Here is a 53,413-nt window from a genome sequence, read left to right on the forward strand (position 1 = left end):
GCTAGATCTAAATCACGATCCATTCTTATTATCGGTAGCAGAGATCACGATGTTCAAGAAGTGGAACGTTTCGCTGTACGCTTATAAAACATATTCACAAAGAGGTCTATCGGTCGTGGAGGAAAAAACTCGTTATCTCGAGGGTTAGATTGAGTTATTCGAGCTTGTTGGTCTATCCAGTCGCTGGCACGAGGTGTTGCTGCTGAAAGCTTGCGAAACACCGTACGCGTGTTCAACACGCACACCTGCGCTCGCGTGTACCCACATGAGAGGCTGGTAAACCTCGTTGCGGGGCCGTACCAGTTAATATACCCGTGGACATAGGAAGCTAAAGGGTGGATGTTAATAAACCAGGTGGATACCAATGTCGTCATTCTCACCATATCACCCTCCTCCAGAATTTCAGCATTAGCTTCTGGATATCGAGCATAAGAGTTAACCGTCAGTTCCGTTAATAAGCTACCGGTTTTAGGTGGCTTTTGATCCCTTCGAGACTCATTTTTTTCTTAAAAAACAACGCAATAATACCATACTAGAAACAGTAATAGGTATAGTCAAGTTTGAAAAAGTATGAGATAATTATAATTTTTAAGAAGATCGTAATAATCATAAAATACATATCCGTGTATTTTAAATACATATCCGAGTGCGAAAGTTTCGCAGTAAACACGCGTAGATAGAGATTCGGGCTGATAAATATTAGTGTCTAGAAATTTTATCTGATTCTAAGAAATGTAAAAAAGACATAATATATTACTTCTTACTGTAAAAAATACATATAACATAGTAATTTAAAAAAGGTAAATACAATATGAGGTTATATCACATTGCTAAGATTATACTGTTCTGTTGTGCAAGAATCAAGAAACTCAAGACTGACCAACCTTTACATTTCCTTCATTGTATTTCCAAGAAAAAGATAACAAAGAAAAGCAAGGAAACCATAACGTAATATCACCGCGTTTACAATATCATCAACGATGTGAAACGCTTTAAGGTATCCAGTTGCTTGCAAAGAATGGATTATGTGATGTTCAACGCGAAACCATTGGAAAGTAAAAGAAAAAAAGGTGGAAGAAAACTGAAAGCATCAAGTCGAGCTAGGAGCTACGTGCTGCTCATACGTGAAACGATCCTGTAACTTGATCGTAAACGAAACGAAGCCGGAATTCTGGAAGAGTAGTGGATACCACCGCGCCTGTACAGGCCGACAGGAAGAGCCCCGAAGGAAAGGATCTCCGGTTCACTGTCCTACTATAGGAACATCCGATCTCACGAAACTGTCCTGAGGGATAACTTAACAGAAAGTTCGTGCTTCCTTGATGCTACTGCACCTAGATCTCGTTGCAGGTTCAAGGGCTGATTTAAGAGTTTACGTTCGTATCATTCGTTACTGCTTAAAGCTTCAAGTATTAGGCACTTAGTATTCTTTTGTTTTAAATGTACATTGTCCTTCGTTTTCGTGATTTTGTAACCATTATATAGACTGATGTAGAATCGAGGATGATGTAGAATGTTAATTAATAAGAGAATTAGGGAGGAATATGCAAAATTCATTCCATTTGCTAAAACGATACAAGGATACTAGCGAGGAAAAGTGAGACTAATGATACCTACTATATAAATAATAATCAATAAAGTTACAGCTGATTAATTTAGCTTTTAAACGGTAGCGTAAAGAGTTCCTGAGTAAAGAAATGTTAGATGGTTCTTTAAAATATAATTTCTATAACTTTTATTATTCAATAGTTTAAACAAAGGAAGATAGAAAATAGCTACCTAAGAGCGCGTTATTGTTTGATAACGGTAATAATAATTAAACAGTTCCATGTATTTCCACTATCTACGGAAGGTATTATAGAGCGACCTGAATATTATATTTCCCGATGGCTGGTGTTTTATTTCTACGGAAATCGATCATGTGTTAGGTATTAATTGGAAATGAATCGTATTGAACAGATCGGTCCTCTAATTGAAACCCACGAGTGCTGGTGTAAGTTAAACAATGACATTGATTGATTTTATGCGCGGCGACGATGATTCTTTTGTGAACTGTGATCGATCATTGTTGACCGGGAATTGTAATGGAAAAATGGGGATGTTAATTGACAAATGTGCTTGACATATTGGATAACGTATAATATAAATAATTCTAAGAACAGTTTTTATGTATATATGTGCCATTTTGACGATCGGTGAATCAAAATATTTTATCAATATTACGTTCAAATAAATATATTGATTCTAAGTAATGTACTGTAGTTCCTGGACAATAGATTCTGTATTTTGCTCGACAAAGATATAAAATATGATATAAATTACGATTAAATACTCTAAAATTAAATAATCTAAATCAACTTAACTAGATCTTTTGCAGTTACTTACTCACTGCTTGTAACCTAACTATAGCAGTTGAGGATTAAGAATATTCAGACTCCACATTGTATTTATGTTTTAAAATTATGACATAATGATTTTACATTTAATTTAACCATTTTGAAAAGCGAAGTAATATCGCAATATTAATTCGTGAAGTACACGCTCGTTTCCTCAATAACAACTACTTTGAAGAGCATAATACCAGTGCTTTCTAGGAAACGATTAACGATAGCCCGAGGATTAAACGTGTTTCACGCAGACAACACGTAAAGCTTCTTATCTTTAGGAAATCCGCGAAAAACCGTTATCGCCGCGCAATTTCTTGAAAAGAGAGTTTTCAATTGACACATGGTAATTTATACTTCTCATCTAACTTTCGATAAAAGTCAGCAACCAGTTAGTGCTTTAATGGAGATAGTTGTACATTTTTATATTTTACCATGTAAGTACTTGAAGGAACTAAAGAATATAATGTAATTTTAATTATGAAACTTTTAATTAAAAGATACTTTACTAATTTTAATATTATAGAAATATACATTAAATATGTATATCTTCTTTGTTTTCCAATGTGCTTTTCTTTAAAATTTTTCTTCTAAAATTTTATTTTCTTTAAAATGAGTTCCTCAATGACCCCCACTTTCCAAATATGTTCTTCCGATTTTAAATAATATTTTCTTATTAATTTATTGATTTCCTCTCGTAGTTTCAAAACATTCTGTTTAAATCAAGAGATCGTGCACGAGTAGTCTATAAATTCTGCAATAACTTCTTTAAATTGTAGATATTTTTCATGCAAAATGGAATCATAACGTTTTATACATCATCCTACTGCTACACTTAAAACACACAAACCCCTATCTATCTTTTTCTGTGACCTGCAGGAATATATATATGTATTTACATATATAAAATCTCCTCGCAAGATAGTACAACGTGAACTAAATTCACTAGATCGTTTAACAAGGGTTTCGCTACAATAGACCCGTTCCATCGTTGTCAAAGATGATGCAAATTAGAAGACAAAGCCTAGGCGTGTCTAATCATCAAGCAAACGGTGTCTCCAGGTCAAAGAAAGGGCTCTTTGACAATGTCTCTGCAACAGGGAGAGGTCGAAAACCACCACCAGCAACGTGGTTTATGACACAGAATTGGGTGACTATTCCGCCGCATAAATAGAATATGAAAGGCAAAATATCTCCAGAGCGATCCTATAGCGACGACACTCCTCCATTTCCTTTGACATCGGCAATAGCCCTCTGCGCTGTTGCACTTCAATCACCGCCCCGTCCTCTCATCGATTGGAACGTATCGTAACATGATTTCCCATATGAAATAGTTTCCTGCATTTTTCTCTGTGCCGCATCAACGCACTTCCCACCGATCGTTCGTTCCCCCGCGCGAAACAAAGCGACAGATATTAGCATCGTTTCAACGGTGCCTCTCATTTTTCTTCCGTTACTTTTTCACATCCATTCCCCATTTTGCTAGGTTCCACTGTTTCCCATTATTATATACATCATCACTTATGGCGCACGTTATTCACGCAAATTTTGCTAACTTAGTGCTTTATTCTTTTTTATAAATCTCTTTTCGTCATAGCATGTACTGCACTGTTTGCTATGATAGGTATATCATGTTGATTAAGTTTGCTTTAATTATATTTTAGCAAATACAATAGAAATTTCGGGCATTTCTAACTATTCAAACAGTTTCACGAATCGCTGTATAATAGCGAAATATCGCATCTTCTACCCAGAACCATTTCTAATCCAATTCCATGTAAACTATTTAAATTTTGCTCCATACTTTCTCTTTAAACAAAATCCATCCTGTACGATGCTCGCATGGGCTAGTGAAATAAATTCACCCAATTCCACTCGTTCGAGTCACCGTGTTCCCATTGTCAACGATCTTCATCATCCCTGTATCTCCATATTGCATTTAAGGATTTCGCGTGGGCAAATGGTCAGACACACTCGTGCTGTACGATCGCGTTTTACAATTTCGAAAACGCGTCGATAATACCGGCATTCGATAGTCGTTGTATCTATCGTTTCGGGCAGCACACTGGCCGCGTAAGCTCCGTTATCCGACAAAACCATTTTGAGAATGAAGGTACTCATATCGGTGAATGTCATTTCTGCCATGTGACAGGATCAGCCCGGGGTAACGAATGAACCTGTACGTTGCATGATAACGCCCCGTTAAAATATTACTACGAACGTAGGCGCTGATGCTATTCAGTCCTGTATTAACAAAGGTGTTCGTTAACCAGAGCGAACCGACGCCGATTCCTGGAATGATTATTCAAATGTCGCGCGAGCTTGCTTCGAGTCAGCAGGTGACCAGGTCGCGTGCACCATGTAGAACGTCTTGTTGACCAGGAAATGTCGCAGTCGTAATGTGAAATATTAGCTACTTGTTATTTGTTCACATTACATTACGGTAAACACTGTGATATTTTCCCTTCGTTTCTCATTTGTTTATTTTCGTTCTTATTACTTTTTGTGGTAGTTTCGCTTGATTTATAGATAGATGGGAGTTTCACGATAGGAATAAATTATTCCGTTTGTAAATATTCATGATGTATTTCTCATGTTCTGATGATTTTTTGTGTTCGATATAAAATCGGTGCGCAAACTTGTGTTTCATAACTCACTTTAGTGCGTTAGCTATCAGAATCGTTTGACAAAAAAAAAAAATTGCAACGATAAGAAACATACATGGACCAGAGTCAAAAGCTTTGTAAAAATATTTGACACGCAATGATTTATCTACGTTCACATTGAGTTCTATCTGTGATCGTTCGCATTAGAAATATACGTTTTAGAATATTTCAGAAACTTTAGAAGCTATTTCATTTGTTTCAATAATACACATACATATGTATATCGAAACTCGAATATCAATTTAGAATTTTTCTTGTAATTTCATAAAAGTTCGTGTATACGCGTGCAATTAGTAACGATGAATATTATATCGAAGACTAACTATGTAATATAAATTATAGTTAAAACAATTGAATTCCTTTTTTTAAAAAGCCGAAACGATAGAATGTACAGGTCAACTCGAAACTCCGGAAACGTAATTGCATTGTACCAATATAATCAATCGAAAGTTAAGCTATTTTAATCCTCAGCAGTACGATGCTGTTCGTTCTCGTCGAATGCGAACTTGGAGATTACGAAGCGATCGTGAGTACAGACAGATCGATCGTAATCTGACGACGAACTTCTGTATTCGCCGCATAAATCTAGCTTATCTACCAAGCCGCGGTAACCTAAACTATCCTTCTCGTAGCCCGGAAGCATCGGCAAACTTGTTATTGTTATTAGGCTCTCGAAACTCATCATGATCTCGCGCCGACGTAATTTTCACGACACGTCGAGTAGATACCCGCAATTTTGGCCGCTTGTACCGCTATTATCGCGCATCTACTTTCGAAATAGCTATTTCCGTATCGTTAAACAGCACCCTCTCTTTATTTTGTAACCAGCCTCCCGGAGTCCCTATTTTCTTAAACGTTTAGGATCTCAATTTCCTCGACACGATCCGAGATATCGCAGCTTTACGTACGGAATCTGTAATTTTTTTGAAATCAAAATAATCCATAGGGCCAGCTATTGGCCCCTTCTTCGTGTCCTTTAGCTTTCAATAGCATAGATAAACTTTCATTGTGTTTAAAAACTGATAAAGAGGAAGATCGGTGTCGAAACACTGTTTTTGTTTTTATTAGAAATGTTCACTTTTGGCATTTACCTTCATTACCCCGTAACTTCAATTTCTCAATTATCTTCAAAACTGGCTGAACAAATACGAAGCGGAAAAAGAAGCGAATCATTATATAGCAGCTCCTAAAGCTAGGGAGGCGAGGGAAGTAATCGAGTCCAATTCCACGTTCACCGTCTCCGTTTCCATAGAGATCAAAGCTCGAGATGTTTCGCGCGCTCGCGGCAAAATGAACGTTACGATGCTCAAACTTCTGTTCCTTTCACCAACTAGAAAGGGTGTCAGGCAGGGAGAGGGGGCAAAAGGGAGGGGTTGAAACGGTGTCGTAACGAACCGAGCGGGCTGTTAATCGCCCGCACGTTTTTTTCTACTCGATTCCGAAGGGACTAAAAGAAACTACGCGATTGCACCACCGCTCTTTAAGTTCCACGAACCGCGAACATAGGACAAAATAGTATTGCAATGACTGTAGCAGGGTCGGACAAGGAGAACGTGAACAGGAGCGGTTGTAACGGCCTCTTTAACCGTTTCCACTTCCTCGTGCAAATTTTAGTGAAATTGTCGTGCACTCGAGGCTCTTCCCTTCGAGATGGGCGAACCTATTCAGGGACCACTCGAAAAACATTCGAGTGCCCATTGTACGAGTACGTCCGTCTGTTCAGGATGCTTTACCTCGTTGATGCACACCCCGTACACTCCTTTGCAACCTGGTAAATACCCTGGTAAAATTACTCACTCCAAGTATCGTTTTAATAGAGGATGTAAGACTTTAATCAGATTTCAGATGAATTCGATTCTATGTAGTTCTGATGCCAAATGAAAATTCGTATGTATTTGTTAAATTCGCGCATGTCGTTCTTTATGACAGTCGATTTTGTTCGATTAGAGAATCGATAATAAAAATTAATTCGAACTTGATATTTCTAATCTTCCTTTTTACAGCCAAATTGCTCGATTCGCCGAATTTAAAGCGACAACAAACAATGAACCATATATGTCAATCATGATATGTTATGGAATAAATTTATAAAATCTACTATTGTGTGAATAGAGCTAGCCTACTTTGTTGCTAGATAAATAATCCTATCGATGACTTATTTTATCTCGCTTAAAGCACTCCTGGAACAATGCACGTCTAAACTTTATGGTCGCGACACATGATTCTTTACAGTCTTTAATTAAATTAGTCAAATAGTTTCGTTTCGAATAATAGAATTAACGAATATATAGTACATCTACTTCTATTTTCATTGGTAAATTAATTTCATCTTTTTCAAAGTAATAAAACAAAATCTCTAGATATTCATCGAGTATTCCACTAATTGCATTAATCTCTTCTGGAATTTTTAGAGACTCGGTGCGATAGTAATACACGTAACCAGCAATTTGAAGCAGTTTACTATGCATTATGCGATTGGATTTACGATTTACGATTTCCGATTTCAAAACGCTTATGCTTAATGAAACAGTGGAGCAGAAAGCAGTCATTTACAGTTTCCTACCATGCACTCGCGTTTATTTCAAATTGGAATCATATTACAGTCAATGATTAAAGTAAAGATACGATTCAAAGGGAAAGCAGCAATGCGCCATTGGCACTAATAACATTATCGATTAAAGCTTTATGTATAAAAAAAATCTCCAATTGTAATGAAATTCATTTTACATATTGCATACTTTATGAATGGAATAATTTAAGGTGGATTTTAAAGAATTCTGTTCTAGTGAATAAATTGTTCTAATTGAATAAATAAAAAAATATAGTCTTAGAAACGTCAATATCATTAAAAGTTTTACCTAATAAATTAGTACAAAAATCTGAGCATACCAATAATCAGATTACCCACTACTAAATCTACCAACATTCCATTCCTCAGAAGTTCTCCCAGAAAAATTTTAGTATGAGCATCGTATCTTTTTAAAACTTATCACATCATTGACCGCGTCTCTAACAGAATCTCCAGTACCGCTATTTGCCAATTTTCACTATCCCTTTTATTGTCATAACTTGAAAGCGTATAAATGCCAGAAAGAATATCTCCACGTCCCGTAACCGGAGGCTCTTCATTTTCCAGCATTGTTGAATCTCGCGCTCTACACCTGGAAAAGGGGCGAGAGTACACGTGCGCGAGCCCACTACGATTAATCATTCTGTTTTTCGATGCTGCCTCCCCCAACCTCGAGCTACCTCGTTTTTTTTCTTTTTTTTTTTCGTTTTCGGCCAGTTTTCACGGAGGAGTCGGGGGTAATTGTTCGCTCACGGTACGAACAACAAGCGCGTCAAAAGCCGGACGAGCCAGCGGATTCGTTAGGCAAGCATTTAACGAAAAACGACGCGGCGTTTCCCCGAGCTGTCTCCACCCCTTCTCGTCCGGCTAGTTTTTGTTTTAACCCGTTACGTTCATCCCTTTCTCCGACGATACATACGAACACTTGTCAACGTCGCGTGTGTGCACCAGGAACCGCGGAATTTACGTGCGATTTTGCGATCCGTTTTATTTTTATCCGCCTTTTTTTTCTTTAACTTTCTCTCTTGTACCGTTTGGTTCTTCACACCTTCTCAGTCTGTAAATTTTTCCGATGTTTTGCTTGCCGTTAACTTTTTTATTCTATCCTTTGTGTCAACCCTCTTCTCATTTATTTTCTTTGTCCTTTCATTCTTGTTCCCTTCTCGCTGTTTCCTCTTTTTTATTCGATCCTTTTTTTCCATTTTCTCTTCGTTTTTCTCTGTTTTCTTCTTCCAATGTTGTCCTTTTGTCCGTTCTCGAACAAGAGTATTGTATCTACTAGTTTTCTTTTCGTCATATTCTAAGATAGTAGCTATATGTATTTTTCTAGAAATGTTATATTTTATAACGAATTTATAATAACTTCTATAACATTTATAAATGTACACAAGTAATTAAAGCTAAGATACTTCCTCTAAGGGAATAAGAACCTATGCCTGCTTTACATGTTTCACAGAGAAGTAGCGTTTGTAATAAAGTTAATTAATTCCAATTTTAGATCATATTTCTCACACGTTATTTAGCAAATCATGTCATAAAATCTTCATCAACGGCCAAACTCTCAAATTACCCTAACATTTAGGCGTTTATTACATCAATTAATTTCGTTTGATCCACCAACTGATTCTAAATTATTTAAGAGGGCATTGTTTTAATGGCTGCTCAAATTTCATCGCCCCAAGCATGGTCTGATTTACGCTATACATACTCGTGGTATCCGATCACTGCGATGCACACACCCCCTAGCAGTTTCCTAGAATTTAATCGGCGCTATTATACTGACAGTTAATCTTGTTGAATTGTACCCTGTTCTGCTCGTAAATGTGTAATGTTATGATAGTTGGCTCTATGAAGATTCCCAGATTTAATCGTAGAGAAGAAAACCATGATATTCCGAGACGTAAACGACCCTTCACGATGTTTTGTAAAAGAAATGTTAGATTGTTATATTATCATACATTAAATCTGCTTACTCATGGAAATTACATGAAAATTTTCGACTTTTATTGCCGTGGAAGTGAAAACTAATTGATTACGGTTATAATAATTATGATTAAGAGTTAAATAAAAAGGACAAGAGAATAAATAAGATGAAATATGTGCCATATAGAATTAACCGTTACATAATATATACATTCTACAATGCCATGCTTTTACTACGATGCCATACTTCTTACTACTATGTCAAATATTTACTACCTACACCTTACCTACTCACTTAGATTACGACCTCAAAGTAGCCTACCTTACTATAAATCACACCTACGTAAAAATCTAAATATTTGCTTACTCTAAAAATAAAGTTGTTTATGGGTGGGGTGGGGTGGGGTGGGGATTAAAAAAGAAGCGAAATATTGTTTCGATGTTTTTCTTCTTTTCTCTATCGAACTTTTATTTAGAAAATACTGCTACTTTTCTTTTCACACTTAAGAGATTATTATTAAAAAATTGGAATATGTATGAAAAATATTAGTTTAAAATTATAAGATATTTCTCGATATCTAACAAATGTTTACGAATACCGTGAATGCAATGCAATCATTTGCAGAATTATACTGTGAATGTTCTTTACTAGAATGTAAAATATACACTTCACTAATACATTATAGTCGCGTGTTATAAATAGTTGAAAATATTTGGAAGAATTCACAAGTTCACAACTAAATATACTTAAATAATACTACAGAAACACATGCGAGATCTTGCTCTGAAGTACTTGAGTCTACTTGCGCGCCACCTCTATGAAAAGGATATAAGTTACGAAGTTGCAATATATGACGTTAACTATAGCGAATTCACACAATATAGTAAAATAATTTGAATTCTATATGTGAATGTTATGATCCCTATCGAAATAAGTTAAAGCTATTATTATTAAAATTTCTATGTTTCAAACTGTCTACATGGAGCTATCTTTAAATTATCAAGAACTCTATATCGCGAATTACATTGAAACAATAAAATAATTCCTTACAAGTTTGTTTGAAATAAGAGAATGATTTCATATATCCGAAATGGAACAATGATTATTTTAATCGTATTTGCTTTCATCTTAGTATTCCAAATAATTACGAAATTATCTATTATGAAATATGTATCAAATATATTTCAAAATAAATATAAATTGTATATCAAATGTTACCCATGATCGAATAAAAAGACAATAGAATTGCTCATATGCAGCTGTCTTAGTTAAAATAAATTAAACATTACCAAATTTCCATGAAGATTCATCGGATCCATCATTAATCGTCGTTGCGTCCATATATTGATATTTCTGTTACTTCTATATTATCCCTGCTATCGATAAATAACCTACACAAAAAATAACTGCAAGTCAAAACAAATACATAAAATAATTAAATGAAAACACAATCAAACTCAAATTTCGTTACGAAAGCTTACAATAGAAGCTATCGGTAACAGTATTATGTAATAAATAGACGATAAATATTAATAACGAGATATAAACGATAGTAAAAAATATAGTAATGAATAATGCGAAAAATATACTAATGACAGTAATAAAGAACCGACGCCACCAACAGGTTATAATACATTACAAACCTGACGCAACGCGATCCATGTTATCGATCGAAATGAGACGACTGAATGACTCCTTGTATCTTAGTTTCGTCGAGAAACTTCCAAAGTGGTGGGGGTAGGGGGGACACACGAGCCGATGGCACAAGCAGGTACACAGTTAACAATTGCACGCAGTTACAGATTAACGATCTAGACAAAAAAATGTATACATCAACAAAAACATTCATCTTCTACGCAGCGCTTACACGAATCTTTCTCTAGATCGATATTTACAAACATCGTACAATAATTCGTAGCCCTACTGGCAGCATTCAGTATCACAGACACATTTGTCTAACTTGGAACGAGAGAAAGAAACTCATCTGGTAAACTCGTGGACGGGATAATTGCAGTATACGTCTCTGAATACCATGGTCTTCTCTACGACTTGTACGAGGTAAGCTACTGTCCATGTATCGTTAGAATTGACGATCACTGTGCGTCTCGTTGCTTAGACTAACCTCCTTTCGTTTGCGTAAGAAGATTTTCTCTCGTGCAGGAGTATTTTGACCGATTTTTAATTGTCTATATAACTAGAAATGAAAGACGAAAACGCAATTTTGTTATGCTTGCATCCCTTAAATTTCCTGATATCTGTATAATAGGAACCCTATGTGATTACTTATCTAAATCATAGTCAAGTATTTATTAAAAAATCTCTTCTTCTCAAGGTGCAATTACCAAATTATATTCCTATAGTGTGCTCATCGGTTTTACATTACACTGGCACACGCAACACTTTGCAGATGAGCCTTTTTCATAATGGCTGCTTTTAAACTACACCATCGTGACTTCCTAGCATTTGCCGTAATTGTTCCTTTGGATTGGATATCATAACGGTTCCACCATCCAGCTGCCTTTAAATTGAATTGTTTTATGCAATTCTTCTAAATTTAATACGTCATATTTTACATGGGTTATAGGTGTATTTTACATATATAATATAGTAATATACGTAATTACAATACGTAATTACATATTATATTATAATATATATATGGCTTTTGCATCTACCATATTTTTATTATATATATTTATACAATGAATTTTTAATTATTTTTCATAATATGTATAACAATATATTTTAATGCTTGAAATCCTATTGATGTTTGCATTGCTTCCGTTAAACTTAATTTTCTCAAATTAAAAGTTTTATCACACGTACTATTTTTCTTTTAAAGACTTCATTTATATTAATGATTACATTCAGCTTTTCATTATAACTACTGAGATCAAATTATGAGAATGCAACGCAACTTACGCAGGTTGCGTTAATAGTCTCATTGTAATTTCTAATGGAGTGTTTTTGTACGGAATGCTCAACGATATCCCGGAATTTTCGAGACTCCTAGCAGTTGAGCAATTTTGTTGGAAGGGAAACTTTAAGATGGCGTATCAGGTAAAATTTCATAACAGTTTCCATTGGGACGGAATATTGCGAACGAACATTGTGCGAAACAGGTTGCGTTGGAAATCGTGCATAAGATTAGTATGGATAAATCCAATGAGAATTTCTTTAGTTTTTGTGTCACTTCGTAAGTACAGTCCTTGTTATTGTTGTGAAAATTGTATATGGTGAAAACAAAATAGTTCGAGATGACTTCTTTTAATATTTGGATTTAAGTGTTTTTAATAAATACGTTTTTGTTCTTGTTGGAATTGGAAATCGCGATTTGCTTTAATAAAAGGAGGATTAAACGTATTGCATACTTGAATTTGCATACTTGAAATACTTAGCTTTTTAAAGATTTTCGTATGTTTCTTTATTATATGAAATGTGAAATTTTATAGTTGATTTATTACTGAACTTGTTACTACTGTGCGGGAATATTCATTGGTACTGATAGTAATTTATTACTGCCAGCTTGTCAAATTTTATTACTAATATTAGTTCAATTTTGCAAAAGATAATTTTTTCAGCAATGTTACATCATTTTGTACAGTATATGTTTTGACTACTAAAATACAAATATATTTTAATTATTCGCTCACTTAAATAAAGTTACAAATATGCAAAGAAAATCTGACAACAAAACCTAACCTAACATTTACTTCTTACAGTACTGCAATGACAACGTTTTGGTAACAAGTTAGTAATATTATTAACTGATCAATTATTGTATAAAGAGCTCAGATTATAGAAATCTCTATGCAAAAATATTATAAACGATCGGATATTTCAGAAACCATCAAATTTATTTCTTACATTCTGGTCTTGACATACCCAAGTAAATCTAGAATTATCCAAACGCTATTTATACAATTAATTAAATTATTAATAGCTGGAATTCTTAAAACCTAAAGGACAGCACAGAGTAGAAACAAAACAAAACATATCGCAGTTCTCAACCACGTTTCTTATTCGCGACCTCAACACACCTCATCGCGTAACAAGTTTACTCTTATCGCAATCAGTATTTCCAGACATTTGAGCGGATCTCCTTTTACTTCCGCGCGTTTTATCTTCCACGAGGGCGCGCCGCGGATGACGTGACGAGAATGTTGAACATGACCCGTCGAGTTACATCGACTTTGTGTCGGTTCGACCGGTTTTATTGATCTTAAAGTATTTCTCCAACGTGGAAAAGAAAAAAAAAACCGGGCGCGCAACCATAACCGTAACTAATGTAAGCTTCTTTCGGGGCTTGCGGAGAACTCTTCGCCGTAAAGTTTCCGCACGGCAGGCGCAGCCGCGAAAAGTTTCTGCTACGGTGTACATTTGCACTCGGGTGTTTCTTGAATTTGAATATCGCTATGGGCACCGTTTCTCCCCCACGTGAATTTATCTCGTGAATTATCTCTCTCAAGTGTGCTCGCGCTCACTCAGCTGCATCCAAATGCGTACACGCAGTGCGATTCATTCGAGTAGAATCCCGAATCCACGGAAAGAATCCGCCTGAAGAGATTGAAATCCGTAATTACGATCAGCCGTGTCGATTTACGAATAATTATAATTACAATAAAGATGTACAAAATAATAGCACGAGAACTACTGTTGAAACAACCAAATGATCAGTTTACACCAATTACTTTCACAGTGGCGCAACTAGCTTCTAATATGTAGCAAGACAAGCAATTACTAATAAAAAAAATCTATAATTGTACATACTTTGATCTGAACAAAAGTTGATGTTAACTTTGTTAAAAACATTTATACTAAAGACTACCTCCCCAAATGCTAAATTTATATTTCCAACAACTTTCGTGGCACTTTATTAAAATAAGAAAATTCATGTTTTATGCGACGTGCTTTTTATTCCACTTTAATAAAAAAATTTACATTTATTTTTTTAACGTACATCCAAAAGTATCTATATATATAACATAATATGATAAGTAAATAGTATTGCGCGTGTCGTGTTTATGGTATCAGAGGTGAAATACGAATTTCAGTCGGTGCTCTGAATTGAATGCTCAGTTAATGGAACGATACGATTGAATTGGTCGCCGCTATTGTTTGAATTTTACTCAGATGTCAATGAACGAATTGATATGTAAATGAGTTCCTCCGACTCCCGTCGCTTCTCTTCGTGTTATTCTTTTCGTGCAGCCCCGTTGGATTATCAAGACTCATCGTGGTGTATTCGCTGGTACAATCATTCAACGATATTTATTGCCTTGACGTCGTCGTCGAGATAGGAAAGTTTATGCTGTCGTTTTATCGACGATCACCACGATCGTTGATATCAATTCCACGCATCAGGATTTTTCGCTAAGATCGCGCGTATCTTGCTTACAAGTTCGATACTTAAGTCTGCATTTCATGAAATATCTACGAAGAATTGGACATTGAATTTGCATAATACTAATACCAATGCACTAATAATTTATATTTGCAAGTTTGCAGATTCGTGTTAAGTAGAAGATAAACAGCCTTTCCTGTTTCACATATTTTTAGAATGAAGGAATCTCTTACATCATGGAAATACTTTAGAAATGTGTCTTCTACAATTACTTAATATAAATTTTACCAACAACTTTCAGTAGAAGGAAGTCTATTAATACTTCTTACATAAATAAAAATTTGCTAGTGCGATAGAAAGGAGATACAAATAAGTATTATATATTTTTGACATTTATAAGGCATTAATACCTTCCTGTGGCCGTTCGATACTCCATTGTCGATGGCTATTCTCGACCCCTTTTTTATCCATCGATAAAAATGCTATCCCTGTCCCGAAAAGCAGCTTACATGGAGAAAAAGGGAAACCGCGAGATTGAAAACCTTACCGCGCATCGTATCGTTTATTTGGAAGGTCCACTACACGTAAGCAAGTGGCACGCTGAGATAAAGTTTAAATCACTGGAGTAATAAAAATGAATACAGGGACAATATATCTCGCCATGAAGTCTTTCTTTTCCCTGTGCCAGACCGCTAGCCCATACAACTATGCATTGTCTGTCAAAGATTCGTTCATACACGTAATTTTTATCGTCATCCGTTTCCTTATGAAATTGATACTTCTAGATACGATCTCGAATAGTCTTAAAAGTTTCTCATACTTGCGTATTTTATTTCTTTTTTCAATATATTTTCCGAATTCTGATAAAATCAGTTCTTTTATTATTTATTTATTTATTTTCACTGATAATCGATTTTACAAACGAGTCATGCAGTAAAATGATAGGATAAGATAACAAGTAATTCATAATTAAAAAGAAAACGCATATATTGTATAAGTACGTGTACTTTTCCGAGAAATGACCCTATTTAACAGAAACATCATTTTTAGAAATATTATTAATATTTGTATATAGTTTTGTTACATGTTAGTGTTTTTGTTACTTGTTGTCTTTTATTTCAAACGAAAAAAGAGCTAACAGTCTGTTCAAGGAAACTTTACAGGCAAAAATTATGTTGCAAATTATATTGGAGAATAAATTAAATTTCCTTTATAACCCAAGAATAATACACGTAAAAATAATTATTGAAGCTGTATTTTATATATATATATATATATATAATACATATATAATACATATATAATAATATATATATATATATATTATATATATATATATATATATATATATATATATATATATATAATATATATATGTATAAGGAAAGGCAAGAGAGCACAGCTGAGACAATATTTCATAGTAACCACTTTCGTTCACTGACCTACTCTACGCATCAGCTTTCAAAAGTATTCAAACTGGCCGAACAAGCAACAGTTCTCTCCACAATCCCGATCGTTCAAACCCCCTTCTCCGTCTTTTCTTCTCTCTTCGTTCCTCTGCATGGCTCCTTGACAGTCCCGGGCGACAACAGTGTGGCAAATTAAATTAAATCCGCCTACAGGGCAACGCGATCGATAGATTTTCATTTGGCGTGGAGTGTTTTCGATTGGAGCGAGCAGGACAAAACGTGGGAAGAGAGGAGAGAAGGCTGCAACGACGCCGTAGAGACGAAAAAGAGAAGGAAAGAACAAGGGCGAAGTGAAAATATTGCCTCGCGGCCCTTTCGTCCCCATCGGTCTCTCTGACAATCGTCACCCTCTCTTGTGGGTGCCACCCATCCACCCACTCCCTCTCTCTCTCTCTCTTCGCTTCTCTTCTCTTCTCGATTCTCTTTCGCCGCCGGTTGCATTTCCAAAGATTAATCTCCCGATTTATTCACCAAGCACGCAGCTAGTCGTGAATTTTTTCTGCACCCGGTATCATAGCAATAGCGTGTAATAAGCGAACCGGACGCTGCGCTGAAACGAGATTCGGTCAACGAATTATGTATTTATTGTGCGAAGATAAGGTGGAAAAGCGAGAATCATGGACATGGTGAATATTGTATTACTTAAATGTCAGTTAAACGATATTCTTGCGCGTGTTGTGTGTCTAATGCGATTTTGGTATTCAGGCGTCGAGATAAACTAGTGGGATGTTCAGACGATGAAAGTGAGACGCAGTATGGTAAAAATGTTGGCTGGACATTTATTGATAGACAAGTAGTACTCGTAATATTTAGCGGATTCAGTTTCAAATTCTTTAGATAAGTTCATGAAAATATAACTTTGTATAAATAGTCTATTATACATAGTCCAGCATTAAAATATTCTAATCAAATTCCGATTCGTTTAATTGTCTATATGGTTGAGAGAAATTTTCGTTACCATATGTACCTTTCTCACCGATTTCTATCAATTAATGGAAATATTTTTAAAGGGAGATTTTGAATTATTGCTTGATATTTATGCAATAAAAGCTGTCGATTTAAATGGAATAAAAAACATACTTCAGAGATAATTATACGATCTATCGATAACGCAAAGAATATTGAGCGAATTTTACATATTTACAAAAAGAATATGTACCTGGAAAGTGGAGGAGAAGACTCAATAGGATTCACAATAAGTGGGCTCACAAGAAATTGAAAGAAAGGAATATAGACTATAACGACGTTATTAGTTTCAAATGTTAATTGAAGTTATCGATTTATTACTGAAGGAGGTAACAGAATAATTAATGCACGAAACCTTTGTGATAATAACCAATCGCTCGATATATTAAAAGGCAAAAACGGCCAATAAACGCGACCAGCTCGATTATGAAAGCATTTGAGAGAAGACTTCTATTTGATTGAATTTTAGCAATAAGTGGACAGAGCCATGTTTTCTACTTATAAGCGGCGAACTATCCATACCGATCAATGAGGTTAAGTGTCTGCATGGGTTTATTTCGAGCAGTTTCGATAGTAAAGTACGCCGTACACTCCATCAGCCGAATAGTATTACGAGCGCTATTGCTACTAACCACTCGTTATTTCGCTATCGATCGGTTCTAAGCTTTATTTCGGCGCGCGTGTACGACTAAATTATAATTCCGGCGGGCTATTACGATGCAGGCAGTCCTAGTTTCACGATGGCATCGCTTGAAAATTTACTACCTATTTCTTCGTACAATAAAGAAAATGTTAGAATATCTTTTTTGCAATCTCCATATAAAGTTATTTTACAGTGTGTTTATTATACATTATATACCATCAAACAAATTACAATTATAATTATTATGTATTATTTTCTTACATAATTCGACTCGCATAATTATTAACATTCTTGGATGTATCGACGTTAAAAATTAATAAGAACGAGCATAGAGATTAAAGTCGATACACCACCGACTACATCATTACAGGTCTCACATAGAACCTAAAGATTTTTGTAAAAAAAGTTAATTTAGGATTTTGTTTTCTCGAAAGACTTTATGATTCAAATTTATTAAAGGAAAGCAATAAAACAAAATGAACCTTGCTTTGGCAACTAAGAGAAAAGTGAGAAAATCAACAGATACAAATAAACATATAATACAATTATATGGTAAAAACAATATCAGTTAAGGTAACTTCAATAATCTGAAGGTTTTATATCGCTTCTTTCTTAATCGAAGAGTCACAATCAATATTATGTTTACGTTTAACGTTTATGATAATCCAGCGATTGAGATTTGTCACGTCTGATTACCCTTGCAATGTAGCAATATCCATTCGTGAAAGCAGCTTGATGTCGGAACCAATTTTCTCTATCGAATACAATAATAGATCTGAAAGGATCTTTTTATCAGATCTGCTTCGGGCGAACATATTGAGAGGGATATTATACGTGTACACCTCTCAGCTTGTAAAATTAAATTACGCAGGTCGTTTCGCGTTTGCGGCTCATATTGGAAGAAGAGGGAAATTTTCTCCTTCTACGTTCAACGCCTTGCACATAACGTTATTCACCTCACAATTTTGTTTCAGGTTATTCGACAGCGGTTCGATGCAGAAGTTCAAGATTCTTTTCCACGATATCGAGGTAAAGGTGGCAGCATATAAATGTAAACTCGCAAGTAACCGAGAAGTTACACGGAGTTCGCAATAAGAAACTCGCTCCCTTGCTTACTTGCACTGCGTAACGCTGCATTTAGTTCTATGGATTTACAAAAAATTACTTTCGAAATTAGTTCTTATAAATTGCAAGACATCCTTTGAGTGTAAATTCGAAAAGAAAATCTTTCTCCGGCAGGAATTCTGCCAGGACAGTTTTACATTTTACATTCTTTAGTTCTTGTAGAATATATTCATATTCGAGCGATAAACAGGCTAATTATTAACTGTTGAGTAATTTGTAGCTTCTTTATACATTTCCAGATCAGTTTCAAACTTTAGCAATATCACCATGATAATTGTGCTTTATGGCAATATTAACAATATTTCAAAAAGTTTCGTTTTCTATGATAAATGTTCAAGTACTCTCATAGGTTACTGTATAATACAATTAGGGTAACATTAACGGATCATGTCAGTTAAGGGTTAAATGTCAGTTAAATAAGAAGAGAAATTAGTTAGATCGAAAATAAGGAAAGACTTGATTTCTCAAACAGGTATTCGGGGACGACGAAATTGGGCAATAAAGCTGGTTCCTGGAGTTAAACAAAACGTATCTGTTAAACGGAATACTGTTAGGAAATCTGCTCGCCAAACAAGGGCACTGCCGTACTTCCGAATGACATCGTAGTCTGTTCTCTGTGTAACGGATTCCCAGACTCGAGATTGTCAATCGAAACAGGACTTTCGACATGCTTGTTACCACGTGACTTAAGCGTGTTCTAAGACATGCCGAGTGGAGGCAGGGAGACGAGGAGAGAGTTGGAAACTTTGAATCTTGCAAACAGCCTCGAGGACTTGTTCGCCACCCTCGTGAAGACTAATAAAGCTACGAACTGCGAATAGGGACGGTAAATGGCGGGATTGCTAGATAAGAAGTGGTCACCACCCATTAAAAGTATCCGGTTACTTACGAGAATGAAACTAAACTAAATATGGAAATAATTAAAAACAGTTCAAAGTGTACCGTCGGTCACAAAAATTTACACACACACTCGACGAATTTTATGTATCCAACTTATCAGAAGAAATTAAAAATGTAGTTTGTACAAAATTATAAGAGCAAAATGATCTTACTCGATATATTATGGTATTTCTAAAAGGAATTAAAAATATAAAGCATTTACGCACAAAAATTATGCTCGGAAAGTGCTTTGAAAAGAACGAAGCCTTCAATTTTATCGATGTCGAGAATATTGCGGGCCGTAGGCTGTTATTGAGTCTTATTAGGACTTCCAACGTATTGATATTAAATCTACTTGTTTCGTGACTTCATGTAAGTATAACGAAGATATTTACACTTTTATGAAATTGTATTCTTTTATTTCTTACGTTCTCCATTCGATATGTATAATATTGCGTTATCTTTTATTTATTTTTTCATGTACCATGATTGCTTGGACACCATATACGTACGAACGTTTTAGTAGTTCGGATCAAGACGCGTTCAAACAAATGAGGCAGGCATTTGAAATCCTTACAGCGAGAAAGCAATTAAATTGGCGCCCCGCTGCTCTCTTCTTTCCTGAAATCAGCCGGTGAGAAAGCGGTAAAATTCGATTATTACCGAGCTTAATGGCGCGGCTTAAACATCTTTAGTTCATCTTTGCCAATGTCCATCGCGATTTTCGGCTTCACACTCGAATGCTTGGCAATTTTGTGATCGTCAACGACTCGAATAGAACGGCAGTTTTCACTGCCACGCATTTGCGACGAGTTCCTTTTAAAAGGTACGTAGATTTATCCCAAGCCTTTTTTCTTGGCTTAAGAATTTTCATGGAATTCAGGATGAAAAGACATTGTTCTTCGAAAGCGTTTAAAAGGGTTTTATTTTCTTCTTATTCTAGTCTTTGTGTTTGGCTTTATTACCATTGCTTTGTTCAGGATGTTCATATTTTGTGCTGTTTTTATTCAAAGTAGTAGTTGTAATGGACCGGATTATACTTTTATTTTTAAATTAAATTTTTATTTAAATTCGGAAAACTATATCATATCACATATTCTCTACTCCCGAGATCATTTAAAGCTTCGCAAGTTTTAATTTCATTGTGTCTGAATCCAACGAATTTATAGTTTCCATGGAGCAACTGGAGTAGAAAAATCTCTTTATGTTCGATATATAAAAGGAAGGGCAAGAATAATCGATAACTTTATTCCTCTGCCACTATAGGATTTTGAGGAGAAATAAAAAATGTCTAGTGGGCGATATAAAGGTAATAAAATTAATTTTTTTATATAGCTCCATAATATGTTATGCGTTTCAGCATATTGCCATTTTTAATACCTGTACTAATGACATATTATAGTTTTTAGAATGGTATTTGCGTTTATACAATTATTAGTATATTTGAGGAAGCCTGAGAGTAATGAATAATAGGAACAGAAGTAAAAGGGAATGGAAATAACTATATGTTAGCGTCGACTCTTCTATAGAGATGATGTCAAGGTCGACGCATCGCGCGGTGTCGAATCCATCTCCAAGCCGGAACCATAAATGTGTCATCGTGGTTTAGGATCGATCTCGATAGCGGCTTTGAATGGCGATACTCTGAAGGACTGTTGCGGTTCTAATTCGTGGATGTTACAGCTATAGTTTCGGGGTGCCGACTGTCAACAAGAGGATCAAGAGGATCAACCGCTCTCTGTTGTTCCACGCGCTGCGCCGCCGATGACTTGGGAACACTCGGGCTCACGGTAGAGAGCGATAAGAGTTTTCTAGAAGGATCTGATCATGGAACGCTGGCAGGCTGATAAATCCTCTGACAACAGAACTGACAATGAGTGAAAAACCTCAGCACTTACCTCACAATCTTCGCGAGATTCCCATCGTCCAAGATGGATATATCGTCGAATTTCGGGATACGTATTATTTAACAAGTAGAAGTTAGAAATTAATCAATTAAATAATGATGTAGAATACGTAGAAATTTAATTGAAATCTGTGAAATTATTTATTAAGCTTTGTAGTTAAGAACTAAATTTTATTAACAATGAAATAATTAATTTAATGTTCCTGGACAAAAAAAGGATTGATATTTAATGAGAATTCTAATATACTTCAATACGTACGTACATACATTCACATGAAAAATTTCTCACAAAATCGATCCATAAATAGATGCATTATTTCAGGTCGCAATTTTATACAAACGAATAAATAATTTCACAATTAAAAAATAATAGTTGACGTAAAACACGAAGTTGTATTGACCGACTTTCATGTCTAGTCTGTAATTAACACAAGTTTTTTTCACAGCGAAACCAGACAATCTTATGATAATTACGTACGATTCTATAACGAACGCGACGCAACGTCTGGATCGACTGGATTCGACGAAAGCAGCCTGAATCCTGAGACTTCCTAAACTTATTACGCTTCCTTGACGTTGAAAATAAACGATGAAGAAGAGCGGCAGACGGTAAAAACCGGGGAATTTTTGTAAAACAAGTGGCTGCAACTCAGCTTGACGCCGCGCCGTGGAAACCGACTTCGAGGTTGCATTAAGAGCTCCGCGGTAAAGTGTACTGTCAATAATTTAGAAACCCTCCGATGAGGTTTTCTTTTCAAGCCAGCTACCGTACAGCGGAGACCAATAGAATGGTAATAAGATAAAGAAAATGGGACGAAGGTAAAAATTTTTGTTGTTTAATGTAACTTGAAGTAGAATGAAATCAGAAATAGTAATACCTTTTTGCTGTTTTAACGAAGTAATTTTGAAATCATTCTTGATTAAGCAGCCGCTTTATCATTAAAATACATAGAATTAAAAAATTGTATATATTTCTTTTTTCTAAAGTGGTTAATAAATTATTTCATACAGTACGATGTAAAATACTAATCGCAAATAGAATAAAATGTTTGCTTTTCGTGACAAACTTTTTTTTATTCATTTATTTATGCAAGCAGGAAATAAGATATCCTTTGGCATACAGAGTAAATGTAAGGAATACTAAATACTTAAGGCCAGCAATGTATAAGTGATATTACTATGTTCTGAAACTACTAGCATGCACTCTATTTTAGTTTTATTAGAAACTTTTTATAGGTACTCGATTATTGATTGATTGGATATGAGAAGGATGATGTGAAAGTACGGAAGTTACAGATATATGATTGATCGGTGACAGGCTGTCGAAGACAGTTTGTAAAAATAGAATGTGCTAATAAAATCGAATGGATGTCAAGTGTTTTTTAGCTCTGGTTCGAGCTTGTTCTGCGCTTGAACGCTAATAAACTTCACATTACTCAATCAGCCATTGACGTGCTGAACAAGTATCACATCATATCTACTTCTATGTTCATCAAATAAAACTACGTCAATAGCACTCAAAAGGTAATCAGTAACATGAAATACAAGTTATTTATACAAGTACAAAATCAATGGATTGCAGTTCTAAGTAGTTCAATCACGTTCTTGTAGCCGTGTAAACAAAAACAGGTATACATCTTCTTGATTCATTGACAACGAGAATTTAATTTTCGCACGCTCGATATTGTTCAGATAAAGAATAACAAACAATCAAAAGTTGTAAACACACCACGCATAGGAACGATATGGATCTCTGTTTCAATGAAATCGTCGTGCTCTGTAATTGTTTTATTACGAATAATATTTATCGGAACTCTGTGGTAAAACCCCATCTTGTACCGCGGATGTGTCTACTGGCTACATGCTGTACAAATGCCCATGAGGTTCCGGATGGGGTTCGTTTTCCCAAAGCTACCTAACCGCCAATGCAATCTCGTATCTCACGATGTAACATTCACCCTTACCACCATCGAATTTAGTTTAGGCAGGTTAACGAGTACGTATTTTCCACTCGCCACGCTGTTCTTCACTTAACTACAATTACTGTTAATATCCAATACCGTATAATTATTCTTACAATTATTACACCGTATAATAACTTTAACAATCATTATTGCATAATATCTTTCTCAATTATTGCATTTCACAGTTACTATATCGTGGTAGAATAATGAAACAATGAAGCAGCGCTCAATCGTCTTCATATATAATAGAATGCATTAACTTCCCAATTAAATTTCGTAGCATTTTATGTTAACAAAAGCAGCTTCGTACTGAGTGTACGAAAATTTTTATGGGTTAACATGCATCTATTAAACACTAAACTTTTAAACTTTTTCGTGAATCGTATAAATTCGGATAATAACATCCTATATTCAGTTCCTTTCTACTTAAACAATAGTGATCCAAGAATAAAAATATTTCCAAAGTCTAGAAGGATACTCGCGGCAAGAAGCGCCGTAGAACACCGGAACTGCCACTTCTGTTCGGAAAGCAATTCATGCTTTCGTTCATTCTTATCTCTATCCCATTCGAAAATTTCATTTCCCTCCAGAGGCGATTTCTGTCCATTGTAATTCAAGGGAACTGCAAGTTTACGCCTCGGTCCGATTTAATTGCCATCGCCGTGGCTGTTTCTATTGGCATCGAGACGATCGTAGAAAGAACGTTTCAAGTTCTGTTATTGCAGTTTCGAGTTTCTACACGAATCTTCCCCACTTTTTTGAGTTCATTCGGGATATTCGCTTGTGGCAAGCAGGGACCAATGAAATCCAGCCATTTCGAGGCGACCAGTCGGCGGCTGATCTTAAAGCTGCAACGCCGAATATTTGCAACCGGATCGAACGTTGGTTGCCCATCCGACTGAGTTTCCGTCGAATAAATTCGAATGGCCATGAGGGTGAGAGTCGTGGGGGACACACGATGCTCGTATACAAGGATTATTCAAATTTCCGGCAACCCGTTCCCGTGGAAAACTGTCGAGACGTCCCGTGACCGAAGGGATTTGCTCGAAAATATAAAATAACACTATCCAAGCAACGATTCAAAGAGATTTCCTAAGACAATGGCCTCTATTCAGAACTCGCTTAGGATGCAGAAAGATGTTTTCCTGGTCTGTTTGTTCTTCGTCCGGGACAAGTCCTCGGGCTTGTCCTTTCCTGGCACGGACGTTTTTAAGGGAATCGTTCAGGCTAAAAGTACAACGTGGTACTAATATGAACACGTGCTGGCAGTGACTACTGGAATTGTAGAAATAAGGATGGATAGAGCATACTCGAATGCACTTGAGAATAGAGAATGTAGTTTGTCGAGTGATGGAAAGGAATATCGAAGTATTTCTGCATCATTTAGAAAAATTGCATATAAAGACTACGCAAGAATAATTAGTTTCTGTTCATTTTTGTATCACTTGGTGGCTAAAAAACAATATACACATGTGTACAGTATAATTTAATGTTACTATATATATTTATTAATAATTTATCATTGTTCATTGTTTAATGTTACACAATTTAATGTGTATAACAGTGAACTTAATCGAGGAATTGCGGAGTGTATGAATAGCTGTATATGTTTCTACGTGGTTTATAACCCGTTTCATCTGTTAACTGAAAGTAATTAGTGTTGTACTAATGTTGCGAAATATGTGGAGAGCATAATTTATCAAGACCTTCCGTACGAGTTGTGCCGTACTCCGCGAGTTTCGTAAGCGTTAAGAGCGAAACACAAGCTTGTATCTCTTTCGTGCCATATAAATACTAAATAGCGTCAAGGAAAAGTGATGTACTCTGCAAAATAAGAGATCGGAAACATAAAAATAAAATGTAAATGAATTGTCAAGAATTTACAATATTTATTAACGATACATAATAGAAATGTGAAATGTTATAAATCGTATTAGTAACGTCAGCAGCATTTGTTACAAATATTCGATCGCAATGAGGTTTTTACAGAATCTTGACGCTAACGCAATATCACAAAATAAGAACCATAATTGCCAAACATTTATGTCCCATTTCGTCGTTTTAACCATTGTCGAACTTCCATTTTTGTAAAAGCAAGCGAAACTCGATAAAAACAAAAACAAGAGAGCAAAAAAGAACGGGTCTATAGCCTCTCTGTGCGCTTTTACGCGACCGTACACCTTCGTGCATCTCGCTTTTCTGAAATATTACCGTCCACGCAAGCTCCACACCCGCCTCCGCTTTTAACAGCACCTCGACTGTGACACGGTTTGTATCTTGATACGATAGTCTAGGCCAGTTAGGACGGTTCCTCACGTAAACCTGTCGCAAACCGTTGGCAACCGGTCTCGACAAGCTACTGCATTTTGTAGGTCAACGCCGGTTCCACCGTGAGGGTGGTTGACAGTTTCTGAACGGGAGAGGGAGAAGTAGGGGATGAGCGGCAAAGGGTGAGATAGTCGAGAGTCGACGCTGGTTGTACGTGTCGCGAACAATAGCCCCGAGGGTACACGGCAACCTGATGTCACTTCCTGCGTCGGTGAAACTGCCCTAATTGTCCCCAACTGTACTCACAACGGCCACCTTCACCTCTATCCTCTCTCAGCATCGAGCGTTGAGAATCGTTCTGTTACTTTGTCCACGTTATACTTTCATTCAGATGGTGTGCAATAGAAGTAAGAAGAAGAGAGAACGGAAGTATGCGAAGACATAAAAGTGGAGGGACATTTTATTCGTGTGAAGCAGACGTGTGTGTTGGATGATTGGTTGCAACTAGTAGTTTCTGCTTTGATTGTTATATCGCAGTAAAATCTCTGTAGAACGCTGTATTATATTTGTAGTAGAGTAAAACTTTTTTCTTTCTTATAAGCAGTTCTCTGTTTCGGGAGCATTTACGGACGAACCATTTAAAAACGAACAGATTAAAATGGTTTCTTTAACTGAAGTACTAATGGATTTCGGTTTGAGTCAAGTAACCGACAAGAGAAGAATAATTTTATATAGAACAGGCTCTATACGTTCATATGTTATGTATGAATTTGTTTTGAGCAATTTGATCAAAAATCTGACAACATAAATTTATAATATTATTCCTAACTATGGTTGAAACGAAGTTTATATCTAGCACTCGTCATAGGCTCAACTCATTTTAACTTAGCACTCACTCCCACATTAGACAATGAAACAGTCAAGTCTCCTCTCTGTTACGTCGTAGCTGATAAATGCTTTTGAGATAACAAGGAGCCTAATCAGGGAAGGACAATAGGGGTGGCCTATCTTGCGTGGAAGCGAATTTTGCTGCCGTTTCATGCCATAATACGATATTCATGAGCCGATTATGACAGCACGTAGCCGTATAAGTAGGGCGCGCTGATGAGTTATTAACTTCCATAATTTAACAGACGAGCGTGCGACGATAGAGTGAGAGAAGAGAGGGGGGATACTGTGATGCATTGTCAGTAGTCCTGAGCACGTCGATTACGGATTAGCATCTACGATTCCCTCACAGAAGATTCGTAATTGCTTTGCCAGGGTTTCAACCAGCCTTTGCCCCGACTTTTCATTAGGGATTCAATTATAATTTGCCCGATTGTTACTGGGAATCTCGAACACGCTGGTGATAGAGAACGTCGTCAACGACGGCTCTCGAAATATAAGAGATTTGAAGTAATTAAATCTACTCTTTGCTGGCACACAATTCGATCAGAAATTTCCTTTCATTTATTTTGTTACGATTGACCGAAATTCTTTTGTGGATCCTATCAGGGTGAATTAAAATTTATTTGTCCTAGTACTCATCGTTCGTTCCTTTTTTCTAGAATAAAAGATATAAATATTCTTTTCCACTGGATACATTGGATTGTTCGATAAGCTCATAGTGAAATTTAATCAAGTACCTATAAGCGAGATTTCCTTTTTCCAAATTCCTTTTCGCTCTAACAACGTACAATTAATTAATGTAATTTAATTTGGCACTAGTAAATTAAATATCAAATTTACATTTGCTTTTCCGAATCCCTATAGCAATATTTTACTTATTTACGTATATGCTTATACTCTAATCTACTTCGTAATCTAACTAATAATGCATATGTTAACAAATTTTCAGGAGCAGAGGCGAAAGAAGTATATATATAAGAGGGAGAAGCATTATACTAGTAGTACGCAAGTAGTAGCAGCCTATCATTAGTCAGGCTGAAGATAACAGGCACTCCTCAAACTTGGTACGTATAATTATCGTTCTAGGAACTTCTAAAGAGTCATCTATTTCAATCGATAGTTTGAAAGTGCGATCACATTTACTAGCAATACCGTATAACAATTTAGAGCATAATAATTTTCAAGCTTTCCTTATTTTCAATCGCATTCCGCTGAGCCAAGTGTCAGCGGACCTCGACACGTGCGGCACGTGTCGATTCACGTTTTCAAAATGACCCATCCATCGTTTCGTATGTTTCCATTGAACCTGCGGAGAGGTTAAAGGTCTCTTTTTACGCCTCGCATCTAAAGATGGGATAGCTACCGTTCCTAGGAAAACGGTGTGTCTAAATTTAAGGGAGTCGCTCCGACGTTATTACATCGTCAATATCAAACTTATGTACGAACGTGTCCTTGAAACGTTCGTACATAAAGCAGATCTCTTCGAGTATCGTATCAGGATACACGTAACGGCTTAATGCCGCCGTCAACTTTTATCACGTTCGTTGCAACAATAAGTCTCCTGAGCGTGCAGAGAAAACGAAAGCTCGTTACACTCTTTGCTTAACTTAATTATGGTCGCTTCGTTTGTGGATGAAGCTTAAATTTTTGGGGGTAAAAATAAGTCGTGATGTTAAAAATGTTTCGTCGTGAAAAAATAAAATGTTGAAATTATGATCGCGGATGTTTTTGCGAATATTTGTATTTGTGGGAAAGAGAAATGTATAAGAGAATATAGGATGTCCATAATATGCAAAAATATATGAAGTTTTCAAAGTAAGGTACCATTTATCTACTATTTATACTATACTTAAAACAAATTCACTGTAGTATTTTTTGTTTGCGATTACTATATCTCTTTGTTCTATTTTTCATATGCAAGCATTGTTGAGATATAATGTAGTTTTAAATGTTACAGATATCAGATAATATTATAAATGGATAAAATTTGATTAGTTTACAATATTGGTTCTTCAAGCTTTTTATAATTAAACTGAAGTTCTTTCGCTTCAAAATACAAATTGATTAACTTAAAGCTTTGATTTTTGATTTTTAAATCTTTCCATAATTTGATTAAAATTCATTAAATTGATAAGGTTTATTTATTTTACAATTTGGATTTTTTCAAGCTTTCCATGACTCGACTGCAATTTTCTGCTTTCGTAAAGTTTCAATTAAAGTCGGTTATTATCTGAATTTCCATCTTAATAAAAGTTAATTAAAGTGCCTATTGGCAGAGAGTTTACAACCCATTGGGTACAGTTTTTGCAGATTGCACGATGTTGTTGGAATAGAACCGAAGTACATGCACGTGTAGAAAATTCATTCACAAAAACTGTTATTTAGTTAAGGGAATTTTTCAAATATTAATATGTGTAGCGAATTGAATTTTTAACAGTACAGGATATATATATATATATATATATATATATGCATTTTAAGTTGAAAATAGTTAATTTTCGTTACAATGTTAAGACACGATATTTTTTATCTATTTATCAATAACCTTACATGAAACCAAAATATATTTCCGAACCTTTTAAAATAATATATTTTGAAGGTTAAAGTTTAATATAAACTATTCGCAAGAAAGATGTACAATTAAATATGTCGATGGGCTAAAAATATTGCACTCGAAGCTGCATTATTCTCGTCGATATTACGAAAACTAAGCACTTAACATCGAATACCTTCGAGTAGCGCTGAAGTGATATGCGATGCTCGCGTACCGATATTAATAGAAACCCATTAACTCAATCGTATTTCACGGGCTTGTTAAAGTGAAGCATGATCAACGTTAACGATAAAATTTCACGATCGTCTCGAGAGGCTTGTTTGTACGCAATTTTCTTCGAAACTTATCGCTGATACAACTTCAAATACGTGTAAGTCAAGATACGTATTGAAATACAGTAGTTCACAAGATTGTTTGAACTGTTATAGAAATCTTTCATGAATATATTACGCGTGCTGCTTACAAGTTTCCGAAACTTTTTGAAATTATATTAGCACTGCTTTAAGGCACAATAATTATGATTATATATGTAGATAAAATTTCAAATCAGTCTGGAAATGTGTACAGTAGTTACAAGATTATTATAATTGCAAATATACATTTATTATTAATCAAAAATTATATAACAAGAATAACCATACTATTAGTTTTCTATAGCAAGTATTCCAGATATTTTTGTGAATATTTCTATACCCTCGAGTGTATTGATCAAATTGTGCATTCGAGGTTTTTGTTCCACTTTTCCCCAGGGAATGTTGCATGCTCTTTCTCACTGTGTTACTTTTTTCTATCTCGTATGGAAGATATTGAATCTAACAGGATTCGTGTCTACGCATTCGCTGTGATGAAAAATGGCGAACGAAGAAAAGAAGGACGTTCCTTGTCTTATGACAGGAAAATGTTTTGATTCCACGACGTCGACAGATTTGTCTTCTTCTATTAGTTGTTGAGATGTGGGCAAATAACTTTAAGACCAGGCGAACGATATACGAGTCAAAACCACTTATGCGTCCTCGCGGTATAAAGATATTGCTCCTGGGCGTTTAAATTTTTCAAGTCGCGTCTGTCGAGTTAGAAGCGAACGAATAATATTCTTTGCGGATTTGATACAAGAAGAGAATATGTTGCTGAGTTGTTTGGAGAGTTTGTAGCATTTTTGATAGCCACGTGCACTACAAATTGACAGGATATTTATTTTAAATATCTTATTATAGCATTACGTGTGAATTTGTTTTCCTTTCTTCTGTATAATGCATGTTAATTATCTGATACGTATTATCGTTTGTAATATCAATATTATTATATAAACTTCCATTTAATAGATTAAAATTTATCAGCTATTCTTCACGCGCTTGGTAAAACACCAACATATCAATTTCAACAATTTCAAAATTAAACCTTTTCGTGCGAATTTCAATTCTGCTAGACTGTACGTGCGTATCGCGCATAAAATCGTGTGACGTGATAAAAGAAAAGCGCAGCAGGAGATATGAAATGAACTGCAACATCATCGTAATGCAATTTATTCCACTGTCGCTATTTCTAAATGAAAAGGAAAAAGAAAAAAGTAATTTACCTAGTTTCACGAGACATTCGTATTTATTAGAAAATTAAAGGATAACTGATCGGAAAAGGGAAAAGAACATAAAGCGGGTCATTCGTATACTGCAGGTTTCATTTCCATTTACAGTAATCAAACGTGCCAAATGGACTTAATCGTTCGACTATCATCGACCGTGTCAACGGCTACCAAACTTCTTTTCATTCTTCTACATTGAATAGTTATCTTTGTTGTAATCTTCTGTTTCCCTTTCTTCGATCCTTATCTTTTTACATTTGACTAATTTCGATCGGTTCTGCTCGCTTTATCAGCAAACTTATTTGATCAACGAATCGACAGTAACTACGAATATTATCCCATCGATATCCATCGTTGAAACTGCTTTCGAATTTAAATAAATCGAGACTCTGCTAAAGCCGTGAATAAGAGAAGGAATACAAGAGATTCGTTGAAAGTTTGCTAAAGTAGATTCCGCTGTGAATATTCTATTTGACCGTTGCGTGACTACTTCGATTAAAGTTAGTTGTAATTAAATAGGAGCGTTAAAAGTAGCTTACAAAGTGTGCAGTGATGAAATGTAATAAGATTCAAATTAATTACCTTTGGTGTCGCTAAATGTGATTGAATAGCAAGATTTTACTTGCTACGACATTTTTTCCGTGATACATGAAACATAATTACAAACATGGTAATTCTGTTCATCCTTTTTATTCTATCTATATAAATTACACACCTTTAACCAAATTTATTTGCTTCTAATTCACTAACTATTTTCGATGGTAGCAGTGAAAATGAACGCGAGTTACATCTTATAATATCTAAAATATATTTCCTAACTCTATTTCATTTCTATATAAATTAAATTATACCATCGATTTATTTCTATCAGTTTTTAATTTCGTAAATATAGAAATTTGTCACAGAACTCACTGACATACCATTTTCGAATTCTAAATTCATCACTAGCAAACGTAACAGCGTGGCGGCTCAGATTTTACAAGCGTAATAGCTTGGATAAAAGCGATTTAATTACACGTTATTCTCGTACCGGTTTGAGAGATAAAAGTGGCAGTATTTGGTCGATCGAGTCGATCTTTGCCGAGCTGGAAAACAAAATCCCTAGCGAATACGGAACAACCCAGCCGGAGACCGAACCAGCTCCCGCTTGGAAAATTGATGAAAAGTGAGATTTGACACAAGCACTTCGCGCTAAGCGGATAACTGGACTGCTCTCCTCTTCCACTATTTTCGCGTTTGCATCCCGAATTCCGGCTTAAATTATTGCGTGTACCTAGTTACCATCTCTGTCAAGGGCACACACATTCCACCCTCTAAGCTTTCAATTACCAAACCTGAATGCGACTTCGCATTGCGATTGCGTGTGTCGCTGCAAGATCTCTTTCTTTCTCCCTCTGTCGCTTTCTCCCGCTATCATCTCTTTCTTTCACACCGTCAGTCTCTTCTCTGTCTCCTAGAGGACGCACCGAAACATGGCCGAAGTAAATTGGAGGATGGTAATCGTACTCGCGCAGTTTTCCCTAATTCAGCAACCCTTCTTCGTGCCATCTCTCTCCCATCCCTTGGTCCCGTCCGGGTGCAACGTACGGCCAGAGCGCGAAATAATGAATGGCTACCAAGTTTCCACGGCTCTGAATCCTACGGATATCGTTCCCCACTCGCTCGTTTTGTCCACCTCTCGTCCACCTTCCTCTCGTACCGAATATTCAACCGAGACTTCTGAATTGTGCGCGCCCGTTTTAAATCCCTTTGTTACGCCGCCACGTTATACATACTGATGACGCGAATTAGAAGCGTGCCAATGCCAACGGGTTATCCAGAAACGGAAGTGAGCTGTCGCTGGGTTTGCGTCGCGCGTGAACACGCGGAATTATTTCATCAGAGTGAAAAAGTTTAATACACGACGATTTCGCGTTACTTTTTACTACTACGATTTTATTAGGATATTAATAAATATTATTAGTAAGAAAACTAATTCACGAACCAATCATTTTTACAAATAGATACAATCGACTAGTTAAAATTATGATTCTTCGTTTATGGAAATAAAAGTTACGATTCAACGTACTTTCGAACTTTATAACCTACGAAAGAATAAATTTCTTTGCCATTTTAATATACCATACGCGTGCTGTTAAAAATCAAAAGGTACGATGGAAGTAGTAAAAAGAAGAACATAAGACAAGAATATGAGCAATTTGTGTTTGATTTAATAAAACGAGCAGTAGTTGCCCTTTCCCCATTTCTTTAAATATCGTCCTCGCCACCCGGTCGTTCGGTGAATCTTACTACGGGCTGCAAGCTCCACTACTACTGTCCAGCTTCTTCTCATTTGGAATATTCATTCGAGACTTCTGAATTGCGTCACTTTAAATCCCTTTGTTCCACGACTACGTTATACATACTGATGATAAGAGGTGAGCGTTGTGCGCAACGTACGAGTATACGTACGAATATGCTGGGCCAAGCCGCGAACAAAGTAGAAGCTTTTATTTTCTTTTGCTATGCTAAGAACGAGGAACAACCAAAGGCAAAGGGGGAGCAAAAACGTCTTTTCCAGTGAAAATAACTCTTAACGAGCTTCCAACGTTTCTCATTACAGAAGAAAATAACGGAAAATATTGTACGAACGTTTATTGTAATTATTATTTATGTAACGATTATTTGTATATTAATTATATAATAATTAAGGACCAAGCAATGAAATAACGAGAAATAACGAGACTTTGTATATTTTGTCATTATTTTTAACTCTCTACATTCTATGTATTCTGTATATTTTTTCAGATTAAAATTTCCCACGATTATGTTAAACATTCGTGGTACAGATATAATCGGAAGTGTCTAAAAAAGATAAAAGTACAGTAAACAAACAAATGAATTTAATTAATCCGGCACGTCGTTTGTTGCTTGCTCTTCTCCTAAATTTGAATAAGTAACGAGTCATGAGAGTGCGTAGACTTCTAATAATGAACAATGTAAGTAGCAAAATTAACAGAAGTTTTTGTATCTATCGAAGATCTTCACACCTGACACTTACATTGTTTACCATTCCAACTTCTCAATTAAAAACAAAAAGAAGGCATCTTGTCTATCGCCTATACATAATATTATCTTATGAAACAAACTGTAAAGTAAACTATGTCGTTGGAACCAGCGAACGTCGTTGACATTTTCAATGTTCGGGTACAAGTAATTTCATTTCGTGTATATCAATTTTCACTCTGGCTAGCCCTAAATCGTCGAGGCGAAAGAAAAGAAGCTGGGGATTAATTCCAGGGCAAAGTTTGAACGGACGATAACCTCCGATAACATTGGGTCACCTTTCTCACCGCGTAACAGAACTTTGATACGGAAACGGTCGGATAACGGCGAGAAAAGGGAGAAGAAGAGGGTTAGAGAGAAGTGGAGGCCGCGTTCAGAAACTCGAGAAACGCGAGCCGAGCAACTATAACTTAGCCTCAGCCAGGGTTAATCGTCGTAATGCCGTGATTTAATACCCAGGCGAGACGAATATCCTCCATTTCTAGAATTAATGGCAGGATGCACTTTGCAATGACAAAAGAAAACGGAGCTGAATTCGTGAGACATTCGTTCGTAATGCTTAATTTATTATACATTATCTCGTCGCACTGAATAGAAAGTCGACGATCCTTAGACACTAAGATTACTTACTGAATAATACATGTGTATACAACAGAATATGTATAATATGTAGATATGCGTAATGGGAGAGACGGAAGTTGCTTGAAAAGAATGTTTTGTGACATAACGTTGACAATTTTATTTTAAAATAGTATCATGGTTTTCGATAATATACTCTAATCTTTTTCATTGACTGTTTACAATCACATCAACTACTATAATCGATCAACAGTATGAAAACATATGATAAAGAATTGTCAGCTCTTGATTTCTCATCATCTTCCTTTAAATGATTTTTTCGATACTATTATAGAGTAGAACACGTTAAATTAAAATATGTATTTCAATTTCGTAACTACATACAGATAATTCTTTTTAAATGTGCACGAATGTCCTAGCAATTCTGTCAAATTGTTGCAACAATTAATCGAACATCGGTCGAAGTTTCAACCGTTCCGTCGTTCACGAAACTAATTACAACCGTCGGGAGCAATGCACGATTCTAGAGATTAGGACAATCATTATTCAGATCAAGGTCTCACGTGCGCTCGAACCGGAAACGGATCTCAATAAATGGCCATGCCAGATGGGCCAATCCTTTCCGAGATATATAATAGAGGCAGGAAACAATGTGCTCCCTGTGTGCCGCAGGCATTATCCTTTCATTCTCCTTGCGGCTTAGAATCTACTCGACGATCCGTAGTTGCAGAACCGTCGAGTTTTCTGCGTTAATATCCGAAGACTGTTTGTATTAGAATCTATAGGTAATACATAGGCTGCTTCATTGGTGGCTACGATTACTTCAATGAAAATCGATTTCGCGATTTATCGTTCAAAGAGTTCCCGTTGGCTTCACGTTTAATATAGAAATTATTTGAAAAATTGACAAATATATACAAATTGACCCAGCTTTCTTTTACAAAATGTTAATACATTCTGTGAGTAAAAATAGGGAACTTTTTTAAAAGTTCTGAGAAAAATATGAAAATCTCTTGATTTTTCGTTATGGTTTATTTTTGTATGGTATATGTATTTTTTTTTTATTTTTACTTGTAAAATGTGTTAACCTCGTTTCACTGCAGGAATATGGGACATTTTGTATATGAAAGCTACGTATTGCATAATATCGAATATGTTTCCTAATAAAATTTTTCATTCGTATAGGGCATCTTCTTAACTGTTCATCCGTTTCTTTCCTATTGTAGTATGTACCAATATCAACTTTTGTATATTGAGGATATGTCTTATATATTTATGTTCTCTTTTCTGTTCCTTATATCGTGTTTTTCGATATATATGTATGAATATTGGTCTTTAAGGAAGTAAAGTTTCACGATACATTTATGTATATTTAATTCAGGAATTTTAACCCATTTAATATAAACTGTTACTTGAATATTGTATCCTATATATAAGACAAAAATAACGACAAATTGCAGAATGAATATTGAATTAATTTGCAGAATGATTATTACTATCTGTTAACTATTAATACTTCTGCGAACACAATGATGCTTCTAGAAAATTTTCAGACCTTTTCCATCTGAACGTTGCCACTCGATAGTGAATTATGTTTCCGAAACGTGCAAATATGTATTCCAACGATACACGAATATCGTAGATCACTCGTGCAATTTGCAAGTAGTACAAAGTGAACCGACCAATACATAGACCGCCGCAATCTTCATATATTTCTCCTCGTTCGTTCATTCAGGCAGTTGCTTCAACTTTTAATTTAACTTGTATTCAAGCGGAAATATGTTGCCACTGGTAAATTGTATAGTCTGCCGGTAACAATATCTCGGAGCGTTTATGCGAGAATCATGGTTTCCGTTGTGGTGTCCGTACAAGGTAAAATATGCTGGCGATAATTTTACGAAACGCGCGAAGAAAATAAGCGTACCGATATCGGTGGATCGTTCCGCCGGAAAGTGTTTCCATAGCAATTTTTTTATTGCTTTTATCTTCTTTTGTTTTTAGTAACGTATCCGGCGTGAACAAGAAATATAGGTGTCGTGATTTTAATCCAAATCCGACCGGAAATGGAAGTAGTCACCGAATGTATCGACGCGTCAACTTGTCAAACCGATCCTTTCGGCCGTTTATCTACCGGCGTGGCCAACGTTTGTCACTTTTTTCACTCTTGTGCCACCGTGGGGAATGAAGTTATTATCTTAACCCTTCTTGGATCGACGCGAAACCTCGCGTTACTGTTCGAGTAGATTGTTTTTAAATTAATTATATTTTTACAACCAGAATGATGTTTAGCGTTAATAACATAGTAGCGTGTCCTGTGATATTTATTATATCTTCAAAACAATATTTAGACTATGGATTTTTATGCATTCGTGGTATAAAATTTATGCAAAAGTATAAATATTAATCCTAAGTGATTATAAAGACTAACTCCGTGATTTTCACGGTTCAGATAATATGTGTATAACATACGAAGATATATAAAATATCTAAAATACAGTTTAAGATTCAGCGGAACACCCGTTGAAAGGAATATTCGAAGATTCATTTCCTCGTAACAGCATGTGTTGTAGAACCGTATTGTAAAATATACGTATCTCATCGCTATTAGAAAACCAATATCGTCCAAAACTTTCATAGAACTTGCATCCATCACTTGCTCCTGATTCAAAGAGATCGATACTTGAAATCCGAGAAAGCGATGTCTCAGCGTCAATGACGTTTCCTAGTCCAAAAAGAAAAAAACGGTTCGTGAGCCACATAAGAACTCGAAACAAACTTGCCAGGGGTACAAAACTTCGCGGCTACTCTCAAGCTAGGTCAAACTCCCACAGGGTTTGCATAATTAATTTGAGAAACCAAGATTATCCCGTACGCTTCTCTCGACCCCCAGTACCAGGATTGGAACTTCTGTTACTATTCCTGTCTTCTTTTTCAGTAGATGGTATCCCTTTCAGCGCACGTATAAAGCCGAAGACATCGCATCGTAATCATATTTATTTCATTGGCCAACAGAAGCCAAGCCACCGTTGGCTGCTATGCCTCTTAAAAGCAATCCGAAAAAAGAAGTAACGGCCTAGGTTTTCACAATTCTCCTTTTTTTCTCTTTCGTCGGACTATCGTGCGTCTTTGTCGAATTTGCTTGAGTTTCCGTTCTCCGTCGCAGTCTCGACGGTCGTTATTAAAGGCAGCGAATTGCGACGATGCGGCACCGTGCCGTGAATAAGAAATTAATTTTCTTTTCCTGCATCCGGATTCCGGCGTGTCTGGCCTCCACCCACCGATCCTCCTTGTGATCCATTCCTTCTCTTTCCCTCGTTATCTCTCCCCTTACAACCTTTCCTTTTTCTCACAGGCTAATCCAATCGCTAATAGGCAAGGAAGCCGCTCAACTTTATAGTTACAAGCGTAAACTTCATTAGCAGCTTCCAATTACTTTTCTTTTCCCTTCTCTCAGCTCTCTTTACCGCGTGCTTTTCTTGGACCGACTTCGTCTTATCGTCTCCAACGCCCGTATTATCTTGCTGGCGCAGGAAATGAAAGGGCGCTTCCGTTTTAACGAACGCAACGGCGCCTGTGTGAGACAGCTCTGCAACGTGGTACGTTGTCGAAAAGAACGTTGCCCACTTAGCGTAATTATAGTGAGATTTAATTAACGTCGTTCACAAGCAGCATATTTTTCTGTTCCTTCTTCAGTTTCGCCCGGGATGACTTAACAATGAAATTATTCGTTATAGGTTTGTTTTATGTTTCGACAAGAAACTGTAAGAAGTCGAGGATGTGATTAACGGATAGTGCTTCTTTCTTTAGGTGTCACAGTTTCTCAATTTACGTTGCGTTATCTATATGTCTCGGAGTAGATTGTTTTATTTAACATGTTGGTTGGTTGATCTCAAACTGACACGTTGCTTTCAGTATCTATAATAAAACTGGTATAAAATATCGATTTCGAAGCACGTTATACTTGCATAACCCAGAAGTGTGCATCCATTACTCGGCAATTAAATTTTTAGAATGAAAACTGCTCTGCAAGCATGAACTGACTCCACACCATTCTGCATATAACGGTATGCTTACAAATTTTGGATTTAACAAAAAGTTTTGAATCGAAAGTGTGATGGTCCCTGAATATAAATACTTTAATTAATACTGATATTATTATATACCGTATATTACGTCATATATGTATGTTTCATGCATTTATTTGTACCATTAATAATGCATGCATATATACCAGATGTAAAAAGCGTATTGGTCATGCTCTCTGCAAATGAATCTACGATAATGGCACGATAAAGGCTATGACGTTATTACGCATAATATCTGAAGAGTAGCTGCGAGTACATAATAATTGTGGATTAAATCAAATAACAAGGATCGATATCTATATATATATATATATATATATATATATATATATATATATATATATATATATATATCTAATGACTGACTGCATAGTATTAAATTTATTTTGTGTTCTTTCAGTACTATTTATACTTGCAATCCTTTTGGGAAGTGATTATGGTCATGTCCAAATGATAATATCAAGATAATATCATTTGAAATATCGACTGACAGTGATTCGAAATTTAACGAATACGTCCGATTTAGAACTGTAATAAAGGGATGACATTATTAAAACGAAACGATTACGAAAACGTCGAGTTCCTAGATGAGAAAATATCAATACACCAGTTTTAAAATGTTTAAAAACGAGGTATTAGCTTGTTTGCAACGTGATTCTCTTTTTCTTTCGTTCTGAGATTTGATAAACGTGTAAGAATAGGAAAAAATTACCTACTAATAGAATGTACTGATTTTTAATTACAGGCTCGAAATTACTCTGGCATACGACCAACAAAAAGAACCATGACGTGATACATTTCTTTCTATTGCTTTCGTCACGAGTGTACACGCAACTGAATCAAATGGATACCTTCCTACATCTTGGCCAATATAAAAAAAGAGTTTACGAGTTCGATGAACGTCGCCGATTATGTCTGGAGCTGAATTATTTAATAAAAATGAGAAAGTATCGCGTGTTAAGTTGCAGTTCCGTTGTAACTTCCGGCAGACGTGTTACTACCCTTTTTCATGCCGTTAACTCGTGCCTGAAGAGAGGTGTAGAAAAGGACAACGCGGAAATGGAGGACGAAAACGTAGCGCGGCAAAATTATTACGAAATAATTAGAGTTACCATTAGTCACGAGTCGTTTCATGACTGATCGATGATACGGAAATTGAGTCATCAAGGGACGTTTCGTGTCGTACGTGAATATATATATATAACTATCAGCAGTTCCTTTACCGATCAATAATCCTCCATAGGCAAATAATTTTATCGGTAGATTTCATGTGTCGCGAAATTTTAATTTCTAAAACGTTACATCGTCTAGCGTTAAATGTAATTTTCGTTGCGTTATTCTGTTACAAATTTTAACGTCCTATTAACGCTAGAACCAAGTTCTATTAAATGTAATAAGTGCTTAAAATAATACGTGCAAAGGTACCACTTGTGCTAGAAATATTGAAATCACGTTTTACTGGAATGAATAATACAAGGACAAGGGGATTGCTGGTTCTCGTAAGAGTCGGACTAAAGTTTTTTATAAGTCGATAATAGAGAATAGTTATGGATACAAAAATTCTTCTCATGCAAGAATATGTAACGAATTTGATTGTCTGTTAAAATTGTCTGTCATGTATTACGTCTACGTTTTTGTTATTGATTATTTTATTATTGATTGAAATTTCAGCAGAAGTTCGTTTCTTCGCTAACATTTGGCTTTAAACTTTAAACGCGACATGGTAAAAGGTGAAGTAACGTTCAATTTTCAACAAACATAAAAAGCTCGTTACTACAACGACAACAGCTAACCTCATATTTCTTGTCGCTCCATGCAAGAATACCATCAATAACGGCGCAATAACGTATACTTACATATACAGAAGGAGTAACATACAGAAAGTGACGGAACCATAACTGTATAACACGTAACTATAGCTATTCACCTTTTGTTCTGTTAATTGTTACTTTCTTGTTCTTTTGGTACTTTCTTACTACGAAAATTTTCTTCGTTTAAATCGTACTAATTTTTAAATAACATAAATTTTGGATAATAGCAATATCTTTTCATATTTATGAAACAAATTTACTAAAATACAAGATATAAATTTTTACTTAAACAATAAGAAAAGAGTACTACTTGAACATATTTATATTGAATTCAATGACAGATCAACGCTTAGTTTGCGAATAATAAAGATATCATAAATATGTATTTTACACAAACTCAAAACGATCAGATCTCCTTAAGCTGAAATATTCGAAGTATTTGGAAAAAGAGTTTTGATGATTTGAAGTGTAAAAAGAAGTTACCCGTGTCAAAAACGTTATATAATTAGGCAGCCAAATAAATACGGAACAATTCGTGTATCGAAACAGACCGACAATTTCTTGATTACCATTTGAGTAAATGAAACTGTCTATTATCTATTGAATCTATTTGTCCGTTTATTCGTTCGAATGCAAATAATTATGTAATGTTACGTATACTGTAATTATGTGTAAATATCGCAGTAAATCCACCGAAATCGTCAAGACCATTATCTCGGGGCATGTGTCAAAAATTTAACCTTATCATACAAAACCAACAAATTCGAAAAACCCAATTGCGTCCAATCGCTACAACGGCCAGGCTTATTTACAGTCAGCAAGAAGAAACCGTTTATTAATCATAGCCCCATCGAGCTTTGCTAAAAAAAAGCGAATCGATAAGACGTAACTTTCGGTTGGAGTGACTCTTGAGTTTTTCATGCGATTTCGTCCCTTGGGAACAGGTTCTGTGACGTCTAATGGATCGTTCCACGGCATTTTTTCGTTCACGCCTCAACTCTGACTGCCCCAGGCGTTAGATAAAGACATTAGGATGGCCACTATCCCGATTCGATTCCCTTTTTCCCGAGAATTCGACGACTGGTCAACGACGACATCGAAATTTATACGCATCACTTCTCGCGGCGATCGTTTCAATTTCGAGCCACGAAATTGGCCTGGATTTCGAGAGAGAGAACCGATCTCGTAGTTTACGATAGAAGATTTCCGATTATTTTCTATTAACTTGGTCTCTCCCTATCCTTTCATATTTATAGAGGTCTTGTTAATACGATAGAATGTCCATTGTCCAGACTATCGTAATTACTCACACACAAAGCAAATAATTAAATTTTTTTATCGAACGATTAAAATCGAAGATTGGCAGCGAAAAACGCGATAAGTCCATTTTTATCGGTTTCCTGATCTTGATGTTACTCGATAGCTGTGAAAAAGTATATTTTAATATGAAATTGTCGCAATAGGAACAATTAGATCCAAATACATGTATTTTGTAAAAAGCCAATGATATTTACATATATGTATGTTTTAATCATTTTTTTTTTTTTAGTCTTCTAATCTGTATTCCCGATCTTTTCGAGCTACCAAGTTAGAAATTGTTTTTAAACTTAGTAGATCCGCAGATTTTATTGGATAGGAGAAGGTTGATTCGACGGTAATCGATTAAAGTTTGACAGATGCCATTCGAAGTGGGTTGGACTAAGGGATCGGTTGTTAAGCCGTTGTGTCGAGAGGATTCAATTAACGATGTCGTTTTAACGAGACCGTGTTGTCGCGGCTTGTAAGATTGATAGTTTCGGACGAATTAGCGTAAGAAAGTGAATCGATAAAATAATGATTAACGAGCGACTGTCCTTCGCGCGCGGCTGGTAAACACAACACGAACATAACATGACAATTACTGTTTACGAATATCAAATAATGACAAGGTTTAATTAGATTTAATTATTTTATATTTTTATTATTGTAATAAATCATTATAGTTTTATTGCTAAGGATATAGTTGAAAGCAAATTCGAAAATGTATATAACAGTTACGGGGAAAAATATATTTAGTTTGCAAATAACTTAATTTTACCTTCAGTCAATGATACGTATTTATCAATGGTAATGGTTAGTCAATGGTACGTGATTTATAGCAAATTTCTTCCTGTTTAATGTAATTAACGGAACAACGTTATAACCTAATAGTTCAAACTTCACGTCGTTATCTTCAATCCTTTGCAATGGTTTCTAGATTTTCGTAAGTACTTAGACTATACTATCGTTTAACCATCCTGATTTCAATAACGCGTAACTTGTTCAGACGAATGTGTCAAACCGCCGAAACTGAAGCGATCCCTGGGCAGACAATCGTTACGCGGCTCGTTTTCAACAGCTCTCAGCAACGTCACGTTGCAATTAACCGTATCTCTTGCATAATAAGCCAAAACTCTGGCTGCGTCGTACGACGCATCATGCCGCGCTAGCTGTCTTTGCAAAATTAAGCGTTTCGTCGAACGCGAAACGCGAAGCACCCTCCAAACATTCTCGCTCGTTTCGCGAGCGAGACTTCGTCGGCGCTCGCCTAAGAACCCAGTCAGGCCGAAACTAAAGCTAACTTGTAACCCTGTTCGCTGTGTAACTGCATCGCAAAGCGGCACTTGTATAAATTAACTGGAATCTCAAGAAGTAAAGTGGCCGAAGAGCAACGCGCTGGTTGACTTGTTAATTCCATTTACCGGCGCGCGCCTCCGTTCTCGCGTGTGTTCGCCGATCGCGTTCATGCAACTTGCGTTGCAGCTACTGATTTTAAGTGGCTATCTTATGTACGGTAGTCGCGGTGCGACTGGTACAGCGAGATTGTAAATTAAAACGTCAAGTAGCGATTGAGAAATGTTAAAGCGACGTATAAAATCCTTTTAGGAATTTTTGCAATATATACGAGACGATACTTACTCAACGTATATAAATATATATGTCGGGTTAATGTTGGAATTTTGGGCGTTTGACGAACCTTCGCTCGAATTTGCCATCGCGGTTATAGCTGATATTTATTGGTACAAGTGTGGTTATTACAAGAGGCTACGAGTAATAGCGGCGATCGGATGATCGAGATGCCGATGACAATGAATTCAGGTTCGATAACGAATCCACGGACGACGAATACGATGTGATACACGATCCTGATGTCACTCAACGTGCAAGTAATACTCCTCTGAATAGACTCTATAGACTCAATCACAGTCCAAGTGGAACTGCCCTTATATAGTCCTCTCTCCACCTCTCGGGTCAATCTTTGTTTTTAAGGAGAGCTATATAATTATTCCATACCTCTGTTAGGTACACGTCCCTCCCTTGACCGTGGCTACGTTCAGTGACCCGTTACGTCACTTCGAGCCCAAGCCCATCGTCGTAAAATCGGATTAGAACATTACAACTATTTCTTAGTTTCATTACATAAGTGTAGCTATAGTAAGAGTCTGGACTAGGGTATTTGTGTTTCTCCGAACATTCCAAAAGGGAAGCCCCGATGTCCTTTCATCTCCGACATATATATACACACAGTACATATACGTAATTAGTAAATCATAAAATGTCATATTATACTCGATATTATAAAACACAGTTGCTGAGCCTTACTCAAATTCATTAAGTTACTTGAATCGAAGTAAATTAACATCTGTATTAATCGAAAATGATGGAGATTATTGACAACTTTATCTGTGACATTTCAGATATCTCACTTGCCCGAGTATTTACGTAAATATCGGCTAGTCTAGTGGCTACGTAAGCATCCGAATACTCATACTCATAAATACTGAATACTCATCTCATAAATTAATAGCTCTAAACGTAAGCACCTGTTGGAAATTGTTCTTACGAAACAGCTATGTCCAGCTCGTGCGTCTCTTCCCTCTAATTTCCCGGCGGCGACCACGCGACGTCAAAAGTCGGCCTTTCTCTTCCAGCCACTGGCTGAAATTCCCCGCACGTAGTCCTGTATTAACATCCTGGAAAATGAATGGTTCGTTGCGACTCGTCGAGTCGAAAGAGGATCCCTCTCTCTCTCTTAACGAACTTTTCAGGTATACGTTTCTGTGTCATGCACCTACCTTCTCGTTCCTTTCCACCCTTTTTGTCATTTTGTTGCTCCCACTTTTGGATTTGATTTCGTCTCTCTGTTTCTGAAAGGTATACGTTTTTTCATTTTGAAATTCAAATCACACGGGGAAACCTACACATTCTCTGTTTGTCGGTGTTCTGCCTTTGTGTCCGATTCCAACGGAGAATTGCAGAATTACCGACTAGTTCAAAGGTCACGTGGATTTCAGTCGTCTTTCTAATGCATTTGTCTGCGTGAAACGACCGATTCGAAAGTTGATTGCGGTAGGTCATAGTGTCAGACGACGGTTATAGGAGAAATGGTAGCTCGATGTTTTTGCTTTCAGTTCTATTTCAGGTGATTTTTGATGGATGATGCCTTAAATACATGACGTTGCTATGTGCCAATATATCTATATATATTTCTTATAATACGACTGACACGTGCATCACATAATATTTATCACGCGATGTATTATACATACATACCTTTTTAATTTTATTGTCTTATTAACTTTATTTCCACACAACTATCTTCTAGTTCCACATACTTATAATTTATAAGTATATGTTCTTCGATAAATTTATCTTGGATATTATACTTATTATAAGGTGTCATGATAAGTCACACAAGTCACATAAAGGATGAAGCAAAATGTTAAACTATGGAAGAAATAACGGAAAATGAAGTATATTTATTGCATATAATTATTTTACATAACGCAATGTGGTCGGTAAAAAATATTTAGATACTTAGAAATTATCCTATTATCTTATTTTATGTAAAATTATAAAAGTACAAAAGACAAGTCTGTAATTTACAATTTGTCACGTATTAATTCGCTAACATTATCGATTAATAAATTATTGCATTAAAGGGCTCCGTAGTCAGGATTAAATAGAGAAAACTTGTATAATAACGTTGTTAACTCGTCATATTATCAACATTTTTTATGCTTCGAAACCTTTAACAAGCGAAATACTTACTACGACTATTTCTATGTCAATTTTCAAGATTGGCTCGGAACAGTTTTATCGACGTTTGATAGGCGAACCACTTTTTCACGTCAAGTCTCAGAGAATCACGCATCAATCGGGAGATGTCTGGAATGAAAATCGCATACGTGGCAACTTTTTTCGTTCAGCTGCCATGTAACTATTTAACTTTATTCGTAGAAATTCCCATTTTATTGTCTTGCTTGCCAATCGTTAATCGAAAACACGCTATTTATACATATTATGTAATACGTTAAATTAAAAATACGTTGGACAAAAGCATTTATTATCGGAAATAGTTCTGTGTCAAATTTCCGTCAAAATCACTGAACAATTATGAAACATAATAACCCCTAATTGGTTTGAAGAACGATCTCCGCCATTTAACGGTCAAAAGAGAAAACTTTCTGATAAGTCATCCCCGCGACGATCCTCCTCGATCAAATCTACCACTTTGCGCGAAACTTTTCCGTCGACGCGACGCCTCAAAGCGTTCATAATCGAGCTAGGAGCGTTGCGTTGTATGGCCGACGTTGCTATGTTAGACGTTTGTAATTTTCCAAGTTGCCAGCTTTAGGCTTATCGTATATCAGGCGTTGCCATTATTCTACGTCCCGTTTACGACGAAGGCTTGTATTCAAACTATACTCAACCGTACTCTTCGCCACTTACCTCGACTGACGTACATCGTGTGTACCAACGGCGTTTCAACAGCTCGTTTGGTTAACATGTGCCGTCGTATTTCTAACACGAAACACACTCAGGCCAAAGGAAACGAATCCTTGCCGCTTGTGCTTCTGCGCGAAGACGCAAATTGCGCGAGGCGATGTCGAGGGTGCGACGATTCGAATGGAAGAACGTAATTTCACAGGTTCAATCGTCGTACTCGCCCAGTGTTAATTACGCGTTAATTGACTTGCTGTCACGTTTTCAAACCACGTTACTGCCTGGCCACGTAAGAAATTACATTTGTTCCAAGTGGCTGTCGTTACGAAATTTGCGACGAACCCACGACTCCCTACCAGTTTTCTTGCAAATGAATTCGCGTTGGATCGCGAGTTTGCGAGTATTTGGAAAAGATGGACACCTCAGTTAGGACATTGGAATTGCCTGTCACGTTTCCGTGAAATAATCGATACAGGTAGTTCTTAAGCGAGGAACGACGAGGATATAAAATTTGAAAACATAGGAACAAAAGGTACTAGTTCTGTTTGTAGTTAGACGCGAAAAGTTGTTGAAGAAAGAACATCGAGCTTTCTTAAGATACTTGGTTACTATTTGTCGAATCTAACAATCGTAAGGTTATTCGGCATTTCTTATGTTCAATAAAATTCGTGATCTCGCAGTTCCATTTTCCAAAAATGGTTAACTTATCGCGCCGTGCATCACGGTGCCATTTCATCCATTCATCATCGATAATATTCCATCAATTCCTGCAATCATGGCTGCTGGAGACTATCGCGAAAATTACCGCGCGATTCTTTCGTGCAAGTCGACATTTTGCTAAAATCCTCTCGGCATACAATGTGGCCGTGGAAAATTACTGGGGAAACGATGGCGGGCCCGCGGTTGTTACCGCAGATTGCTACGATGCGAGTGACAGTGCTTAACTTTTCATACGCGCGGAAACTTCAATCCAAACTTTTCCACACCGCTCCTCTCCCTTTCCGTCCTAACCCATCGTTCTTTCGTATGCCGCTTTACAACGTTCACGGAAAGCGTCCAGATGCACATTTTCGGCAAGATTTCCCGCGACGAGCCGTCTTCGATGGCTCGTTCCCGCTCCTCTCCCTTTCCGTCGATCGAAACTTCGAGCGCCTACTCGTTGCGAATCCTCGACTGGGGCTGCATCGACGAGTGGCTGTGTTGCACGCCGGATGGGTTCTGAACAACGAGAGTGGCACCGTATGGCTCGTAAAAAATGATCGTAGCCGCCCGTAAAAATAGAACGAGCGCGAACGAGGCGGTCGAGACGGTTCGCGTTGCGTCCGCGAACAACGCCTGGAGCTGACTTTCCGTGGAACTGCGGATGAGGGATATACCGATACTGATAACAACGATGACAAGGGAATGGAAAAGCACGAAACCGTGTAATCCGGTGAATCGATGATGTGTCTTGCTCTTACGTATTTTTTATTCCTCAAATATGTATACGAATTGTTTGGTCGTGAACATACATATAGATATAATTTCGGATTTTTTTCGTTAAAATAAATTATATCGTAAGTAGACGAATTACATAATAAATTCTTCTACATAAATAGAGACCAAATATTTAGCGTAAAAAAGAATAAGAAGACTTAAAATTTGTAATTGAGAATTTTTCGAGATTTTTAATCGGATCTAACAACGTCTTCATTGACATAATTTATATATGTTATCAACAGCACTGTTTGGTACAATTGGTGAGACCATTAAACAATTTTAAATTAAGAAGTTTGCATATTCCCGAATATTCAATCGACTTTACTTTAGATATTTCATTACTCATCCAATCGTTAAAACCTACAACATAATTGGATTCCAGAGAAAACAATTTTAACAACGTGAAATTTCAGTATGTAATATTAAATCATATATGTATAATCGTATACATTGCAAGAAGCATTTTAATCATTTCGCACTTTAAAATGTACGATGAAATAAAAAATTGTGAAACATTGGAACATTTAGTGAAAAATTTCCAACGTTTGCTTTAATTAAAATGATTGTACGCGAATGAAATACACAAAATGCGTTCGGCGAGAAATATTTTTCGATATAAAGTTATTTTATTTCCAGACATCCGAAAGTCGAATGTTAAAATTGATTTTGTGCGTTCTTGATTTTATTGAAATCGATAATTCGTTACTTTACGCTCAAACTTACAGTTATATTTTCGACAATTTCTATCTTCTTTCGATTAATTGATCGTTAATCCCGATAGTCGTAATTCTGTCTTATGACGTATAATTTTTAAAAGCAATACCTACCATAAGTTAGATTAACTTTTGTCTGTAAAGATTATTTCAGTTAACTTCCTGCGGTTCTCATAATCAAATAACAATTATTATTTCAGTCAAGTTATTATGGCTATAAACTTCTAATCTATAAACGAAATAACTGGCATAATATTAATTTTAATAACGTAGATTGAAGAATAAAATGAACTTTAAAATCGTCTGTGAGAAAGGTTTCAAATATCCCTATGAATTCTTTCAATTGCGCTTCAATTTTTTAATTAAGAACTGAACTACCTTTTCAATAGTCTTGTTTAATTTTGTAGGGCTTTCGCGCTATAGAAACTCTATATTAAATTCACCATCACATTTAACGCTAATTAAATCTTCTAACTCCGTGCTTTGTCATTTGTCGTAAATAATACGCCAATTTTATCGACGAACTGTTTATAAATCGATCACAACAGAAATTGAACAACCTCGGGAAACATATGTAGGTGCGCGTAAATTAATTTTACGGTGTTTCCATCGTGAAATCCAATCGGAGTGATGAAGAAATATCGGCAGAAGCAAATAACTCGTCTTCCCACGTCGAACGACACGTATTGCGAGGAAGGTGGTACATTTTTATGGAAGTCAAGTCGAGCGACACGATGTCATAAACGGGTGATCTATAACATTTGACGAGATATTCGACCGTCGATTTCACTTCTTCTTCGACGGAACGATCGATGAAACGGAGTGACACACGCAATCGGCGCATTCGCCTTCCAACATACACCCGATACGCTCGATACACGTCTCTTTCAACATTCATAGCGTATCCGCAGCGTCCATTGGCTGCTTCCACGTGTCACTTCGCAGCCATCGATCCGCAATTATTTACGGGCCATTCCGGACATCAGACACTGTCGATTATCCTCGACTAGAGTTGGTCGCCTGTCTGAATCGTACGCGGCACGCGGCTCACATTTTGTATGCGCTACACGTTCATCAGCATCTCGCAACCAAAAAGCTACTTCTTTCCTGTCGCGGAACGTGGCTCGAGGTAATGAAATATTAGGCGAACAGGCGAATTTCTAGTTTAATTCTCGACCATAATCAAATCGTAGGTGAGTGACACGAGTTAAGTCGAATTGATAAATTCGAAAGAATAAAGACTGAAACGCGCAAGCTTTTATTTTAAGCGATTCACGGTTGAGCTCGCAGGGTTAAACTCTTAATCTGCTGTATTCTCTGGACTCTGCGTCAATTACGAAAGTGCAAAAGATTGCAATCTGAAATACAACGAGTAATTAGTCGCTAAAGCATCAAAATAAAATTTCCATAGTTTCGCTAGTGTATTTTAATCGCGTCTGTTATTTACATTGAAATAAAATAACCTATATTGGTATAATTAATATAGGAAGAAAGTTTACTAACATAAACAGATTAATCGTGAAATCTACCTGTGGACGTCCTTATGAATATGTAACGAGGATAAAACTGGAAGAACATTAATTATTAAGCAATACAGCAACTAGCAAAAGCTCGGATACTTCCATCATAAATATTTGAGACGTTTTTGATAATTAGGGAACTATAATTCTTGGTCGGTTACGATGATAACAGATCATTTTAAACAGCATGCAACGTTTAAAATTCTGCTTCAATAGGAACTATATCTTTCATTTCATTGTTAATTTTTTATTCAAACCTGCGCCGCTACTTTCCTATATATACCTAATTACGATTTTAACTGTCGGCTCTTATCGAGCCATTCGGTCCTTTATCTGATGTCAACGTGGCATATCACATTATTCATAGATATCAACACTGTCTATCTTTACATCCTTCGCGACTTTGTTTAAAGGTTTCGTGATAAAGCAAACAGTTGTAAAGAAGCATGTGCATGTATAAGTATGTCTAACGATCAAGTCGTAAAAATGAGTTGAGTAACGCGAACCATGAAACTGATTCTCCTTAACATCGCTAGATACGATATTATTGTAGAAAATAAACATTATCTTTGTTAAGACCCTTTTTGCTAAGGCTGACATTATTTCGGTCTTAATATTAGAATTTCTTTGCGATTACTATTTTACAATTTACTTTAGAACGTCGACAGAATGTAAATGAAAACAAAGTACTGTAAATGATATCCTGATCGGTTTTAACTAAATAGTTTCGCACGTAATCCTATTTCATTCATCTCAATTTATTCGACGAATTAAGAAACAGTTAGCAGAAAGCTCGCTAAAGCTAATCGTTAATTGAATCAGTGTGTGCCCGTACATCTTATTCCGGTTCAATACTCGCAGAACATTTTGGCTAATTTTCTGGTACGATAACATCAAGCCTATTCCACTGGGTATATTTGATGTAAGCTTAGAAGACAAATATGAGACAATAGACGGCACCAAAGTAAATGGAATTACTGCGTAAGCAATTGCCGGAGATGATCCAAAGCTACGGATTAAATTATACTGATTTGCTTAATTACGTTTAAACGAAAAATCGTTCTTTTTCGTAAAAAAAAAAATATTAAACGACTAAGATGTACGTTAGAAATTAGTTAGGAGAAAAATAAACAAAAAAATTGGAAGTACATATATTCTAATTTTAATCTAAGAATGATACGTAAATAATATAACAAGCTGATAATAATGATAATGGAGAAACAAAACTCTTTCAAAACAAAACAGAAAAGGTTGTCGTAATGCCATGTACGTATTTACTATTGATCCCTATATTAATAAAATAAGTAGCATAATAATGTATGTTTAAATATACGTACCTTCTATTTCTTGTAATCTTCTTAATAACATTTCTTTTCCTAATTTATTTTCTTACAAGAATAAAATAATAATACACGTAGCATACAAATTAAGCTTCTTACCTAGTCGACGATAAATTATTGCAATTATTGCATTGTACTCTAAAACTAAACTCTAGAATTGAATAACCGAACCTACCCTATTTTGAACTATCTATGGATGCAACGTACACCATCTACAAGGGAGAGAGTCAAATCTTACTACAAATTTTGCAAACGTTCCACATCATAAATCAACTACCTGTCAAAAACGTTTGTCGTTATTCCTATTTTGATCTCCAGTTAAAAGTTCACGATGGTGAGAAAATATGTCAAGGGCAGCGACAACGATTACAAGAAAAAGCTAAGCGTGTAATTGGGAATCCGGTGAACGTTTAAACAAAGTGTACAAATCAGGCTAAAGCCGATACTTATGCACCAGGCGTACGCTGTTCATATCGATCACAACAGGCTGTGCTTAAAATAATACACGTTTCTGTGTAGATTTAATGGGCGGTTTAGGTAGGTAAGTGCAGTAATTTAGACTACGATTCCATGACCATACCGCGAGCTCGTTAATTATTAGAGAACGATACCGCCCATGGATATCGAATACTTTACAGCGTGTTGTGTACATTTACATACCAGACGTTTTCAGATACAGTGTATCGAGGGCATCTCCGAAGATATTTTTCATGTTTTCAAATAATACGATACCGTTCGACCATTTGTCAGAAATATGGAATGGTTACCGCGATCAGTCCCCATGGAAATTTATTCGCGTATTAAAGCGACTGTTATCGACGGCGAACGTTCCATTATGTCAGGACGCAGGTACAATATTCTATGAACTGTAAAAGAGTTCTATCGTAATTTGAAATATCTCGTCTCTCTCAACGAAGTTTGACTTTGACAATTTTGTTTCGGGAATTTGTTGCAACTTGTATAATTACGCGTAGTACACAGTACAGCTTATTTATAAGTTTTGATTACCTATATTGCACTTTATTATAAGTTCTGATTAAATTTTGATTAAATTTTGATTAAATCGATGAGTAAGAATGTGTATGAATAGTTATAGGTCATGGTTTTCGATGTATATTAATCCTTTGACAGCGTAATAAAGTGACGGAGAATTGAAAATTAATGATTTAGAAAATAATTATTTATTTCCGTTTCTTGCGTTCCTCGTATCAGATATAAAATACACGTACTTATGATTTTTTATAAATAATAAATATCGATACGAAATTCCTATCACTATAATCGTTGGATCGTTCGAATCTCCCTCTGATTACGTCGTGAAAGGGTTAAACAGAGAAGCATAGATTTATGTGTATTATATCTTATATCTTAATACGTGTGCTTTTCAAAATTAAACGCAGCTCTATTCATATGCAAATCAAATTAAATTTAGTTCACAATAGAAAAGATACGATGTTTGAAACTTGTCGCCACGAATTAATTTCGCTAATGCGGTCACGATCAACCAGTTTTGGTTAATTTTGAGCACAACTGGTTAATTGGATATCGACTATGACAAAAGCAGGTCAAGGAGACAGCGATAGAATCGAGTTCCAACAATAATACGTGTATATCATTGACAATGATTTGCGGACATTTCAGGATAATTTAATATTAACTCGAATAAGTCGCAGTTGAATCACTTTTTTTTTTAAATATTGTAAGATACTTCAGGACATTTGTTAATTTCTCACGTCTAATTCATTTTTCTAAATTCTGAATGTGCGATAAAATATACTTAACATTAGCGTGTTTACGTGACAAGTAAGAAGCACAACTTACAATAACATTTTAACATCATAAAGAAACGAACGTTTATGAAAATGATCGTCGTTATTCTTATCAAAAAAGGATCGTGAAATCGAAATATAGTTCCAAGAATTCTAAAAAGAAATTAGATACCGAACATTGGCAGAACCGCTTAAA

The 53,413-nt window shown here is 36.0% G+C and overlaps 2 long non-coding RNA genes across 8 annotated transcripts; both read left to right on the forward strand.

Annotated features, from left to right (window-relative positions):
* Window positions 1-11,331: 11,331 nt before the first annotated feature.
* On the forward strand, window positions 11,332-19,407 carry LOC138186298 (uncharacterized). The gene is made up of 3 exons (XR_011174857.1): window positions 11,332-11,601; window positions 18,940-18,994; window positions 19,330-19,407. It is a non-coding gene; the product is annotated as an uncharacterized LOC138186298 (long non-coding RNA).
* Window positions 19,408-19,576: 169 nt separating this feature from the next.
* On the forward strand, window positions 19,577-42,124 carry LOC138186029 (uncharacterized). 7 transcript variants are annotated; one of them, XR_011174779.1, is made up of 9 exons: window positions 19,577-20,214; window positions 20,258-20,341; window positions 20,493-20,795; window positions 21,139-21,278; window positions 21,372-22,694; window positions 23,112-23,399; window positions 27,948-28,062; window positions 39,241-39,472; window positions 39,586-42,120. It is a non-coding gene; the product is annotated as an uncharacterized LOC138186029 (long non-coding RNA). The 7 variants fall into 7 exon arrangements; XR_011174782.1 differs by having other exon boundaries at window positions 20,496-20,795; XR_011174784.1 differs by lacking the exon at window positions 19,577-20,214 and adding an exon at window positions 23,487-23,871 and having other exon boundaries at window positions 20,240-20,341; window positions 39,586-42,124.
* The last annotated feature ends 11,289 nt before the right edge of the window (window positions 42,125-53,413 follow it).

This window comes from Bombus flavifrons, chromosome 13, assembly GCF_040668555.2.
Source record: "Bombus flavifrons isolate JBK064 chromosome 13, iyBomFlav1_principal, whole genome shotgun sequence".
NCBI lineage: Eukaryota > Metazoa > Arthropoda > Insecta > Hymenoptera > Apidae > Bombus > Bombus flavifrons.